The following is a 71,139-nucleotide window of genomic DNA, read 5'->3' on the forward strand; positions in this document are numbered from 1 at the left end:
TTCTAATTTCATTCTTGTACATGTAGCTGTCCAGTTTTCCCAGCACCACTTATTGAAGAGGCTGTCTTTTCTCCATTGTATGTTCTTGCCTCCTTTGTCCTTAGAAAACTAAAAATAGAACTACCATATGACAAGCAATCCCACTACTGAGAATATACCCTGAGAAAACCATAATTCAAAAAGAGACATGTACCACATGTTCATTGCAGCACTATTTACAATAGCCAGGACATGGAACCAACTTAAATGTCCATCGACAGATAAATGGATAAAGAAGATGTGGCACATATATACAGTGGAATATTACTCAGCCATAAAAAGAAACGAAATTGAGTTATTTGTAGTGAGGTGGATGGACTAGAGTCTGTCATACAGAGTGAAGTAAGTCAGAAAGAGAAAAACAAATACCGTATGCTAACGCATATATATGGAATCTAAAAAACAAAATGGTACTGATGAACCTAGTTGCAGGGCAGGAATAAAGAGGTAGACATAGAGAATGGACTTGAGGACATGGGGTGGGCGGGGGCAAAGCTGGAATGAAGTGAGGGTAGCATGGACATATATACACTACCGAATGTAAAATAGTTGGCTGGTGGGAAGCAGCAGCATTAGCACAGGGAGATCGGCTCCATGCTTTGTGATGACGTAGAGGGGTGGGATAGGGAGGATGGGAGGGAGGCTCAAGAGGGAGGGGATATGGGGACATTGTATATGCATATGGCTGATTTGCTTTGTTGTGCAACAGAAACTAACACAGTATTGTGAAGCAACTATACTCCCATAAAGATCTATTAAAACAAAAGTATGGGGCTTTTCCCTGGTGGCGCAGTGGTTGAGAGTCCACCTGCCGATGCAGGGGACACGGGTTCGTGCCCCAGTCCGGGAAGATCCCACATGCCGTGGAGCGGCTGGGCCCGTGAGCCATGGCTGCTGAGCCAGCGCGTCTGAAGCCTGTGCTCTGCAACGGGAGAGGCCACAACAGTGAGAGGCCCGCATACCAAAAAAAAAAAAAAAAAAAGTATGGCCTCATGTTTTCTGAAATCTTTCGTTTCTGCTCCCTTTCTCTTTTATCTGGACTGTTTCTTGTCTTTGCTTCTGTTAACCTGTTCTGCTCAATTTGGATCCTACTCCTAGAAATTTTTCTCAGTGCAGTGTTAGTTTCAAGAGTTTCTGTGGCCCAGACTGCTCCAGCACCAATAAACCTTGTTACTTGGGAGTGCTCTTGCCCATGGCGTGAGGCTTTGGTCCTTGGAATCCTTCCCAGTTTAGACCACTGTTCACAGTGCACCACTGTGGGGGTTCCCCTATTCTTGGGGCCATCAGACAAGCCCAGTTGCCTTCCTTTTGCTTCTCTGTGCACAAATGCTGAAACCATGTGGGTCTCATAGCTGTTCAGTTTGCCTCCATCTGACCAACAAAAGGTGTGGGGGGAAGCACTCTCATTTTTGGTGTTTATTGGGTTTTCTGTTTTGCTATGGTAGTCGCTCTATCTGCCTTTTCTTTTTCTTTAAAGAGTGAAGACCTGTCAAAGATTAGTGTATTAATGTATTGATGAGTAAGCCAACAGAATGGTAAAGCTGGTCAAAGAGCTATAGGAAACACTGAAGTATTCTAATAACTGAAATAAGGAATGGTGGAGTACAGTTGCTAAATTTGATACAAAATAGATTAATAGCCTCATCTACATGTCTGCCTACCAAATATATTTACATTGCTATCAGTCCCTACAGAGTTAACATCTACCCTTACAGAGTTGTAACAAAAAAACCTTAATAGCAAATAGTGAATCAAGCAAAAGGTACACAGCCCTAGAAAATGAGATAATCTAATGAAAAAGCATTCGGGCATCCTTTTTGTCTGGTTTCAAGTTTTGGTATTTTCTGCCTCATTCTTTCCTTAATTTTATTGCCTTTCTAATTCTGATTTATGTCCCTTCATAGCTAATTTTGGAATATTATAGTTTTTGTGAGTATGTTTTTCTACCATGCCTTTATTTTTATTTTTTGGCTGCGTTGTGTCTTCGTTGCTGTGCGTGGGCTTTCTCTAGTTGCAGTGAGCAGGGGCCACTCCTCGTTGCAACACATAGGCTTCTCACTGCGGTGGCTTCTCTTGTTGCGGAGCACAGGCTCTAGGCGTGCAGGCTTCAGTAGTTGTGGCACACAGGCTTCAGTAGTTGTGGCACGCGGGCTTCAGTAGTTGTGGCTCACGGGCTCTAGAGCACAGACTCAGTAGTTGTGGCGCACTGGCTTAGTTGCTCCGCAGCATGTGGGATCTTCCTGGCCCAGGGCTCGAACCTGTGTCCCCTGCATTGGTAGGTGGATTCTTAACCACTGCGCCACCAGGGAAGCCCCAATGCCTTTATTTTTTGTAGGGATGTTTTTTCCCCTATATCTTTTTTTAATATAAAAACTTCGTATTGGATTTGATTATGATTCTTTTTCTTGGTCATTGTTACGTGAAAATAGTTTTAGAAAGAAGGAATGAGTCAGCAGAGCTTCATGACTCTAAAAATTCCTCTTCTGTTAGGACTCTGTGCTTTCACTGCCAAGGGCCCAGTTTCAATCCCTGGTCGGGGAACTGAGATCCCACGAGCTGCACTGTGTGGCTAAAAAAAAGAAAGAAATGATAAATATATAGATATACTTTCTGAGTTCTCCAGGACCGTTTTTCTCCTCAACTTTTATCTGAACTTTTTCTTTCCTGTATCTGTCAGCTCTACTCTACTGTGTTTGTATTTGAAATCTTCCCAGAACTTGCTCCATGTGTAGGGCTTTGTCCTTTGAATGAGCTTTGAAAGTCCATTACGCTCAGGTGTTCCAGTCACAAACTCCTTACTGTCACCCTTGAGTATATAAAACTCTTTCCAGTTGCAGTTGCTATTCTCAGAATGGCTTGCCTCACTCTGCAGTGAGGAGCTGTTAATAGTTTTGGGGATTCTTCTCTACTCAGATCTGGCAGATGTTTTGTTATTCTTCTCTGCTTTCTCATCCGATACCGTATAGGTCTTAGAGTTGTTGTTAGTTTATCCATGTTAACGTGTATTTTTGGATTCATGGAGATGTGTATCTTGTTAAAGAGTGCTGTGCATATTGACTTTGGGTTTTGGTTTTGCTGTACTTGCTCTACATGTCCTTATGGAAGGATTTGGAAAAATTGTAAAACTGTACCACTGCCACCACCTTATTCCCAGAATTCTGCCTCATGTTATTTTGTTCCCAGTGTGGTGAAAGGCAAATTCAGCATTCTTCTAAACCTAATGTAATTTTAGCAGATTTTATTGACATTGAATTTACTGGAATTATTTGAATTACTATAATTTTTAGGGTAGATATTATATTATGAACTAATACTCACCAACTAGGCAAATGGGCTTTCTCTAGTTGCGGTGAGCAGGGGCTACTCTTCGTTGCAGTACGCAGGCTTCTTATTGCAGTGTCTTCTCTTGTTGCGGAGCACAGGCTTTAGGCAAGTGGGCTTCAGTAGTTGCAGCATGCAGGCTCAGTAGTTGTGGCTCACAGGCTCTAGAGTGCAGGCTCAGTAGTTGTGGTGCAAGGGCTTAGTTGCTCCACGGCCTGTGGGATCTTCCCAGACCAGGGCTCGAACCCGTGTCCCCTGCATTGGCAGGCGGATTCTTAACCACTGCACCTCCAGGGAAGCCCTCTTTTTTTTTTTTTTTTAAATTCCACAAACATTCATGGAGCACCCACAATGTTCCAAGCACCATACTGGACCTTAGAGATAAGATTATATACAAACAAGAAACAAGAACCTCTGACAAAATCATGCCTGCATAGATTACAATAGACTGTGCAGAAGTACCAGTTGGTATTAGAAGGAGGAATGAGAGTAATAGAAGATATTTTGGAGGTCTTGGTTTGGAGTTGGGTTGTTATGAAAGCAAATGTGAACTTAGGAAGACCAACCCAGATAGAGAAGGGGCATCTACAAATACCAGGAATTAAAATCAGTTATATTAATATAATGATGAACAAATGATTTGGAAAGAGTCAAAGAAATATAGGAGAACGAAGAAATGAAGTACAGAAGGTTAATTGGCCACTTAGTTGAAGGCTATAAATGATAGGCTGAAGAATTTATTGATCTCACATGAAAATCAACAGAAACAACATTCTGGATTCTTGAAATGATTTTCTGAAGTATAGTCTTTCCATCTGTATAGAAAGTATGGGTTAGTAATGGTCTGGTATAGGTTAGTAATGGTCTGGTATAGTCTAGAGGCCTTGAATTGGGGTAATGGCTGTGGAAATGAAAACAGCATTCCTAAGGTTCCATCTTTATCAATCTTTTCTTCTTAGTTTCCTTCTCGGAGAACTCATTCAGTCAGTAGATGCTGCTGTCTAAAACTGATGACTCCTAGTCTGAATCCTTAAGCCAGATCACAGTCCTAATGTTCAGAACTTTTTATCCAATTGCTTCTAGGGGTTTGTAACTGGCCTCCCTGCCTATAGCCTCTTTATGGTGCCATATTGATCTTTCTCCACAACTTGGTCTTTTTAGTACCTTGCTTGAGTTCTTTCAGAAGCTGTTTATTGCTTTAAAGATAAAAATCAAATCTTTCACTTAACATATAAACCCCTTTATGATGAGTTTCCCTACTCCATCGCTCCAGAATTTTTCGTATCATACTTCCTATTCCCTTTTCTTTGCACATCCTCATTCCCTTTCTTTACCTGGCTTATGCCTCTTTATCCGCTATTCAGGCATTATCTCCAGGAGCCCTTCCCAGAGTCTTACCTCTCTTTGTGTATTTCATGCCCCCACCCGCCTAGGGTGGCTACTTCTCCTATATGCCCCTTGGTAGGGAGAATTGAATGGGGAAGGAGCAAGTTAGGATTCCATGAGGAGGAAAGAAGTTAGCAATGAAGTTCACAGTAGCATTAAGCTGTATATATACCTTGAAAATAATGACGGGCCAAAACAGAGGTGCTCGACCCTGCCGGCAGGTCAGAGTCACCTGGGAGCTTTTAGGGGAAGAAATGTGCTGCTGGGCCTTATCCCAGACTATGTGAAAGTGGGGTGATGGTGTAAGGAATGAGGGTGGATGACATTGGGACCTAGGAACATCTGGGGAGGAGGGAATTTGTTTGGTTTTTTTGTTTGTTTGTTTTTAAGATGTCCAGGTGATTCTTGCTTATAGCCAGGGTTGAAAACTACTGAGTTAGAGTATGGCATTCTTAAACTTATCCTTCCCCCAAAAATAGATACTGTGTCGACTCCCCAACCCGTTTTTTGCGTGGGCTTTCATCTAAGTACGATAGTTAGTATGTAATAAGCTAAATGTAATCAGTTCGTATGATCATTTAATGCCTGTTGCTGAAAATCATTCACTTTATTTACCTCTATATTTCATAGCCATCTGTTTGATGAATGAACAGATAAGTAATATTGGTCAAATAAATGAAATAAGACCTTGGATTTGGGTAAGGATGTAACATGAGCATTGTGTTATGTATTTTGACTTAGGATATCTTATATGAAGAATTTAGTATTAATTGAATTATCATGTGATGCATCATTGGCTATGAAGCTGTGATTGCTTATCAAATTTGTCTCTAAGTAAAATTTCAGCACCATCTTTTATCAGGTTGTCTTACTACTGTGGTATGTATAAGTTTATTCATTTAAAAAAAAACACATTCCAAAGGTGTTTCTCAGCTCTGTTTCCTAGCAGCCATAACCTTGCCTTTTTCTTCTGATAGGAAGAGACAAAAGTGACTGTTTACTTTGTTAATGTGAAATAATACTGGGATGAGTAATACTGAGTCATTTTTATGACTGAAGTTCTTTAACTCTGATAGTCAGTGATCAAAAAACAAACCAAAACACTTCAGAAGAAATCTTTTAAAATATATGAACAGTTCGTTCTTTTTCTCAACGTTCAGGTTTGGGGATCTCATTTTCTTAAAAGTTAAATAGCCTACTGAAGTGTTATATTTTGAGTATTGCTGTACTGTGCAATTTTAGATTAAGCCTAATACTAAATTATGTATTTTATTCTTTAATAACTATGACAGGTAATTGGTTATTTTCCTGGGGCACAGATTTGAAAAGTTTGAAGCTAGCTGACACACAAAAGCTGGTGACTTAACTTATGAATAAGGCTACCTTACCACCCTTCACTTTGCATTTTGATATAACTTGTTGAACAAGGCTACCTTACCGCCCTTCACTTTGCATTTTGATATAACTTGTGATCTCTACTGGTTGCCCTGTAAAATAATAAAACATTGTTTCTCTGTGACAAAAGTCCAGAAAATAAAGCCAACTGCTGGTACAGGTGATAAAAGTTAAGAGAAACCAAAGGTATATCAAACTGGTTCCTCTTAACTTAAAATATAAAAATTAAATATAAAACAATTATTCCTGATAATGCTCTAAAAAGCCATTAATCCAGAGCTATTTATCCTTAAACTTAATCATTCCTAGATAGCTATGAATCATTCCTAGACTGCTATGTGCATCTAAATACTTTTGTGTGCTTTTTAATTGTAAAAGTAACACACAAATGCATTGTCCTTGTACAAAAGTAAAACAACTTTTTCAAGTCCCCTCTTATCACCTCCATCCTCTGAGGCAACCAGTTATTATTTTATGTGTTCCAGGTCCTTTTCTGTTTATTTACCTACTTTCACACAGGGTATATAATGGTGACATATATATGATTATCCTGTACTTATGCTATAGCTTGCTTTTGCTATTTATATCTTATCACTACATATAGGGCTACCTCGTGCTTTTTTTTTTAAATAGTATTCCATATTATTAAAGTACCATAGTCTACTTAACCAGTCCTTTAAGTATGGCCCTTTAGTATATTTTTCTTTTCTTTCCACATTAAAAATAATGCTTAATGTACCTCTTGCTTGTGCACAAAGGAGGGACCATGCTTATGTCTCTAATACAGTTACCCAGAAGTGGAATTGCTGGGTTGCAAATTTCAGTTTTGATAATACTGTTCATTTGCCTTCCAGAAAAATTTGATAGATTTTCACTTCTCCATCAGTCTATGATAATAAACATATCCCTATATTCTTGTTAGCCCTGGATTTTATTAATATGTAAAACCTTTTTCCAATTGTTGTGATAGACAACCAGACAGAAAATTAATAAGGAAATAGAGAACTTGAACACTACCATAAACCAATTGGACCTAACAGACAAATACAGAACATCTTACCACAAAACAGCGGAATATATATTTTTCTCAGGTGCACATAGAGCATTCTCCAGGATAGACTATATTTTAGGCCACAAAACAAGTCTTAATAAATTTGAAAAGATAGAAATTATACAAAGTACTATTCCAATCACAGTGGAATGAAACTAGAAATCAGTAACAGAAGGAAAACTGGAAAAATCACAAGTAAGTAAAAATTAAACAACATACTAGTAAACAGCTGATGGGTCAGAGATGAAATCACAGGGGAAATTAGAAAAGACCTTGAGACAAATGAAAATGAAAGCAAAATATACCAAAACTAATGGGATGTAGCAAAAGCAGTGCTAAGAGAGAAATATATAGCTCTGAATGCTCACATTAAAAAGAAAGAAAAAAAAAAAAAGAAAGAGGGGCTTCTCTGGTGGCGCAGTGGTTGGGAGCCCACCTGCCAATGCAGGGGACACGGGTTCGTGCCCCGGTCCGGGAAGATCCCACATGGCGCGGAGCGGCTGGGCCCGTGAGCCATGGCCACTGAGCCTGCGCGTCTGGAGCCTGTGCTTCGCAACGGGAGAGGCCACAACAGTGAGAGGCCCGTGTATCGCAAAAAAAAAAAAAAGAAAGAAAGAAAGATCTCAAATCAACAACCTAACTTCACACTTTAAGGAACCAGAAAAAGACAAACAAGCTAGACTCAAAGCTAGCAGAATGAAGGAAATAATAAAGATTAGAGTAGACTTAAATAAAATAGGGAATAGAACAGTCAAGAGAGAAATTGAGAAAAATCGATGAAACTAAAATGTGTTTCTTTGAAAAGATCAGAATTGACAAACCTTTAGGTAAAATGACTAAGGAAAAAAAAGACAAGACTCAAATTACTAAACTCTAGAAATGAAAGTGGAGATATTACTACCAATTTACAGGATTACAAGAGTACTATGAACAATTGTACACTAATAGAATGGATAACCTAGATGAAGTGGACAAATTTCTAGAAACACACAACCTACCAACCCACCTAATCTAAAGATTAATATTTAATTCAGCATTGTGAAATTTTCTTGTTTTTTAGTTTATTTTCATCCTTTTATTCTCTGGTCTCTGCTTCTAAAACTCCTATTCAGAAGATTTTGGAATATCTGGAACATCTGGAATTACTTTATATGTTTATTACTTTCTTTTATTCTTCCATTTTTCTTTTTTTTTTTAATTCTTCCATCTCTTAGTCTTGTGTGCTATTTTCTGGGAGAATTCCTTAATGTGCTAATTTCTCATTAGTGCCTATTCTGCTATTTAGCCTAACTACTGACATTTTTATTTTGACAATTTCTTTTTAATTTCCACAATCTGTAGTTCTTTGTTTTGTTTTCTCATAATAGTCTTTTTTTTATTAATATATTTTCTCTGTTAGGTTTCTGGGGATATTAATTATATTTCTTTTAACATCTCCTATTTGCTCTACTAACTAATATAAAATAAGCCATAAATCAAATGAAATTATGCTACGGCCAGTGAAGCTTGTTTAGAAGTTATGAACTCTAACTTTTGGACTTAACAGTTGTGTGTTACTAGTTGTTTGACTGTATAACTTATATAGCCATTCTAAGCCTCTGTTATCTGTACTTAAAGATAAAATTTTAATCTCAAACTTCATTCGTAGCTCTTCTCCACTCCCCAGCATATTCGGTCTTCACTCATTCATTCACTCACTCATTTCTATCAATATATTTTGGAGCTCCTACTATGTGCCAGACACAGAGAGCAAAACAGTCTTTGCCCTCATGAAGCTTACATCCTATTGGGGGCATAGATTATAGCTGTCTGCGACTCTAGAAATTTGTGGGGGAGACATGTATTCTAGTCTTTGAATACCTCTCTTCACCTCCTTAAGACCCAGTCTCCTCCAGGATGTTAGGCAGGGAGAAAGGACTGGAAATAAGATAGTCACCTTACTGGATGAGATTACAATCCTTTTCATTGTTGGCTGTAACTTCTGTTCTAAATTTCCCTCTATGGGATCAATGAGAATGAGTGATGGCTAATGAGGAATCCATTCTGTGAAACTCCCCTAGGTATTGGTAGTCTCTTGCAAGATTTAGCCACATCTTTTTGATGACCTTAGCAAGCATCATACCAACAGCCCTTCCAGTGCATGCTACCATCCCAGGGTAGGGTCTGCCTACCCTGATGCAACCATGCCAGTAAGACCATCTCCCCAGTCTCTTCTCTGTTCCTCATACTGGTAGAACCGGAAGCTCATGTGGAGTCAGTGCCATATTGGCCCTCTCTGCTATTGAGAGTCCCTAAAGGATGGAGGGCTTGAGGAGAAGAGAGAATAATCTCTTTCCATGAAAAGTGCAGGGCCCCAAAGACCAACAGCTTTATTTCTCAGGCCTTTTCTTATTTTGCTGGGATAGTCCCAGGGAGAGACCTGCGGATATGCACGAGATAAATCATCCTGTTTAACTAATGCCTCCAGAATACTAGCACCTCTGTACTCTTGATAAGCATTAACATGAGACAGGGATTCTCCCACTTTGTGCACACTCCGAAGGTCCATCTGCATGCCTCTTCTCCAAAATATTTTGTCTCAATCTTTCTGATTTTGCTCCTTCCAAGTCGCTGACCAATCAGCCAGACCATTCACCACTTCTCAGGGGCCTGTATGGATCAGTACTTCATGCCCTTTCTCCCTCTGTATAAAGTGAACAGCCACATGTGCTGCCTACAGCTCTACCCACTGGGTAGAGCTTTACCATCCCTAAATGGGTCCGTAATCATGCTCAAAACAACAGATGAAGCTTATCCACCCGTGAACTAGGGCCAAGTTTTTCTCCTATGTTAGTTGATTATTGAGAACCCCACCCCACCCCCACCAACAGATGAGGAGTTGAAGGGGAAATTTCAGTGTAATGTACCGGGTAACATGGCAATCTGTTCAGTAATTTACTTATGCCCTTTGGACTGGCTCAGGCCTGATTCCAAATGACCATTTCCATGGTACCTGGCCAATCCTGTGACTCAGTTGGTATACTTGGCCTTGTTCATTTGGGGCGGCTCTAATTGCATTAGTCACATGATGTAACGTGGGCAGGTCCTCAGTCTTTACTATGGCTGCTAGCACACCAGGAGCTGCTGTTCAAACAGCAAGTGGTTTCCTGCCATGGAAAGCATACCTAGCTTCAGAACCCTAGGAATCTGCATTGAATTTCTCTTCCTGGCCTTGCCAAAGACGTCACACAGCATCTTTGTCTACCATAGACATCTCAAGCTTGATCAGATACACTGGCTCACATGGCCTGCAGGGCACCTGACACCCAGCCTGGACCTGCTACAGTGGCCTCTCTTGCTCTGGATCCTACTCAAAACTGTGAGCGTTTCAGATTACCTCATTAATGGGTCAGAGCAGAATTTCCAAGTGCAGTATCTGCTCTCTTCAACCTAGTGCCATGCCTCTTTCTTAGTGCTGGGATGCAAGGTGCAACAATTTGACCTTTACCCCGGAGGGGAGATCCCAGAAAGCCTCAGGCCATTGGACCTATTAAAATTTTTCTAATATGGCAGCCCTTGAATTTTCTTGGCATGCATTTGACTTCCTAGACTGTCCAGAATACTTGTCATTTCCCATTCACCACATCCTGTTAGTATGGTGTCATCAGTATTCTAGACTAACATGATGCTCTATGGGATGTCAAGGTCCTTGTGGACTCTGTGACAGAGAACAAAAATGTTAACAGCCTCAGGACATGAAATGTAGAGTGCTGTCTTTACCACGTAAAAGATAACTACGTTTGCTCCTTACTAATGGTTATTGAAAAGAACACACAGGCTAGATTAATAGCTGTATACCAAATACTAGAGATGTGTTGATCTGTCCCAGTAAAGGTTCTACATCTTGCACAACAGTTGAGATTAAAGCTCCCACTTAAGTTTTCAGTGGTCCACTGTTAGCCATCACAGGCCATCTCGCTGCAGGAGGCACACAGATCAACTGAATGGAGATACAGTAGAGACTACCACTCCTACCTGCTGTAATTCTGATGGCCATCTCTGCATTTTCTCTCGGTGTGCAATATTGCTTCGGTTTATTACCTTGGCCCAGGTGTAGGGGGTGAAATTTCAGGGGCTCCCACTTGGCCTTTCCCTCTGTAATGACTCTGAGAACTTGAAGGTTACCACCTACTTTTTCAGGCTTTTAAAGCAATTAACAAAAGCCAGCCAACTCTGCAATCCTTACAATTACTATTGCCCCCATGTTGTTCATTTGTCACCACTGCTATACATATGTCATTGCTTCACTGTTCCATCTGTACCCAATTCATATCTTGGTCCTTATCACCATTTTATCAATGAGTGACCAGTTCCAGAATCCCATCTGGTGTGTCTAATCTCTAGGGCCAGTCTCAGTGTCAGTGTCTTAGCCGGTGTTCCCTCCAGAAATCAGAGCCTGAGACGCGAGATAATTGACAGGTAGTCTCTTTTCAGGTGTGGTGCCAGGGAACAAGGGGGCAGCTCATGCACGCATCTAATTATGGGACCTTCTAAAGAGCCATGTAAAATACACCACACAGTTGTCTTCTCAAGGGGCTGAAGAGGGGCTTTTATCCACTAGCTCCTGTGCTCCATTAGTCAATGGCTGTCCCATGGGGTGTTAATCCCTCACACTTCCAGGCTACACGTGTAAATGCCACACTCGGCATCCGAGAAGCCAAGGGTGGAAAGCAAGAGGGGCGCAGCTGAGGCCAGGACCTGTTGGAGGCGGGGCTGGTTGCTGCAGCAACAACTGGAGTAAGACATGAGCTGAGAAAACAGGAGGCCGGTGCGAGACAGTGTTGTTGGTCGTCAGGTTTTGACCTTAGCTGAGTTTCAGGGGAAAAAGGCAGAAAATCCCACTCAACATTTTGTTACATAAGTATAAGCGATCTTTACATGATACTGGAAGATCCCTGTGTACTTGAAATAAAAAGTCACCACTAACAGCACCAATACCCAGTTTTATTTGCTGCTTGTATTATCATTGCAAAAAGAACCATGGTTTTGATAACACCAAGCTTCTTAGTCTTTCTAATAGTATTAACTGATCTGAGTTGATCTTTTCCCAAAGTAAATTCTTAGTAAAGCTTGGACATACTGAAATTTTAATCCAAATGACTTTTAAGAACTCAAATCCACGTACAACTTCATTACTAACTTCTTTCATACTCATCTCATCCAAATGTAACTGCCTGTTTTAGTGTTGTTTTTAAACTTATTACTAGATATTTTAGAACTCTGATTCCTCAGAAGTTCCATCTTGTTAATATTTCAATCAGTGTTTCCTTTTTTAGTAAGATTTGAAATTCTGTTTTTAACTAACCTATTTTTAGTGAGATACATAGTAGTTATTTGTAATCTTGAACTCTAGAGTTTTAAAATGGAACATCGTTTTTTTATATTTAGAAAAAGTCCTTAAAATATTTCTTGTGAACTGTGGAATCTTTTTATACACTTGTACAATTTTAAAATATATGTTTAATTTATCAGTATAAAACATGAGAGCTACACAGGGCTAAAGATAAAAATTTTACTATCAATATAAGCCCTTACAAACATAAAGTGGAAAAAAGTAGGTTGGCAATTGCATTTCACAATATCCCTTGTAGAGGGCAGCAGAGAGCTTAGATTTTTGTTTTTTCTTTACCCATAATAAGGCTTTCCTAGCCTAAGTTCCAATTGCTTGTTATTGTTCCAGACAAAAGTAAATAAAAACAAATATCTGTACCAAAAAAAGTAATGATTATTCTTCAGCTTTAATTTATTTCTAAATTCCAGAATTCTAATTTCACATTAAAAGGAGAAAAACGGTAAGTAGGGTAATAGTCCTTTTTCTGTAGAGAAGGGAAACATCTTTCTCTTTACCTTATTCAAATTTTAGGAAAGGAAGCATTGAAGGCTCCATACAAACAGAAGAACAGAGGCTATAACTAAACCTGGTTTTTGGAAAACAGTAATTTTATCAAAAACTTGATTTCTTAAACAAAGCTGCATTATTATTTTTAGATAACACAGTTATGTTTTTAAGTTTATAAACTCTAGATTTTCTACACAAAGAAAAGACACTCACCCAATCTGTGTTTCAATTGTAGAAAGTCATATAAATAATTGCTATTAATAACATGATCAGTAAAGTAAACCATTGATTGAAATAGGATCTCTTCTAAAACTTAAGCAGCTGGAACTATTTTGTTACTATCTTTTTATTTACCTGCCTATAATACAAGTAATCTCTCTACTGTGGTTTTATGCTTTCCTTCTCTATAAAATGTTGGCAGTTATTTAGCAAAACTAGCCTGGGACTAGGAGATTGGGTTTTAAACCCAGCTCCGCTCCTAACTCGTAGAATGACAACTAGCAGTGCCTGAGCGCTGAGCTGTACAGACCGGTGCTGAAGGTGGTACATGGATTGTCTCACGGGGAAGAGACGTTGCAGCCACAGTTGAGCAGACCAGATTCAAACCTGTCCAGCCACTGATGACCCATGCAACTTGGGACAAGTTTCTTAAACTTTCTGAGTTTCCTCCATCTGTAAAATGAAGGTAATAATACATACTTCATAAAGTTGGTTGAATAAGATAATATGCATAAAGCTCCTGGCACAGAGTAAGGACTCACATTTCCTTTTTCTTCTTCCTCACTATCCAGTTTCCTCCTAAGAAAACTGAGGAGGATGAATTAATGATCACAAAGGACCTTTTCAGCCCTTGTATTTTATAGAGCATTGTTAGAGTCAAGATTCTCTCAGGCTCATGGCTCAGAGTGCTAACTGAACATTCCTTGTCCATTGTTGCTTTTATAGATGCTGTCTACAGTTGTCTGAATTATATTTAGACCACAAACCTGAACATCCAAAATGAAACTAAGATTTTAGGTTTGGTGAGCTGGGATTTTTCTACTGGGACTATTCACTATTAGACCCTACTTGGTTTTTGCAGGCTATTTCTGCATTTAAGACTTCTACCTTTACCCTTCGGATCCTTACTGAAGGAGAGAAATGAGAGATATCCTTTCCCCTCGTTACCTTGGTCTTACCTCTATCAGAACTAAATAGAAAAACATAGTTTGGAGAAAGACATCAGGTAAGAGACCATGAGAATGCCCTAGCAACTTCTTTCCTCACTCCCACTCTGCATAAGTCCTTTATTCCCTTATGAAACTAGCCATAAAGTATTGGCCTTACTTGCAACCATCTCTTAACTGATGAAACTAACTGAACCAGACTACTGGGTTCTTATTAACTCTGAGGGCTTAAGCAGATCAGCGTTCTTACCTGTAAAATTACGGAACTGGATTCCATGATCTCTAAGGTGCTTCCACTTTAATGCTGTGGAACTACCTACCACAAACAGCCTCTCAAGGCCAACTGCATCACGCATGTTGCCCAGGTGTGACCTGGTAATAAAGAATAGTTGACGAAATATAACCAATCACCATTACTTTTTTCAAAAGTCTAAAAGCAGAAAGACAAATTAAGAACATCATCCCAAATGCAAAACACATTGGTGTTTATGTAAGGGCAGCATTCTTTCTTCCTGCAAGAAGTAACACTGTCCTGCGAACCTTAGTAAATTGTTTTTTATAGATTATTTGTCATTATAGTCTATGTCCACTATTACTCTGCTCTATTCACTCTTCAAACCTTTGTGGTTTCTCTTTTGTCTTTATTCTGCTGAACTAGCACACTTGAGGTCTTCATTAAACTTGTAATCACTAAATCCATGAATCTTTTCTTACCCATCTTAATCTTTTTGTCGTAACTAACACCTTTTCTTCCCTTGGCATCTCTCCAAAGTTAGATCCTTGGGCCTCTTTTCTTTTTGTCCAGATTTTCTCCCCCAGGCATCTCATTCACTTCAGAGCTTCAACTCTGATCCCTGTGTCTCCGACTCCCCAGTCTAAATCCACCCTCTGACCTCTTCAAGTCCTTGTCCAACATTTCCAGGTTCTAGCTCAATAGTTTTATTTGCATGTTTTTCCACCACCCAAGACTCAGTATATCTAAAATGAAACCCAGAATTTTCTTTCAAAGCTTATTCCTCTGTATTTCTTTATTTGCATTAACAGTTACCCTTCCTAACTTTACAGTTGTTGGCATCTTTGACTTCTTGCATATATCCTTTTCCTTTCCCACTGGTCCTACCTTAGGCAAAGTTCTTGATCCCTGACTGTGATTTTTGCATTATGGTTCCAGCCATCTTTCAAGCCATCTTAAACACCACCTTACAACATACCTCTCATTATCTCTCTCACGTGCTCAGTAAAGCCCTCTGCTCGTCTGTCTTTACCCACAGCCTGAGACGTCAGGCTGTGAGTTTGCTTTTCATGCTCCTTTGGGAAAGCCTTGCACTTTTCCCTTGCTCAGACCTTTGAAAAAAATAACATGACCTTCAAGGTACTGAAACAACATGTTACAGCCTCTTCCCTAGTGTCTTTGCCACCCTCATCTCATCTGCCAGAATTGGTTTCTTCTCCTGAACTCCTTGCTAGCTGTACAGCTTATTTTGGACTTGTCAAAAGCTGTCTTGCATTACTTATCTCTTCGTGTGGCCTAGCTTTACACAATGGTCTGTTAGCGCTTTAGGAGCGTATATGAAACCTATTTTTTTCTATCACCCATAGCATCTAGAATAGTGCCTTTTACATAGATTTCTCAGATTTCTCTGACCCTAATAAATCCTAATAGAAATGTTTTTGCAAATTATCAGCATCATATCATTCATAGTAGCATATGGTTAAGAGGAAATCCTACTTTTCGAAATAGAATACAGTACTTACTGTTAAAGAAGAAACTCTGCTTTGTTGCAGGCCTACCAAACCAACAGAAGTAGGGTTGCTTCATAGATGCAAGGCTTTGGACTAGAAATTGCACTTACGTAATATAAAAGCAAGGCTCCTGGATAATTAGGCTTTTCTTTAGTATATACATTTTTTAACTCTGAATTACAATTTTCTTAAAGTTTTCAAGTTGTCCGTTCTAAATTATTTTCTAGGAAATAGGTTTTTATAGAAAAAGTATCCCTGTGTGCAGCTAAGTACTAAGAAAGGTAACCTAGATACGCAATTCATTTGTCTTTGGGAATGCTTTTTAAATCAGGAAAAGCCTTACAGTAACCCAGTTTCCTTTTCCCCTCTGGTCTCACTATAGAAATTCCAAACCTCTTGATAAAGGGCTTTCTCTGGCAGAGAAAGCGGAGAGGCCTAGGTGTGCCCCGCTGTCAGTTAAGGGCTGTCACGTGTCCCTCGGGTGCCCGCCCACTAGACCCGGCCCAGCCGGCCCCGCCCACAGAGCCTGGAGTGCTGCTGGCGTCTCGAGCGCCCGCAGAAGCCGCTACGCCGGAGACGCTGGGTGATGGCTGCGCGGGGCAGCTGAGCGCCCAGCCGAGCTGAGCCGAGCCGGGCCGAGCCGGGAACTTCCCTGCAGGCTGCCGACTCCGGGAGGACTTGGGCTGGGGGCGTGAGGGTACTCGGAAAGCATGGTGGCGCACGATGAGGTCGGAGGTCTCCTACCTATTAAAAGGACTATACGAGTCCTCGATGTGAACAACCAGTCCTTCAGAGAGCAGGAGGTGAGACTTGAAAAGCCAAAGGAAGGTTTCTAACTCCACGGAACTTGAACGATGTTTAACAGTTTATTAACAGTATATTGTTAAACTTAACTTTTGATCTCACTGAGTATTAAAATGTATGACTTTGATTTACATGCAGGTTTGAAATGTGTTTAGGAACTATTTATGCATAGTGTAGCTTGAGTGTACACAAACTTTTATACAAAAGAAAAACATTTTAAATGTATATGCTGTTCAGTTTGGTTAAATTGGTCACATTTCTGATGCTTAATACAGTTTTCTGTTTGGTTGGGGTTTTTTGGTTTTGGGGGGGTTTTGACCTGCATTTATTTATATTACCTAGTAAGTCTTAAGAACTGCTTTGTGGAGTAGGAAAATAAGAATCCCTTCCTTGCAAGTTAGTGCTAGTGAACAAAATGCCATCTGACCTAGTGTTCATTTTTCTTTCCACGTCTAATAAGTTCATTGTGTGTGACTTTTGTTCTTAAGAAAGCAAAATGTGTTAAAATATTTAAGCCAACAAACCGTTATTTAGGTGCTTCTGCCCTCCTTGCTTTAATTACGTAAGTCGTACTTTTTTAAAGTCTTTATGAACATTTATCAAAATAAGTGATTTTTATGCCATTTTATTTAATTTTGATAGTTGCCTTAATTGTGGGCATTCTATTTATATAGCACACCACAATATATATACACTCCATGGTTATACTATATTATTATATTTCTTATCTTCATTGGGGTGATGGTTTTGTGGCTGTATACATATATCAAAATTATCTAATTATACATTTTAAATATGTGCAATGTGTTGTATATCTCAGTATAGCTGTGTATCATACATACGCACACCTTTTGGTAGTTAGAATAGCTGCCGTCTTTCAAAGGTATGCTTTTATTTGGTGTGATTTGGCTTTGTTTTTCTATTTGTTTGGTTTTGGCTTTTGTTTATATGTTTCTGTTTTCTCAAAAGTGGTCATCAGTGTAAATACTAAAACTGAACTAGTCTTTTGAACTAGTCTTTTTGTTTGGTATCAGACACCGGCCATGTTCTGGCATACCTTTATTCCAAAGATTAAAAACACCAGGAATGTTGTCAGGTTTTTAGCAACACAGCCTTAAATAAATAACTAAATTTGACTATTTCTATTACTAAGAGGAAAGGGAAGACATCCTGTGAGATAACTCATCTTTATCTTTTTATAAATAACTTTTTCTTTTCATTCTTCTTAAAGTTCTTGCCAGGTAGAGGAGAAAATTATTTATCTAGTAACCCAAATGAGTAAACCCAGACACATGTTTTTTTGTATGTCGATTTGGTTGACTCTAGAAGAGACCCTCCTGGAATATATTCTCTTATGTGACATCATTAGGAGAAAAAAAACATTTTACAAAAAAACCGGGTTCACAACAGAATTTTTCCATGTTGTTGCTTTTATGTGCAAGGTACATTCCAGTAAAAGATTTGAAATTGATGTTAACAATTTTCTGTTTATAGATATCCAGAAAATATTTTAAGGCATAAAATCTGACTACAACTGGATTAGTAAAATAAATAGATTGATTAAAAACTCGTCTCAAGTCAGATTCCCTATAACAACGCATGTGATTGCCTGGCTAAACTAGATAGTGTGGTTAAAATGTAACCTAAGTAAACAACATAAATGAATATTACAGTTTGTAAAGTGAACTCTAGCCCTGGTGAAAGGTTGCCTACAGTAGAAAAAGTTCCTTGAGTATGTACAACTTGTTGGTGTTCTTTATCTATTCCCGTAAATTTTCAGATTGTCTTTTGAGGAGGGTGTGTAGTTTCAGTATCTGTACTCGTTCTTTAAGCTTCTTGTATTTACCATAATGCTGTTAACAATGCTCCAAAACAAAAATAAACAACCACGGCAGCAACCACGGCAGCATTATGAAAGCCTTATTCTGGGTGATGGTAAGATAGGTAGAGTCCTACTCCTCTCTTCCTTCTTTACCTCCAAACCCTGTACCTGCATTATGTCTGCAAAGGGGCAGAGGTGGGCAGAATCCCAGCTCTCAAAACACCAAACCAAAATAAAGTGGCTCGTCTAGACCTCTAAAGAAAAACTGCTTTTGGTTGTAGCTCACATGAACCAAATTCTAATCAATAAAGAGACAATTTTTTGTCCCTACCCTATAGGTGACCTGTGAATGCGTAGTTCATAACACTTTTCCACAAAAGTTGTCTGTATGATTTTTTTCAAATAATGTATTTATCCTGAAATTCGTGAGCCATATTCAGTATTATGCCTTTACATTTCAGTCACACTTTTTGAGTTATTTTATTCATTAAAATTCTTCATACTTTTGAAGTAAATATATATGCTAAAAGTTTGTGTTGTGTCTGCCAAACATTCATCACATATGAACTTTTAGTAAGGCAGGAAAGTTACTTTTGGATCTTAAAAGCCTGTGTGAAAAGTACAAGGTGTCCTCCCACCCCACCCCCTCCCCCATGTACTTCCTGATTCAGCACTACTTTGGTACAGAGAGATTTAAGAGTATCATGCTGTACTCACTGAGCTAGCCAGGCGCTCTTACCAGACGTTTTAGATTAGATACAGCCCTGAGACTAACATCTCTTTGTGAAGAAGTGAGATTATAGGTGGGTTTCTAAAGGACTGTGGAACATATTTAATAACAAAATACTGCTTATTAGCATTATATCCTGACACACTAAAGAGACAAAATCCACATTTCAGAGTTTTAGTTTCAGAAAGGTGCTTTAGATATGTTTACACTTAATTATCTAAATCTAAATTCTGTAGTTTTTATTTTAAATATCACAGTTTTAAATTACCAGGAAATTAATAGTTGTACTGATCCAAAGATAAGAATTTTTTGATTTTATGTATTAAATTAGATATCAAAAATTCTTTTCCTTCCAGCTAAACAAACGTTTCCTTTCAAATTCACTGGGAAGAGCACCTTTCCAAACACTTTTAAATTGAAATTAAATATTTTATGATTTACTAGGAAGTCAAATGGGTTATGATCTAAACAAGGAAGAGGAATTAACCTCTTTCCAAACTATGGAACAGAACTTTCTGACAACTGCTTTGTTTCTAGTTGGCGTTGGCATATCTTACTTTGTGAGGTAATTATATCCCCATTCAAACAGAAGCGTCTTTGTCCTGTCTTTACTCAAGAGAAAGGAATGCCTTCTGCCGCCTTCTGCCCATGCATGTGTCGCTTCAGTCTCGCACAGATGGGTCTGGTAAAGGCATCCACACATGGCCTTGGCCACACAGTGTCATTTTACTACGTATCCTGGAGCCTTCTTTTTCGGTTCATTTAACATTGGCACATTAGTGGCTTTATAGTCATAGTTTTACTTTGGAGTTAATTATTTTGGCGGGGGAGGGTTGGTCTACAGCACCACCTCTTAAGGACTCAGGGGCCTGAACTCTGTTGGTTGTCCACAAAGTCTTCTTACCTTAGTGGGTCACATTCCCTCCTCATATGTGTATATACCTTTAGGAGCTTTAATAAGTCTAACTGCTTCTTTGAATATTCAAATCATTTAAGTTTCTTTCCAGAGGATTTTAACCCTTTCTGCCACTTTACTTTTAAATTATTCTTAGGGAATTATTTTTACTCACTTTCCTCATCTCTTTTTTATGACCAATCAATTCTTTGATTGGTCATATCAAATAATTCTTAGGAAAAAAATTTTTTTATCTGTCATTTTTAAGTGGTAATTTTTATATAATTTTTTATCGTATATCCTTCTGAAGTCTCATTAAAATTATTTTGTCAAGTATGCCACAATTGTCAAAGGCACCAAATATAAACAAATAATTATGCTCCATAGACATCATAAAGGATAGGCCTGTTCTGTGATCTGGCCTTCTTTATCTCAGTAGCTGTGTGAGTCACCTAATGGTATGCCTCCATTTTCGTAGCAGTAAAATTAGAGTAATAAAAAAATTTGTAAAATTTTGAGGTCTTTGAATGATAAATGATGTTTGCTATACTATTATTATTTTAAAAACAATACATGTAAAATAATATGTCCTCTGAATTTGTATATATTTTTCCTTGAAGTTAATTAAATGTATGAAAGAGGATCTAATTATTTATAAATACCAACATTTACATAGTAAGTGGAAATATTCCTAAGAAAGAATGTTAGTAATGGGTAAAACTTAGTATGCTCCAAGAACTGTTCTGAGCCCTTTAAACATACCTTAATCTTCATGACACCTTTATAAGAGAAGTTCTAATATTAACCCCATTTTACAGATGAGAAAACTGGGACCGAGGATGTTTCCTATCAAGTGTCCAAACCAGGATTTGGGCCCAGTCAGTCTGATTCCAGAGGCGGAGTGTCCTCTTAACCACTGTCCTAACTGCGCTAGAATACCTCCACAACAGGGACCTACCTCACTGCCTTTAGAGGTGACCCATTCCAATGTCAGATGTGTTCATTTAAAAGCTATTCTCTAACTGAAGTATTCAGGAGTAAAATGATAGAATGTCTGGCATTTGCTTTAAAATATTTCAGTAGAGGCAGAGATGAAACAAATTGTTATACTAAAAACCGCTGAAGCTGAGTGATTAAGTACATGAGGTCCATTATGCTATTCTCCCCTTTTGTGTATGTTTGAAATTTTTCTAAATAAGGAGGTGTTTTTTAAAAGTTACTCTCTATATTAAGCTAAAAGCTTCTAAAGGTTTTTAGAATCTAATTGTTTGTTTTAATTTTGGGTTTTTTTCTGTTTAATGATAGTATGTTATGTTCTCAGAGTGATGTTCAGATATTTGACTGGCCTTTCTTATACCATTTATTATTTAATAAATTACTGTTATTCTTTAGTGTTCTTTGTATTTCAACAATGAAAAACAACATTCATTTTCAGAGTTCCATGTTTCTGCATTTTATACTGTACAAATATCTGGTTTTTGAGAGGGCTTAACTTTGTCCAAACTTGTTTGAAATCATTACACCTAAACACACATTTAGTATAACTTGTTTTTGTTTTCACAGGAGCCAAGCAATAAAAGAGTTCGGCCTCTAGCTCGCGTCACATCCTTGGCAAATTTAATTTCTCCTGTAAGAAATGGAGCCGTCAGACGATTTGGTCAAACCATACAGGTAGGGACAAGTAATGTAGTGAGGGGACTTTTTATAGAAGCCTAAAATTTGCATTTTCTTTGAGTCATACAAACAGGTTTTTACTATTATACTTAAACATAACTTTCCTTTTTTGGAATGTGCTGGTAAGGCATATTGTTGCCAGAACAATATTTATATAACCTCATTATATTAGTTTGTATCTTATATCAAAGCAAGATCTTTGATAGTTTTTATTCCCAGAGAGAATTTTGACTGATAAATATTTAGAATACTGCTAGATAGAAGCTTGGATAAATGATTGTTTTATGCATAGAGAAATTCTCAGAACCTTGCTTTTAATTTGTCTTTCTATTTTTTTTTAAGAAAAAAAGTAATAATTCCTGTATCCTCTAAACCTTCTTCTCGTTCACCTCTTTCTTTTCTTTTCAGTCATTTACCCTTCGTGGTGACAACAGATCCCCCGCTTCTGCCCAGAAGTTATCCAGCAGATCTACAGTCCCGGCGCCCGCCAAAAGGAGAAGCAGTGCCCTGTGGTCGGAGATGTTAGACGTCAACATGAAGCAGTCTTTAACCTCCAGAGAGATCAAACGTCAGGAGGTGTGCCATGCTTAGTAGCAAGACCATGTGTACTGGCTTAAACTAAAAAAAAATAGACCCTGATTCTGTTTTTTTCTTTTTTTTTTTTTTTTTTTTTGCGGTACGCGGGCCTCTCACTGTGTGGCTGCTCCCATTGCGGAGCACAGGCTTAGCGGCCATGGCTCACGGGCCCAGCCGCTCTGCGGCATGTGGGATCCTCCCGGACCAGGGCACGAACCCGTGTCCCCTGCATCGGCAGGCGGACTCTCAACCACTGCGCCACCAGGGAAGCCCCGACCCTGATTCTTAAACATATGTTTTGCCAGAAGAATAGCAAACTAATGCCTATGGCAAGATAAACTTGCATTTTTGTACTTGAATGCCATTCATAACACATGCTGAGCAGCACCTGAGATGGGGGATGGTCATCCAGTTTAACAACTCGGATGGGGTAGAATTATGAAACCTATGGCATCCGCTAATTTGAGATTCCATTCTGAATTAGTTTTCAGACGGAATCACTTTAAAAAGCGCTGTTCAAAACGTCAGTTAAATGGTGAATACCAGTTGTATATAATTTTTGTTTCTCAAAGGGAGGAGTGATCTATGATGTTTGCTGGATTTTTTTTTAGGCAATATATGAAATGTCCCGAGGTGAACAGGATTTAATTGAGGATCTCAAGCTTGCAAGAAAGGTCAGTAAATAACTTTCTATCATGTGCCATAGTTTTTAAAAATTACATTTCACAAATTCTAAAGGATGATTTTCTTACCTTTAGAAGTTGAAAAGTAGAGAATATCTACTGGTGAATACTTCTTTTAGATGAGGTTTATTAGATGCATCTCTTCAAATATGAATATCAGTAAGTCTATTTTGGGCTTAACATATACTTTAATTTCTTTTATGTATAAAATAGAATCCACACTAGTTTTACATAGTTCGTCATGCTTGCATTCAAGTACAGATCTCTCATCATGTTTTATTTGCTTGATCTCTTTGTGTGACACATTTCTCCCCTCTGACAGGCCTACCATGACCCCATGTTAAAGTTGTCTATTATGTCAGAAGAGGAACTCACACAGATATTTGGTGATTTGGACGCTTATATACCCCTGCATGAAGGTAAGATATGCTACCTAATTTTCATAGGATTCTGAACAGCAGTAACAAGTAATTTTAAATCTAAACTTGTAACTTAGTGCTGAATATTTTTTAAATTTTTATTGAAGTATAGTTAATTTAAATATTATATTAGTTTCAGGTGTACAGCATAGTGATTAAGATTTTTTATAGATTATACTCCATTTAAAGTTACTATAAAATATTGACTATATACCCTGTGCTGTACAATATATCCTTGTAGCTTATTTATATTATACACAGTAGTTTGTACCTCTTAATCCCCTGCCCCTATCTTGCTCCTCCCTGAATTATTTTTTAAATAAACCTATTGGCATTTCTGCTTCTTTACACTTCAGATTTGTTGGCAAGAATAGGAGAAGCAACCAAGCCTGGTGGAACAGTAGAGCAGATTGGTCACATTCTTGTGAACTGGGTATGTAGCAAGTTGTTGCCTTCAGATAGGTTTATACAGATGTGCCAGACTTGTCATTTATGATCAATATCACATTGATTTGATCCAGTTACTGGATTCTAAAATCAGATAAATAAGGCGTTAAAACTGAACAAATTTACATAGCTGTAGAAGTTATAGTCTCTGTTTAAAAAATATTTCATGAATGATGCAGTTTCATTTGTTTTAAGAATATGTTCCTCCTTAGACAGAATTCCCACATTATATACCATCAGTTATCTGTTTTATTCTCTCAGTTAACATTTGAGTGCCTGCCAGATGCCAGCCACTGTTCTAGGAGGGGTGACTAGAGATTCAGTGATAAAAGATGGTCTCTGCATTTATAGTCAAGTGAGAGAACAGGCAGTAAATAACCAGTCTCAAGGCTGTTGAAGAATGTGAGAGAGGAGGGCTCAGGTGTCCTGGGAATACAGGAGACCAGCATGTAACTGAGGCTGGGGAAGTAGGAGGCATGAGTCTTTGTTTGGATTTAGCCATATTAGGGAAATTGAAAAAGGGCATTCTCAGATTGGCCCGAAATACTATCCAACCCCCATTATCACCTGCAGGAGAATTTTCACAGCTTGTTAAAACTTTAAAGAATAGCTATAAGTATTCTATGGTAAATTATGTTGGTTTTTCAAATGTTAAACTGATTCTGAACTACTGTGATAAACCTCAAAGGATCATATAATAAGCTTTTGATTAAAAAAAAGAATAGCTATAGGTTTTCTGTTTTGTGTCCACAGTCTTACTAATGGACTAAATTGTAACAGGAACTCATTATACTTTGTTTTCTCTTATTACTCTTCAGTTGCCAGGCTTGAATGCCTACAAAGGCTACTGCAGTAACCAGCTGGCAGCCAAAGCTCTTCTTGATCAAAAGAAACAGGATCCAAGAGTCCAAGACTTCCTCCAGCGATGTCTTGAGTCTCCCTTCAGTCGAAAACTAGATCTTTGGAGCTTCCTAGATATTCCTCGAAGCCGCCTCGTTAAATACCCTTTACTGTTGAAAGAAATTCTTAGACACACTCCAAAAGATCACTCTGATGTTCAGCTTCTGGAGGAAGCTGTAAGTAGTCCAATAAGTGATTCTTACGTTTTTCAAGTTTACATATTAGCTTGCCTGAGAAAGATATACAATGATACTCTCACACTGTCTGCATGTTGAATTAGCACAGTGAAGTTTTCTGTAGTCGTTTTAAGTTCTCGTATGTTACTGCACTGTGCACTAATAAAGAGATGTGTAATACATAACACATTTTATATTTATATTTTAGTTAGAAGACCGGATTCTAATCTGATCTCTTCCATCAGCTAGCTGTGTGACTTTGGGCAAATCACCCATTTGGCTGAGGCTGTAAAATGAAGGGACGGCTGAATTACCCGATTTCTAGAGTCCCTTCAAGCTTTAACATTTTATCATTTTAATGTGACATTTTAGTCCTGTAGGGAAACAGGATAAACTAATATGCTGAAAATGCTACATTGATTTTTTTTTATTGTTTTTAGATATTGATAATACAAGGAGTTCTCTCTGATATCAACTTGAAGAAAGGTGAATCAGAATGCCAGTATTATATTGACAAGCTGGAGTATCTGGATGAAAAGCAGAAGGACCCTAGAATTGAAGCTAGCAAAGTATTGCTTTGCCATGGGGAACTGAAAAATAAAAATGGACATGTAAGTGCATTTGGACACTAACATATGAAATGAGCAGTTACTGCCCTTTTCTCACTGTTTAATTTTTTTCCACATTGATTATGAAGCAGGTTTATAAAATAAACTCATCACATACTGAAAGAAGGTAACTGGATTTTATGTTACCAGCTTTGGTAAAGCAAACATTTGGTTTCTGTCATTACCGAATAAGTTAAATGTCTTGGTGGAGAATCAGTAATCATTTATTTTTTAGTTTTGAAGCATAAATCAACTTGTTTGGCTAGGGGTTCCTTTCTAAATAAATTATTAGTTTTATGATGTTCAATAAAAAAGCATATCCTTCAAAAAAATTTTTTGCAGAGTTTATAGTAATAGAAGTAGTTTTTAGCACTACTAAACAAATTTTTGTAGCAGATTGAATGAGAGCAAACTTATTTTTTAAATCTTAATTACAAAGGTACCTGCTAGAACTAAGTATAAGCATGGGATGGTATTTTTATTTCATTACGTGCTTTTCAGAAGCCCAATTTGTAAGTTGAGGTTCTTTTTTGGAAAAGAGTTAATCTTTCATCTCTGATTTCTATCATGAGGCCTCATTGTTCTATAAAAGCTTAAATTTATGTGGGACAAAACAGAACAATTAACATTTTTACCAGCTTACATTTTTAAATTCTCACCCTGTTAGAAGACTGTGGTGTATAGTCCTGGTGTTTCCAGTCACGTTACCACCGACAGTCAGGTCTTTGTGGTGCATAGCGTTTGCTCAGCTGCTGCTGAATCTAATGTTACACACGGATAAAAAAGTTGCATATAGTCTGTGATGACAAAAGCTCTCCGAGGAGAACATGCATAACTTTAAAATCACCGTCGTTATGAAGTCATTTGTAAGGGGGATCTTAGTAAATCAATTTGATGAAATTAGTAAGACAAATCAAGTTGTTTTTACAATGGATTTCAGTCAACTTAAAGTCACAAAGTTCCATATTTAGGAAGCATTTTTTTTTCTCATTTCTCCAGAAACTCTACATTTTCCTGTTTCAAGACATCTTGGTTTTGACTCGGCCTGTTACACGAAACGAGCGTCACTCCTACCAGGTTTACCGGCAGCCAATCCCAATCCAGGAGCTGGTCTTGGAAGACCTGCAGGATGGAGATGTGAGGATGGGAGGGTCCTTTCGAGGGGCTTTCAGCAATTCAGATAAAGGTAAAAATACACGCTTTAAAATAGTTTCAATAATCATAAACTCAGTTTTAATCTATAAGAATTCTGTCCCCACACAAAAAACTAACAATGAAATGGGTTCCATCATCCTATACCTATTACACTCCTTGAGTTGGCAGGTGCTGTGCTGCTCTGACACCAGCACATGTACCTAATAAGTAACATCTAGGCACTATGTAATGTATCTGCCTAACATGTGCATGCTGTATAAATACCAGCACCCATATTCACTTTATCTAGAATAAACTTTTTAAGTCTGATTTCCATTTTTTAATTTTCTTTTTCTAGCTAAAAATATCTTTCGAGTTCGCTTCCAAGACCCCTCTCCAGGCCAGTCCCACACTCTACAAGCCAATGATGTGTTCCACAAGCAGCAGTGGTTCAATTGTATCCGAGCTGCCATGGCCCCTTCCCGACAGGCCACCAGCCCCTCCGAGCTGCAGGGCTTGCCGGAGCCCCACGAGGAGTACGGAGAGAACTGCCCCCCTGCCAGCAATGCCAGGGCCCAGAGACGGGCGTCCACGGCATCCAGCGTGACTCAGGTGGAAGTTGATGGAGACGCTTCCGAAAGTGGCACCCCGGTGCACACAGCAGACAATGCTAAGGGCACAAAAGCGCCCCGAGCCCAGGCTGGCCTCCGAAAAGCCAGGGACAAAGCCCAGGTCGGTGGCAAGCGGAAAGAGACACTGGTGTAAAGGAAGCTCTGTGGTAACCGGGGGAGAGACTTTATTTATAACTGTGTACAGTTGTTCTTTCTTGTAATGTGAGTATGGGAGCGTTGCAGGGTTACTTAATACCAGTCTTCACATTTTCTGTGTTTTTGGTTGGGTTTTGGTGGTGGTTTTTTATTTTTTAATTTTTTTTAATGGCAGCTAAAGATATATATGCAGATTACTGTTAAACTGCAGTGTTTTTTTTTTTTTCCTCAGATCATCTAGAACATGTAAGTCTGGTATTTTTAATCAAATGAAATACTTATGAAATGGGTTTTCTCTTCATTCTGCATTCATCGTGACTTTTTTTTTTCTTTTTCTTTTTTGCGTTATGCGGGCCTCTCACTGTTGTGGCCTCTCCCGTTGTGAAGCACAGGCTCCGGACGCACAGGCTCAGCGGCCATGGCTCACGGGCCCAGCCGCTTCGTGGCATGTGGGATCTTCCCGGACCAGGGCACAAACCCGTGTCCCCTGCATCGGCAGGCAGACTCTCAACCACTGCGCCACCAGGGAAGCCCCATCACTTTTTAATACCAATTGTGATGTTTATAATATTGGCCAAAGCTTAAAATTTTGCAAATACAAGGATTTTACCAGTGTTTATTTGATAAACTTTGCATGCAGAATTTGAAATTTTAACATCGGCATCTAAGATCTACTTGGAATATATGTTTGCAATATTTCAGAATTTATGTTGAAACATATAAGTTCCTTGGAAAAACAAAACTTAATAGGTTTTCCATTTTACCAACTGGAATGCTTTTTATTAGTTTGTTTTTCACTGCACATTCCTCATTTTTCATTGATTTAACCTGCCAATTATTTAATTTTTTCATTGTAAAGTAGTTTTTAGTATTTGCTTTTATTTTTTTACTTTGATGCCTTTTCAAATTGGCATGTCTTTAAAGTGTTTTTCTTCCTTGATTAAAAATGTGTGTGTGTGTGTGTGTGTGTGTGTGTGTGTGTATTTTTTTAAATCATATTAACTTTACCAAGTGAAATCAAGCCATACTGTTTTTGAGCCAGTTAAGAAAATTGCAATTTTTAAAGTGTAGTATTTCAGGGTTAGAACATACATGAAATGACTCAGTATATTCCGGACTACTGAAAGAAAACCACCTTAAGGATTTCATGGAAAGTTAATATTGTCTGAAAAGCAAGAGGGAAGGAAGTTGGCTGGTAATAAGTATTAAAAAAAAAAAAAAAGAGGGAAAAAGAGTGTAGTTTTGTCTTAAAGTAAAAAATGTCTGGTTGTGTCAGACATTTATGAAAGATAGTAAAAGCTAAACTTGAGAGTGTGTAGTAAGTTGTAGAAGGCTTGAGGGAAGTGAACTGTATTTGCCTTGGTTTACAATACGTGCAAATAATGGGTTTGAAAAGAAAATGTGTTGAAAATTTGACCATATGAGATCAGTTTTGGCAGATGTATTCATAAGAGACTGGTGAATCTTTTACTATGAAATGTTTCTGTTCAAATGAGATCGTAGTCTTTAAGGCGGGGGTGCTAAAAGCCCTATGTCATGGCAGATTTGTAATGGTTATCAGCTCAAGTAAATGTTGACTATTATGTGAACTATATTTGGCCAGTGGAAATGAAAATTGAAAAAGACTGTAAATAGTTACATCCAAATGATTTCTCTGTATAAATGAATTATACAATTAAAAAAAGAAAGTCACACACATAATCACCCTTAAAGGTTTCTTGGCTGGTGGATGTTTGGGGGACGTTTGCCAGAATGCGTTGGTATAGCAAAGGGGGTGATGGCAAGCCTCACAAAGTTCTTTAAAAAGTCATAAATACTTACACCTTTGAAATTCATTGAAAAGTAAGAGAAAAAGATTCAATTGTCAAGTTTTTTGAATCTTATTAAACCATTTAGAACACATTATAATCAGAAATAGCAGTTGAATTGAAGACAGCTGAACATCTGGCCACTTTCTGGATACAATAGTAAAGCTATTAGCAAAGCATCCTCATTAATTTGATTAATTTCAGATTTTAACTTAGGTATCTCAGGTTTCTAACTCTGGAAATTCAAAGTCAGTAGTGTAGATTATATCAGTGGTTGTGATCTGAAAAATCAGCAGATTTCTAATCATTTGTAGAGATGTTATAAGATACAGTCTCTTCCAGAATTACCTTGATCAGCCTCAGTTGTAGAAACAATAGTAGTTCTAATATTGTTAATGAAATGATGTTTTACTGAAAACTCTAGCTTCCTTGGGTTCACTCAAGGGAAAAAATAAGACCCAGAAACTGAATAATTGTGTAGAATGGACACTCTTCATAAATTGCGTCTATATTTGAGAACATCTGACGATTTAGCCTAGTAGTTCTCAAGCCTGTTTGGGCATCAGAGTCACGAGGGGTACTTTGAAAAAAATAAAGGTAACTGGGCCGCACCCCCTAGCTCCCCTCCCCCAATTCCTACCCCTGTTTCACTGAGTCAGTATCTGGGGGGTGGGAGTAGAGGGCTGATAATTTATATTTGTAAACACTCCCCCCTAGTGATTCTGATACAGTGCATTCCTTGGGTCAGCACTTAGTAATCACTGATCTAGCCAGTAGCCATTATGTAAATGCTATATAGTAAGTACTGACATATATCTATTAGCTTCTCAGTTTACCTTTAAACTCTTCAGAGTCTGAGTTGAGGTAAGTACAGTTTTTCTTTTAACTTCTTTCCATGAGCATGTTTGTATATTTTGAGCAAAGGGTAGTCTCTCTGAACTGAGGGCTCAACCTAGGATGTGTGCACACAGGTGGGAGGGGAAGCTCGGGTATCTGGATTAACTGTCAGCCAGTGGGACACCAGTGTCACTAAATCACCCTTGAATCTATTAAGACTGGCATTTTCTCAGCTGATCCGGGAGGCGACTCGCCACTCTTGTGCTGGCTTAGCTCTACTTTATGTTTAGTGCTTGAGTAAACATGCAGACCCAGCACAGTACTTGGTTTTCTACAGTATATGTATGGCTAATGCTAATGTTACTGAATTCATTTTACAGCCATCTGCCAATGCCTGGCTAAGGCTCCCATCTGTCAGTCTTGATGACTGAGATACAGACCAAAGGGGGCATCTCTCCAGTTCTCTTCCTTATTAGAACTCCTGCCTGTCCCTAAAGGGGAAACTGGTGGGTAGTATTGTCTGTTAGGGTTAGAAGTCCTGGGATTCAAAGTAGGTGATACCTCAACCTGCAAACTTGGGCTTTTCTTAATCAGCATTAGCGAACACCCTTGAAAGAATCGCATTCCTTTGTCCATTGAAGCTAATACCCATGAGAGGAATATCCTAGCAAAGTAAATCTCCCTCAGTCCTAGAGTCTAGAACTTCCTAGATCAGAGGAGTTTGGGGTTTTGCTTGCATATTTGAGCAACTCCAGAACCAACTGCAAGTCTGAGGAACTTACCAGAGATGGTGGTTTCCTCAGGTCTGGTGGTACATAATCTTATTTAGCATGCACGCTTTGAGACAATGGGAGCATCCACTAGGGTAACAAATAAATGTTTAAATCCATAGCTTCAAAATGAGTCTGTAAGAAAAAGCACAACCTTTTAAATCGCCTTTGGAGTATCTCATGAAACCAACTTACTCCTTTGAGAACTGATTTTAAAAAAATCAAGCATTTATTCTGCCTTTTCCTCTACAAACTGTATCTCAGGGTAACTGAACAGCTGAGGAAGGGAAGATTTTCTTTATAGCAGTAGCCCAGCTAATCAATGAAGAAGGCATGATAGAATATCACCATTTTGTAAGCCCTGGTGGATTGATGGATCTAGATTTCAGCCATTAATAAAGACCACCAGCCACGGCGTACCTCCTGACAGTGGTGCCCCCCACCACCTAAGCAGTCTTCCCAAGAAAATCAGCCTGAGTTGCATCTGCAGGAAATTAAGACAAATGACAGTTTCTTCAACAAAATAAAATTGAAAGAGAAAGATGGAGGTATCTATGACTTAAGAGACATGTCAAACCATTGCAATGTATGGACTTACTTGGATCCTAAATCAAATTGTTTTTAAATAAGACAATCTGAAATATCCAGGATAGACTGGATATTTAAAGTCCCCTAGATATGGGGTTTTTTTAATATATAAATTTATTTATATTTGGCTGTGTTGGGTCTTCACTGCTGCACACAGGCTTTCTCTAGTTGCGGCGAGCGGGGGCTTCTCTTATCGCAGAGCACAGGCTCTAGGCGCGTGGGCTCAGTAGTTGTGGCTCGTGGGCTCTAGAGCGCAGGCTCGGTAGTTGTGGCACACAGGCTTAGTTGCTCTGCGGCATGTGGGATCTTCTGGACCAGGGCTCAAACCCGTGTCTCCTGCATGGGCAGGAGGATTCTTAGCCACTGTGCCAATAAAATTGTATGAGGTCTGAGATTTCCTTCAAAATTACAGGGCAGGAGCATGGTTAGGGATAAAAATGAAACCAGATTGGCCAGCAGTTCAGGATTGCTTAAACAGGATGAGAGATCATGAGAATTCATTATATTCTTTGCATATCTTTTTGAAGATAAGTGACATTTTTCACTAAAAAAGCAGAAGTTAAAAAAGAAAAAGAACTTAATGAAATTCCAGGATCCTAATGTTTCCAACTTCTCAGTCTCTTAACCCACTCTGAACCCCCAGTCTTCACTTTTCAAAATAAAGGCAGAATGTTTATCAAATATAGATGATTTGCTCTCTACCCTCTCACAGATACACAAACCTTTTGCCTAAATTCAACATTTGTGTCCTCTGTTACAACTTGGCGACAGGATCAGACTAATCTGGATTCTGGTTTAATCCACACAGCCTTTTCCTCCCTCTACTTTCCTTTCCCTGCATGTCTCCCTCTACCATCATCTGCTTCCTTCACCTGCCCGCTTTCCCAGGCACACGAACGTGTTTTCCACCCTGAGCTGAGGCAGTGAGAAAGATGTTCCCAGGTCCCCAGTGAAGTGACTCCATGCGGCCTGACCCTGAGAATTTCCAGCAAGGGCCAGTTGGTTAACTACATCTCTGCCCCTTAAGAGAGGAGACAGCATTACAATCTCTGGTAATGTTTGTGCTGCTGAGTAGCCCAGAAAGTGAGACAAACTCAGCTACCTTCGAAGAATTCAGCTGACCTTCCACGGAATTCAGATTCCTCTGTAGCTGCTGCTGGGGGCAGGGCTGGGGGTCTTGTTTCCCTCACTCTCTGGGCAGGGCCAGGAGAGACAAATCAATAAAGTCAGGCCTGGAACCTCACACAGAGTTTAGTCTGATCCCCTCTTCACCGGCTGAGGCATCTGAGATCTGGAAACATCACATGACTCGCCCAGGATAAGCCGGCGGGTGTGTAGCAGAGCTGAGGTTAAAGTCCTGTGCCGGCCTGTGTGTGTCCCCTGAAGATGCCGCCTCTGCTGCCAGCCCACGGAGGTTCAGAGGACCCGCCTTGGAGGACTCCCGCAGACCTTGGAAACGAGTGTGTTATGAGTAGTGACCACAGCAGAGGTTCGTGTCTGGTTCCAATAGGCAGCAGGTACAACCCCGGTCAGTTCACCTCTTCACACAGCTCTGCAGAAACTGGTTTCATTCTGTTCCCAGGAGCTGACACTGTTCTCAAATCGGAAACCAGAAACCAGAGCTCTCTCCAGCCTTGATGTCTTATACTTCTCAGACTGAGTGCCATCTTCTTTGTTATGCAGGTGCAGGCTCAGAGTCAAAGCATCTCCCGGGGCCTCATAGCTGGCAGGTGACAAAGATGGAGCTGGAAACTGGGCTCGGACTGCTGGTGCTGTTTACTCCACTCACTGTGTTCACAACTTGCCGTCCCAGGAGGTCTGGGGGTGGGGGGATGTTAAAGCTGGGGTGCAGGGAAGGGGTGGCAGAGGGTGGCCTGTCGGTGTCCCCCCACCCAGGTGGCCACAGGTGCTCTTTCAGTTTGAAAGGGAAGAGGGTGGTGCAGGGCTGGCAGAAGTGTTGGGAGTGAAGGGGAAGAAAAGACGTGACCCCGTTTCCCTGGTTTAGAAAATGGGGGGTGGGTTGACCTGGGCTCCACGGCCCTGGCCTCTAAGCTCTCTGCTTGTGCCGAGGCCTCAAGGCCTGTTGGTCCCAGCCTTCCAACCAGGGTGCTGCCCCCGCTAAACTAGGAAGCAGAGGTTTAACTGGACATTCTGTCTCCCTTTCTTTCCCCTCAAACACCGGCTTCTCTGTGCGTTTAGAGACCCGCACCCTCAGGTTTGACCAGCGCCTGGTGTCATCCGCTGTGTTACCCACAACCTATGTGATCAGGTGGCTCCCTCGTCCCTCTGAATACAGGCCCAACTTGCTGCCTGGTGCCCACCCAGCCTGCCTTCCCCCCAGCCTGCTCCCTCCAGGACACAAGCTGCTCCCGGTAGAGGGTGTCTCCAGCGCTTCCCCAACCCCACTCTGCCAAATCCCAAACACGGGCCCTGAGAGTCTTCGTTCTTGCTGTGCTCCCAGCACTCTGCAAAATCAGCCCCACGCCCCCGGCAGACCAGCGGGCACAGCTCGAGGACCATATGCGTCCGTCCCCATGGCTCCCACTGTCTGGGGTCCCCTCCTGCCAGGCCTCGTCCGCCCTTCACGCTGGCCCTGAGCACCTGGAGCTCGCACTGCGGCCCATGTGGCCCCGAGCAGCATGTGCCTTACCCCTCAGCTTCCTCTAAGAAGAGCCAACTTAAACCCACCATCCCTCCCGTCCCCAGTAGGCCTCGCCCTCTGGGTTAATTCTCCAGATTCGGTCCCTGGGAACGGGCACCACCTTCCTTCCTGAAGGCCCTCGTCCTCCAGCTGCCGTGCCAGCACATTCCCCTAGTCCTCCCTCCCTCACATCTTCTCTCCTCTGGGCCCTTCTCTTCCAGACCTGAAATGGCAGAGAGCCACAGGGCTCGGTCCCCAGACCTCTTCTTCTATGCTCCTGGGAAACCTGATCCATTCCCATGACTGTACTGTCACCAGTGCCTGACAATTCCCAAAGGACACCTCCAGCCCTCACCCCTCCCGTGAGCTCCAGCCTCGCCACCTGGCATGGCAGCCTCTCCCATGTGCCCACTTGGAAATCTAAGATCTCACATTTGACATGACCCAAGAGGACCACTGCTTGTCCACCCCTAATCCTCTCCCCCGCCACCCTGAACCTTCCCCCATCTCAGTAGATGACACCACCGTCCATCCACCCTTGATTCCTCTAATTCACTCACATGCCATGACCACTCACTCTCTGAGCCGCGTCACCTTGACTTCACATCACATTCAGAATCCCACCCAGGGTGAGCTGCAGTAAACTCTGGTCCCTACATTCCACTCCTCACCACTCTCAATCCACCCTCCATACAGCAACCAGAATGATCTTTCTAAAGAATTAGATCATGATAAGTTATCAAATCTCTTGGTTTTGTGTACTCCACTTCATGAAAACAACAAGGCCATCATCCTAAACACTAAGTCTTTAAGGGAAACCTTTAAAACGCACCTTCAAAACATCTTAGCAACTTGCTAGAATGGTACCTGAAGAAAGGAAAATTGGAGATGGGCTGAACTGTAAATTTCCTACATAAGGCTCTCTTCTAAGTCTTATAATAAATGTAAAGGTGATGTTTCTACCCTAGATAACAATAATAGTCTTCCTTAAGTAGGTCAGTGATAGTCTGTGCCAGCTGTATATCCTAGTCCTTACATTTGCTCTCCAGTTCGTTCCTGGTCTTCCTCTGGGTGGTTTTTATTTGTAAGGCACAAACATCCTCTTTTTTTTAGCTCCTTGCTCTTGTTCTCACATTTAGTTTCAAGTGGCGTAGTCCTTATTTCAATCCAGAAGATTTAACTATTTCCTCTGAGAATTGATATTTGCTCTTCAAAATATATATATATATTTTATATATATATATATATATCTCAAAGCAAAATGTTAGAGCTCTAAAAATAATTTTTTCTGTTGTTAAAAATCATACAGTTTCAGACTTCCCTGGTGGTGCAGTGGTTAAGAATCCGCCTGCCAGTGCAGGGGACACGGGTTCGAGCCCTGGTCCGGGAAGATCCCACATGCCATGGAGCAACTAAGCCCGTGCGCCACAACTACTGACCCTGCACTCTGGAGCCCATGAGCCACAACTACTGAAGCCCATGCGCCTAGAGCCCATGCTCTGCAACAAAAGAAGCCACCGCAATGAGAAGCCCGCACACTGCAACGAAGAGCCCCCGCTCGCCGCAACTAGAGAGAGCCCGAGCGCAGCAGCGCAGCCCAAACTAAAATAAATAAAATCATACATTTTCATCATGGAAAATTTCGATAACTCAGGAAAGTATAAAAAAGAAATTGCCTCTAGAGAATGAGAATACCCTCATCTCAGACCCCACAGGCTCCACAGACTGGAAGAAAGTATTTGTAAAAGACACATCTGATAAAGGACTATTACCCAAAAATATACCGAAAAAAACAAACAAAAAGCCTCTTAAAAAGAACCTCTTAAAACTCAGCAATAAGAAAATGGGCAAACCAGTTTAAAAAGACTTGAGTAGACAGCTCACCAAAGAACATACACGGGTGGCAAACATATGAAAAGATACTCAACATCATAATGGCCCAGATTCAAAACACTGACAACACCAAATGCTGACGAGGCTGTGGAGCAACAGGAACCCTTCATTCATTGCTGGCAGGAAGGCAAAATTGTGCAGCCACTTTGAAAGACAGTTTTGGCAGTCTAACCAAACTACAAAACCTACCACGTGATCTAGCAATCATGCTTTTAGGCATTCACCCAAAGAAGTTGAAAACTTACGTCTACACAAAAACTTGCACATGGATGCTTTTACAGCATCTTTATTCATGATTGCCAAAACTTGGAAACAACCAAGATGTGCTGCAGTAGATGAATGGATAAATAAACTACAGTGCATCCAGACAGTGGAATATTATTCAACACTAAAAATAAATGAGCTGTCAAGCCATGAAAAAGACAGGGAGGAAACTTAAAGGCTACATGCTGTATGATTCCAACTATACTGATGTTACGGGAAAGGCAAAACTATGCAAACAGTAAAAAGATCATTGATTTTGAGGGGTTAGTGGAGAGGGAGGGATAAATAGGTGAGGCACAGAGGGTTTTTAGGGCAGTGAAACTACCCTGAATGCTACTGTAATGATGGATACACGTCATTATACATTTGTCCAAACCCACAGAATATACAACACAAGAGTGAACCCTAATGTCAACAGTAGACTCTGGGTGAGGATGACGTGTCCATGCAGGTTCATCAGTTATAACAAATGTGCCGTCTGATGGGGATGGTGATGGTGGGGGAGGCCGCGGGTATGAGGGCCGAGGGATGCAAGAACTCTACACTTTCCACCTCATTTGGCCGTGAACCTGAAGATGCTCTAAGAAAATTAAGTTTTTTTTTTTTTAAGAGAAAGAAAAAAATTACCCAGTCCCAATGTGCCACTAGGAGCACACATCCTTCAAAGACTGTCTACAGAGATCAAAACTGGGGTGACAGAGCACACGTTCTACACACATTGCCGGCGAGCACCTAGCACAGTGATTCAGGCCCGTCTGCCTGAACGACCGGGCCAGGAGCCCTCGCTCTCAGCCCACGGCTGCTCGGGGACATTGTGCACCCAGAGGCCAGGTCTCAGGCTCTAATCGCAGGCCCCGCCCACCCAGGGCAGGCGCACCTCCAGCTCCTGAAGGGTCAGGATCTAAGGCAGGCATGTGCCCGGGGTGCCCGCAGTCTGGGTGAGAGGGGCTCCGAACTGCCGTTTGTCCACCCCTGTTGAGTCTGGGCTGGAGCTGCCTCTGTCCCAGCTGAGCAGGGGTGGACCAGCCCCAAGCAGAGGCCCTTGCCTCTTCTGTGTCTCTGCCTGGAGTCCGAGTGGGGCCTCTCCTCTGTGCCCCGTGGGCAGAGGCCCAGGGCTGCCAATCGCCCCCTCCCCGGCAGCGAAGGAGCAGGCTGCAGCCCTCTGGTTGAAGTAATTCTCTCCCCTCCAGCGGCTCGGGCTATAGCTGCCCGTTGAACGTGACTTGAGAGGCTGACACCAGGCCCCCGCTCCGCTCCTAGAAACTGCCCCAGGACTGGAAAAAGGCTGTTAGCTGACATTGCGCACCTTCGCCAACCGTCGAGCATCGAGTTCAAGCTGGTCGCCTTCTCCCTACCAGGCATCCCCACGGGCCCACCTGGATGTTCATCTCGGGCCATCTCCAGGTGTGATGCTCAGCGCTCAGCTCTTCACCCAATTGTCAGAGAAAACACGTGGAAGCTGTGATGACGGGGAAGAGAGGGAGGGGGAAGGGCAGGCAGTTCCCCGAGGTCGACGCTGCAGATACAGGCGAATGAGGTGTAGGGTGGAGCCCTCGCCCCCACTTTCTTCCTGCTCTTCTCCCGTTTCCAGGGCCTGTACTCAGTGCCCTCCAGGCAAGGGACGGGGGCGGGGGGCACCTTCGCACAGAGTCTCTGCCCCAAAGGAACATGTGGCCCAAGACAGCCAGCAGTGAAACCCACACGGGACCAACGTCACAAACCACAGGGATAGACAAATAGCCAGCAGGTGATGTTTCCGTAGCGTCAAAGGTACATGCTTCTTACAGGGCAGCAGAGGTAGCTGGAAACCCAGCACCGCCTTCACGCAGCCCGGGGACCGGCAGGCCTGAGTCAGGTGTGTTCCCTCAGACCTACGCGTGCCTGATCCCAGCGGGCAGCGCACTTGCCCAAAACAAAGGAAAATGACACACAGGCAAGTAAATACACACTCCCGCACCTCCCATCTGAGAGCAACTGGGCAGAGTCCCTGCAGCACAAAATGATGTTTGCCTGCACGGCAGGGGCGTGAATCTTTTCCACAAGAGGAAACTATTTCTGCAGTCATTCTCTGCTGCTCTAACTTACAGGCTAGGTCCTCTGGGGCTGGATCTCTGAGAACTTTGCAGTGAGTTTCTTTGTTGCAGTAACAAACAAGTGCAGCTGTTGGCATATGCCTGCTGAACAGCATGGGTCCAAGGGATGCGAAATAAGGTGCCGAAATCAGAGCAGTGAAAAGTGACACCCTAACCCGGCAATGCCGGCACCTTGAGCCTCCCTCCCCTGCAGCAGCCAGGCTGGCTCCCCAACCTGGGAAGCTGTTCCTCCCTCCCTCCCCCTCTCTCTCCTTCCCTCTGTCTAGTGACCTCCTACTCATCCTGAATCAGGCTTGTTTTGCCCCGTGTACAGCAACCCAAAATGCTGAGACGCCAAGGTTTGCAGCAAAGAGAGGGATTATTTGCAAGGCAGCCAGGCGAGGAGATAGGAAAACAAATCTCCAATCCGGCTCCCCGAAGGCAAGCGGCCAGGGCACTTAAGGGATGAGGACTAAAGAAGCAGGGTGATCTGAGGCATGGGGAGCGTGGGGAGAGCTGATTGGGAAAAGGTGTGGTGATGGTTGTTCTGCGCAGGCATAACTAAGCTACAGGCCTCTGCACGTTCAAAAGGTCACCCACCACGTGGACATGCACGCCTGCCCAGTTGAAGGGTCAGTGGTCCCACCCAGTCTTAACCAGCTCAGTTCGAACTGGACACAGCTGACTCTCGCTCAGCTGAACTAGACGCAGCTGACTCCAACTTTCTGGAAAAAACTGGAGCAAACATCTTATTGTTTAGGCTCCATGCGGCCTGGAAAACAAGCAAGTTTTTTGTAGCAACAATTAAAACAACCTTGATTAGTAAAGGCAGGTGCGATGGAGTTAGTTAATGATCACCCTCGGTTTTGATCCTTCAGACCCAGCTAGGCCTCCCCTGTTGCAGGCCTCTGACACCCCTGTAGACCCATCCCCCCGCTGCGTCCCCACCGCACCAGGGGTCTGTGGCTACCCCTGTGACATTTAACACTTTCCAGTGTGCGCATCACCTTCTCTACTCATCTGTAAGATTACTGGTCTTTGTGTCCTACCCACCAGTTCTCCTGACGTAGAGAAAGTGCTCGGACGTGTTTGCTAAATGAACCAGGAAGGCTAAATTATCTCAGCTCTGCCTCAGCAAGAGTCAGTGTTACAGGAAACGATCTGGTTGAAGACTTCCAGCCCCGCGAGGGCCCTGTGGCAGCCAGGCCTCCGATGAGCCCCCATCCTGGAATTCAGACCTTCTCCAGCCCCTTCCCGCAATGCATCTGGGCTGGTCTGCATGACCAACAGAATAAGATGGACATGACAGCATGTGACTTTGAAGCCACTTCCGCCTTACTCGGTCCTGGAGGAAGCCAGACACTATGCTGTGAGGACACTCACGCTGGCCTGTGGAGAGGCCCCCGGGCGGAGGAACTGACGCCTCGTGCCCACAGCCAACACCAGCTTGCCCACCGCGTGAGGGAGACACGGGGTGGGGGGCAGACCTCGCGCCCCAAGCCGAGCCTTTGGATGATGCAACCTCATCAAAGATGCTGGGCCAGAACCACTCTTTGATTTGCTCCTGGAGAAATTGTGAGATTGTGTGTGTTGATGAAGGTTTTGAAGCCGAGGGTGATGTCCAGTTAAGTCCATTGCACCTGTACCTGCCCTCACCTATGAAGCTCGCTTTCATTGCTGCCACGAAAGACTTGAACGTCCTCCACATGTCACGGAGCCCAAACAATAAGACGTTTGCCCTAGCTGTTTTCCAGGAGCTTGGAGTCAGCTGTCTAGTTCAAGCCCCAGCCACTTAAGGCTTCTTAGGACCACTGACCCTCCAACTGGGCATGCACAAGTATCTGCTTAGTGACCTTTTGTCATCAGGAGCCCAAAACGCCACCTTCAGAACTGCTAACTCCTCCGTCTTCTGAACAAGCTCCCGTGGAAAAGCCTTCAGCTTAACACCTGCTCAGAACAACAATGAAACTCACCTTTTTCTTATTTCCAATCACCTTTCCGCCACGCCCCACGCCTCAGACTACACTGCTTCCTTACCCCATAAATACCCCAGGCCCTCGCCTTCGGGGAGGCAGGTTTGCGGTTTGTTCTCTAGTCTCCTCGTCCGGCTGCCTCTGCTCTTTCTCGGCTGCAAACCTCAGTGCCTTGGTGTCTGGCTGCTACGCAAACTGAGCCAGGTTTAGTAACAGTTTTTACGGAATTTCTTATTGTAGTGATAGGTAAGTACAGACCCTGATAGGTGAGCTGGGTTGGAGCTGTCGTGGGGAGACCTGGGGAGAGCCCGGTCCGAGGGGGCTCATAGGCCCTGGGGTTTGGACCAAACCAGAGAACAAGTTAGTGCAAACCTCAGGAAGAGTAAACCAAGGCTCGTCTCCCGGGGCCCCAAACAGGGGAGTAGGTCATAAACATCAACCAGACGCAGCTGTGGTCTAAGGCCTGCTGCCCTCTGTCCCTGAATCCTGCATCCCACTGGACAAGGCAAACAAGCTGACCTTGAAAGCCCCGGTCTTACTCAATCTTTTGACTTTACAGCGGAGGACTGACTTGTCTGCTGGGTTGAGAGCTGCGCCCCGTTCCTCTGACTCCAGCCGAGCTGCTCCGGGCTGCACTGCCCCACGGACTGGCTTCAAGGCTGATCGCCTCCCTCACCCACGCATCACCTGCCCCCGCCTACTGGCCAGGACGGTAGTCACTCCCCCAACGGCCTGTCCTTCACGCTTCTGGTGGCTCTTGCACTAATTGCGGCGGTAACTCAACATCCAGCCTGGGTGGTGTCTGCAATCTCCCCCAGGTTCTACCTGGTGTTCCCCAGGGGACCCCTTAAATTCAGCTACACAGCTTCCCACCCACCCCCAGGCCCGGGCAGGACTCTCGCCACCCAGTCCCTGGAGACGTCCTTTCTTCAGTCTCCGGAGAGACCCTTTCCTCAGAAGTAGGGCTGTCTCCCAGCCTCTGCAGCCATGTCCCCAATGTGCTGGGAGGCCCAGCAGGAGAATGAGATGAAGAGGAGAGCCTGCAGGGCAGTCTCAGAAAGGCTCTCTTCTCTCTGCACCTCCTCACTACCCTTCCATCCAGACTTCTGTGTACACTAGAAGCTTCCAGCAGTGACTTGGCTAAGCCCCTGGCTTCAGAGTTTGGGCAGGTTTACCAGATGACCTGCCGACTGTCACCTATTCATTCGTATTGAGAATATTTCCTGGATACCTTCCGAACTCCCTCCTGGAGTTACTGAACTGGCCCTTCATTCTCCACCTCCCCTGGACCCGAAGAACAAGCCCTCTCTCTTCTCTCCTCACTTCAGACCAAACAGTGACCATCCCCCTCCCACCCCCTGCTTCTCCGCCTCCCTTTGGGTTGGATGGAAACCTACAGGTCACGACGCAGGAAGTGGTCCCTGGTGCTCTTCTTGATGAGCAAAAACAAGTTCTGAGACCTCGGGGAGTTTTTGCAAACCTTTGGAAATGAATCAGAAGTTTTGAAAGCTGAATCTTTAAAAAGGTCCCCCCGTGGCTGCAACCAGATTTTGGCCCCTGGCTTGAGTTCTGAGCTCCCTCTGGTCTTGAGAAAGGGTCAGGAAGTGCCTGTGCTGTGCCCCCTCCCCAGGGGGAGAGCCAAGGTAGGCAGGCTGGCTGCACCTGCAGGAGCTCGAGGCCCAGGGCTCCTCTGCCCCCACCTGCGCCTGCCCTGCCCCCGGCTCCCCCTGGAAGAGTCTATGTAGGTGAAGTTCTCTCCTGCATCCCTCACTGTCACTTATCCTCTGTCTTTCTCATTCCTCAAGGCACTCATCTTTCCCTCTTGGGACTCGCTCAAGCCCACCCCTTCCGTGGCCTCAGCCCATCCTCAGTATAATGGAAGGTTTGGAGCACATCCAGGCCCAGTCATTTAGAGCCACAGTCACAATTCTGCGTTTTTTAACCATTCTCTACGCGCTATTCTTTAATCGACACATTCTGCGTTTAGTAAGTGTATTTAAAGATGGTGATTATAAGTGGAAAACCAGCTTCCCTCGCTATAACCAGAAGGAAACAATAACAATCACCATCCTGAAAGCAACACGGTAAGTCCTGCCCGAGACACTCTTGCCTTGAAAGGGAGGTCACCTCTCTCCTTTGTTACCTTTGCCAGGTTAAGTCCTAAAATCATCTCAGGTACCATCAGGCCCCAAACTTTAGTCAACAACGGACTCCCTTTCAGATCTACCAGTTTAGGACTTCCCTGGTAGTCCCGTGGTTAAGACTCCACGCTTCCGCTGCAGGGGGCATGGGTTCGATCCCTGGTCGGGGAACTAAGATTCCACGTGCCATGCAGCATGGCCAAAAAATTAAAAGAAAAAAAGTCTACAAGTTACTTTTCTGTTTCTTTCTCCCCTCTCTTCCGCCCCCACCCCGTAATAATCATAACATACATGCAAACACAATCCTCTGGTCTAAAAGTGCGTATGCCAAAAAAGCGTTTTTGTTTTTGTTCTTTTTTTGCTAGCACCAACCATGGAGCAAGACACCAGCATTGTCTGGGGAGCGATAACAGGCTGTGTTTCCAATATCTCTGCCCACTGGCCCTGACAGATACCGTGGTGGTTCCTGCCAGGAAATCCCCTCTGCCTCATGGAAAACCCAGAGGAGGAAGTGCAGTCGCGAGGACTGTTCAGGCTCCACCTCAAGATGTTGGAGTGAAACCAGCCCATCTTCTCGGGTCCGGAAGCCCATGGGCTCTGCACACGCTTGCAGGGACCCGGGAGCCTGCGACAAGACACACACACCACCGAGGCCCCATGCGGTTGCCTCTGCACCGTGTTTTACCAGATCCGAGCTGGTTTGGAGTCCAACTACCACTTGATAAAACCCGCAGAGGAAGAGCTGTTGCTACCTCCATTTTGCAAACGAGCAAACCAGGGCCAAGAGCTCTGCCAGAGATCTAACAAGGTCAGCTTCGCTCCCGCACCCACAGTGGGCATGAGTAAGTCCTCACCAAATGTATTGCCCTTCCTTCCCGAACCCCGACGCCACTTGTGTGTTCTGAGCAGCTGTAGGGGGAGAGCCTGGGTTGGCCTCTGCCCTGGTGCCCCCAGCCCACCCCGCCATGCCCACAGACTTCCCTGGGCCTCCTCTCCTGGTGATGGGGCGCCCTGTCCTGCCTTCTCTCCCCTCAGGGACCATGACACCCGTCCTTGCCTGGGCCATAGCCCCAGGGAACAGCTGGGCCCCAGTTACAGGGTTACATCCTCACGTCAAAGACCACCCGCCACCCAACCCCTCTGCCCGGGGTTAACGGGGCTCGGCCTCGGGAGTTGGGGGGTGGGTGCCCCCCCCAGCCCTTCTCAAACCCCTGGCTCTCACTTCCAGGGCCTGGCGTGTGGCTGCCCCACAGCCTAGGAGGCCTCTGTCCCCCCGCCTGCTCTGGCCTCGCAGTGGAGGGTCTTCAAGAATCTCGCATTCGACGCCTCCCAACTTTTCTCCCACCCCGGACCCCTGCTATTCCCCAAACTGTGTTTTCACCCAACAAACCACAGTTGCTGCATCATTTGTTTTCCAGATGTGATCAAAGATGGGCGGAGCTGCTCAGACGTCCCTGAGCATCAGGAGAAACTCGCTGGCTCTGCTGGGCGATGCCCTGGAGAGCCAGGGAACTCCTTCCCCGACATGCATTTTGAGCAAGTGCTGGACACTTTTTACCCACTTATACTTGTCTCTTGTGGCTGCTGGAATGAGTGACCGCAAACCTGGTGGCTCTATCCTCACAGATCTGGAGGCCAGGTGTCTGTGGGCAGGCGGGGCTGGTTCCCAACGGGAGGCTCCGGGGAGAGTCTCCTCCTCGCCTCTTGGGGTGCTGGTGGCACCAGCATCCTCGGCACACCTGGCTTATAGCAGGAACCCTTCCATCCCTGGCCTTCCCCACTCTGTCCAGGGTCTGTTTCCCAGAGAAAACTTCACACATCTTAGAGTTCAACACATAAATTTGGGGGGGACACAAAATGCAGCCCGTAACACTCAGTATTTCCAATAAAACAAGGATCTTTAGACCCACCTTCTAAACAATTCCCAAACTACAGAACCGTTGAACTTCAGAAACGGGAGGAACATCAACGTCCATCCAGCCCAGGACCCGCGGGATGGGTGAGACTCCTCCACGGTCCTTCCCAAATGTCTCCCGAGCATCTTAGGGAACGCCTCTGTCCCCCGTCTTCCGAGGCAGCCCCAGACCCCTCGGGTGGCCCTGCGGTCCGGGAGCGTCATCCTGCTGAGCTGCCGTCGGGCTCCCCACCCCACCTCACCCCCTGCCCCCAGCACACTTGCCGGCCCTGGGGCCGCTTGGAGCAGGTCCGAACCCCTTTCCAGGGGCGGCTCTTCAGCTGTGCAGCAGCCACTGTTCGGGTCTTCCTGCTCTGGGCTGAACGCCCCCCCTGCAGTGTCTTCCTGGTCACCCTTCTCTGGGCAGGTTCCAGTCCATCTCTACCCTTCACCGAGAAGTGAGGCACCTGGAAATGAAAGCAATGGCCGTGTCTATGCTGTTCATCCATCCTATGAAATCAGCCCCGCCGCTGGGATAACAGCAATGCGCAGGACGCATGGAGTCCAGCGGTCCTGACACGCACGTTCTGGCGGGGCGGGGCGGGGGGAGGAATGGCGGATGCAGAGGAACAAGCAAGGGACAGAGCGGAGCCACGCTCCCTGGAGTGGAAGCACCACCGTCAATAGTGAGGCGGGCGCTCTGGGCTGAGATCCAATGACAAGGATAGCAGCTCAGGCAAAGTCCCTAAGGTAGCAGAGCCCCCCTCCTGCACACCTCCTTCCCAAAGACCCCACCAGCTCCTTTCTCTCTCCAGACCTTAGGTGCCTCTGAAGCAGGGGCAGCTCAGCCAGTGCAGGGCCACCCAAGGTCATCGCCCTGGGAATGGAGGCTCGTCCTTAAAGACAGAGATTCCAGAATTTCAGTGGCTTCGAGGAGAGAGGATTATGTAGCAGTTTAGGCAGCCCACACTTCTCTGGACAAGCACGGGGTCCGGGTGTTTGGTGCCCTCCCCAAAGGTATGAGGCTGCTTCTGACCAGGACGAACCACGAGCCCAAAGATGGGCACAGAGGGTGCTTAAAAGGCAGGCTCTGCAGCCCTGGCTCCAGTGAACCCCAAACTCTCCCTGGGCCTGAAATGCCCACTACCCACATGGTCTTAGAAGCCCTGGACACTGAGAGACCCGGCTGAAACGTCATGTCTAGCTGTCTCTGCCCCCGGCAGGGTGAGTCCCCACCCCAGGGGGTACCAGCTCTCCAGTGGGCACCCCCTCCCCAACAGCAATCATCTGTGCCCACGTTAGTCCCTGATACAGGGAGCTTTCAAAGTGGAGGCTTTCTTGCATCACCAGCGCCTAACACTGTGTCAGGAAATAATGGTGAAGGAAGAAGAGAGAAGGAGGGGAAGATGCAAGGACAAAGGAGTCCCTGAGCTCCAGCAGGAGCCCGGCTCTCGGGGTGAGTGTCGGCTCCTGTTTGCACACTCGGGCAGCTCCCATCTCCCCCTGAGCCTGCTGTGACCTTCCCCCCATCCTCACAGGCCCACGGGGAGGCGTGGGGCTCAAGGAAACACTGGGAGGAATGAATGAATGAGTGAGTGAATGTCACCGCCATCACCACCTCGCTGTCGTGACCACACGGGTCTGGATGCAGGAAAACTAGACTCCTTGAGAGCACTGGCATCCCCTCCCCGAGAACTGACTTCCTTCTGGGCCAAAGGTCAGAAAGGTGGGGGCTCCATGTTGGCTCTCAGGGGGGCAGAGCAGGTGGGGGGCCGTGGGTCACCCAGCAGAGCACTGTCTGTTCCCAAAGTGACTCAGACTGGACTTGGGTGACAGCAGCCTCGCAGTGTGGGCTGCAGAGGCTGTGCTCGCCACCCTGCTCCACCCCCCAGCACTGCGCCCCCTTCCCAGTGGGCCAGAGGAGGCTCAGGCCTGGGGCACTGGGCAGAACCATGGCTTCGGGGCAGGTAAGGGCTTTATACTCTTCTTGGCTTCTCAACCTTGGCCATACAAGCACCTGGGAGCATGAAGCAGGTGGCTTAGCCCGGGACCCCTGGACCAAGGAGAGGGTTATAACATCATGGAGGGGGAGGCCCACACGTGGCCTTTCTCAAAAGCTCTGCAGATGCTTTAGTTGGCAACCAGGAGTGAGAATCACAGCTTATAGCGAAGGCTCGGGCTGGAAGGGCAGAGGTGATGCAGGAAGCTCGTGCCAGTGCCCTAGAGCAGGGTCATCTGAGTGGGAAAGAGACCCAAGCGCCCGAGATAGCCAACAGCGGCAGGTGAGCAAGACGGCGCTTGCAGAGGCACTCGGGCCCTTTCCCAAGTTGTGGTAATAACGGAGCAGAGCACAGGAGGGGCAGGTGAGGTCACCTGTGCTGGGTAGTGCCGGGGGAGGGGCGAGGAGGGCCCTGGTTTCCCAGGAGTGGGCTGCTCCCTCTGGAGCGTGACCACCCAGCAGAGTCCTGGTGAAGGGGAGGGGTAGGGCAGCCATATTCATGACCCCCAAACTCAGAACCCGAACAGGTTGACAGAAAATGGGGCTGGATAATTTATCTAGATTGTTCCTGAGAATCTAGGGTATAGCCTGTATCTATTGAGAACATACTCTTAACAACTTCTTTTTTTGGGGGGAGTGGGGTACTGTGAAGAGAGAAGCATTGATCTGAAATCTTATCAACTGGTACAAGTGGCCTGACATCTAAATCGTTGTCTGTCCTACCAGTTACCTGCCCTGGAATCTATTTCCCTCCTATACCGAGAGGGAAAGAACTTTGTGATGGTTAACTTTAATGTGGCATCTTTGCTGGGCTAAATGGAGCTGGGGAAACAGTGTTAATGGGTGCGTGTGTGAGGGTGTGTCCAGCAGCCATGAGCATGTGACCGGGTTCAGCAGATTTCTCTCCCCATTGTGGGTAGGCATCACCCAATCCACTGAGGGTCCCAAACAGAACAAAAAGGGAGAGGAAGGGCAAGTTCACTCTCTGGTTTGAGCTGAGACATCCACCTTCTCCTGCCCTCGGACATGGGTCTGGTTTGAGCCTTCAGACTAAGATCAGGACTTACCCTGTCAGCTCCCGAGGCTCAGGCTTTGGTTTGGACTGAACTACGTCCCCAGGTCTCCTGGGTCTCCACCCACAGCAGGCAGGTCCTGGGGCTTCTCTGCCTCCTCCGTAATGCATGAGCTGATTCCTATAACAAATCTCCTCGTGTCTCTACAGACCCTACCGGTTCTGTGGCTCTGTTTCTCTGGAGAACCCGAATACAGAACAGCTGGGATGCTATGATCATATGCGGACTGTCTTCATGGTTCTTAGAAGCTGGGGCATAAGGTGCCCTCTCTCTCCAGTCACACATCTTCCCGTCGAGTGTGAAGTTGTAGAGATTCCTTTTCACCCCATCGGCAGCACGGGAGCCACCTCCTCCCTGCAGAGGTCATGCCTCGTGTGGGAGGGAGTCTGCCAAGTCTCCTGGCATCTAGTGCAGATGGTGGGAGGGTTTGTACTAAACCAACTGCAATCCAGAAATCCACACGCCCTGAGCTCAATGGGTTTACAATCTAGGGTAGATGTTGATGAGTTTTATTTTGTTATGTGGGGTCCTGAGGAAGGAGACTTGGCCTTGTTCACAAGGAATTACAATACGAGATGCACTTTGAGAGACTCATACTAAGAGGGAGATGTTTAGTCATTCACTCCAAGGGTATATGTTAAGGATCCACAACATGCTAGGTCCTGTTCGGGAGAGCTTCCTGGAGGAGGAGGCATTTGATATGGACCTTAGCAGGCCTGTCAGGAATTAGATATAAATTAAGATTTAAAAGATACAGGGACAATTCAGTGAAGAAAATGTATTATTTAGTATATGGAATTTGAAACATCTGTTTTGACCAGAGGTAGCATAATTCATTAAAATTAATGCCTGGAAGGATTTGGAGGAATTTTTGCTTTAGTTGAGATTAGTTTTGTTTTCACCAAAGTGGTTTCACCCCAACCAGTTCCCGTAAATGCATCAGTTCAGTTCTGCTTAGCCAAATGTCAGTTTTGTGTGTGATTCACATTCCAGGCACTCGGGGTGAGTGTCGGCTCCTGTTTGCAGGACAGCAGCGAACAGGTCAGCTCCGCTCTGCATCCACCCTGGCGATGAAATGCGACTGTTCATCTCTGTCAGGGTGTCGTTCGATGTTTAGGTGAACTGACAGCAACTCAAACAATTTCCAAGCCACAGTCAAACTAAAAACTGAAATATCAAACTAAACAAAACTTCAGAGAAATATTCAGCAATGGCTAAGAACATCTTATCCAATGTGAATCCCTGTAATCCTGTGAAGTGTCTTTAGAAATAATTTTCTGGGAAATTGGGAAATACCAGCAAGCGGACCATTTGCAGAACTAGTCTCAGCAAATGGATTTTCAGAGGTGGCTTTCGGAGCCCCCGGTTTCCTGATGTGACCTCGAGCCGCCTTGGCTCCTGGGAGGCTTCTAGCTCGCTCTCCTTATCCTCTCGGGGTCTAGATGGGGCAGGGAAGCTTCAGGACTAGGGGCTGGGTAACCTGGGCCACCCCCCCACCACCACCAAGGTCATCCAGGCCCCCTGGAGCCAACGTGAAGCTCTTTTTCTGTCCCCTGCAGTGTCCGGTGTAAAGAGAAAGTCACTAAAACACAGGCCGGCAGATTTAAGAGGATGGTGAAGCCCTGGTCCCCACCAGACCCCTCCCCAGGGCTCCTTCCTCCAAGGGTGGGCCCACCGGGACGCCCCCTGGAAAGCAGCTATGCAGGTGGAGCCCTGCGGTCCATCCAGGTCCTTCTCTCATCCGAGGCCTGAAGTAAGTCACTTCCTCTCCCAGACCCCCAGATTCCCGTTCTGTTCCCCAGGCAATAGATGAAGAGATATTTCTGCTGCTTTCTTCCTGCCTTGTGGCCCCATCGAACACTTTTCGGCAACAGCTCGGCAGGGATGAGCCTCAGGGGTCCCACCTCTCACCCCAGCCTGACCCCCACCTCCCTGGACTGCTGGTGGCTTTACCTCTCTCCTTCCCTCTGTAAGTTCTAACCGTCCATGAACTGCTTGCATTGTTCTCAGTAGAACGTATTTTACACACACGAGAATATGGAGAATAAAGTAACATCCCTGTATTAGCATCCTAGAACCAGGCAGCCTAGGAAGCAAAACCTGGAGGCATTGATCAAGAGCCTCCCGGATCCCTCCTCCTCCTCCAGAGGAAGCACCAGTCCTGAACTTGGAGTTTACTGAGTAGTGTTTTTAAGGAAAGAAAACCAGTTTTATACTCCACAGACTTGAGCCACTGTCCTCAGAGCTTTGGGCCTCACGGGACAGTAAGATGTCAAAATTAGTGCTGGGCACTTGTGGAATTCCCCACACTTCAGAGGAAGTACGTGAAAGAAAAAAAAACTCACAAAACTATCACTTACCATCATAGTCACTTCATGAAAGAAAGGACATTTAACACAAACTATAGAAAAGAGCATATTCTCAGAATTTAAGAAACTGAATACATTACGTTCATCAAAACGTCTTTATTTTTCTTGTTTCCACACAGAGCCTGCAACACTTCCTCCTGGACCGGCCTGGCATTTAGGAACCTCTCATTTAGAAACTAACTTCTATGACCTGCGTCCCTAAGAGGATGGGGACTTTCTTGAGGGGGGAACCACCCGGGGGAACCACCCCCATCCAGGATGGGTGCCTGCTGCTGCCACCGTCCCCTCCTCTGATTGTGCCCCACTTCTTGTCTCCCGTCTTATCTCCTCCAGATGCTCCAGCCCCTCCCCCGCCGGCACCCTCAGGGACAGGAGCCTCCTGCCTTTCTTCTGTGTCTCCCCACCCTCCAACCCAGGCCCGAGGAAAGGACTTCGGCCAGACCCTGAGTCAGGGCTAGGATGGACGGGGCAGCCCTCTGTGAGGTCACGGGAGGCTGAGTGACCCACTGAGAATGTCCCCAAATGGAACAACTTCATCGATACCATAGCTGCACCTGGGTAGCGTGATACCGCTCCCACTGCACTGGGACAGAGCTGTCACTCACCCGCCCACGTGCCGGAATGAGGGGGATGGTAAAGGGCCGGGCAGGTATTTTGCAATAACTCCTCAGGTAAGCGGGCTCTGCCTCTCCCCACCCTGCGCCGAGAACCTTTGCCTTGGCTCTGGCTAGGATGATTTTCGTTGCTGTTTTTTTTTGGTTTGTGTTTTGTTTTGTTTTGCTTTTTTCTTTTAGCCGTGCTGCACGGCTTGAAGGATCTTAGTTCCCCGACCAAGTATCAAACCCACACCCTGGGCAATGAAAGCGCAGAGTCCTAACCACTGGCCTGCAGGGAATTCCCCGGCTAAGAGAGTTTTTTAAAAACACAGCAACAGCACAGAAACCCAAGTTCAAATGGTACCTCAGCTTGACAAGGGGGGCGGTGCTGCAGGCAGACCCTCGTCTCCCATCTCCATGTTCTGGACTCCCCCCACTCCTCCATGGGCGCTCCCCAGCCTGGGAGCCACTTCAGAGCCCCCCACCACAGAAAGGCCCTGAGAGGCTGCAGCCAAGGGGTCTGGGGGGGCCCCTTCCTCCCTGAGCCGTGTCCTCCTCAGATCTGACTGGGAAAGGCCCCCCAAGTGCAGCCCCCTGCCCTTTACCCATCACAGCACCTCTCGTCCTTCCCGTTCCCACCTGTCCTGCCCTTCTTCAGGTGGGGCAGGGCCAGTCCTCCGGGGCCACCACCTTCACTGTAGAAGATCCCATGTCTCAAAGGCAGGACAAGCACAGGCGTGCGTGCACGCGCTCACATATGCACGCATGCACACACGCATCTTTTTCTTTCAGCTCGAGCCTGAAGAACAGTTGGCTACATGCAAAGGATGATAAACTTCGTTTGTGGTGCAGGTATGTCCCAGCCCTTGGTCCAGGCTCCGGCCTCAGGTCCTGACCAGAAGCTTAGGCAGACCCTCCATCCCCCTCCATCCCCCTCCATCCCCCTCCATCCCCCTCCATCCCCCTCCATCCCCCTCCCACCCCGTGGCACTCACCAGCCTCCTCGTCCACGGGCATTAGACGGGGGTCTACTGGCCGTGTCCCCCACTAGGGCCAAGTGAAAGAGGGAGAGGCTCAATAGAACCCTGTCGTCTGGGGCCTTTGGACACCCCCTATTCAAGCGCAGTGTCACCACCTCGAAGCTCGGATCCCTTTTATTCCGATCACCACGTCACTTTGGGGTCCTCACAACAGCCCTGTGAGGTAGGGAGCACCCTCATCGCACGAGCACACGAGGTCTCGCCAGACAGCAGACCCCGGGCCCAGGAGAGGCCAGGGGTCCCCACGGGGAGGCCCCTCCCACCCACCCACCCACCACCTAGACTGTCCATTGGCGTCCCCGGCTCAGAAGCCGGGCCGGACCCTGCAGCAGGCCCGGCGTCAGGCAGGAGGGGGCGGCGGTCGGGAGGCTTCACTTCAGCGTGAGGACGCGCACGAACTCCTCGTAGCTCACCTGCCCGTCCCGGTCCACGTCAGCTTCCCGGATCATGATGTCCAACTCCTCCTGGGACACATCCAGCTGGGCCATGGCCTGCTTGAGCTCATCCATGCTGATGTGGCCATCGCCATCCAGGTCGAAGGCGTGGAAGGCTGTCCTCAGGTCATCCGCTCTGGCCCGGGCCTGAACCCCCTTGGCTATCACTGCCAGGAACTCCTGGGAGCTGATGACACCATCCCCGTCCGCATCGTCCCTGGCGATGAACCCCTTCAGCGCGGCCTCCGACAGGTTCAGGCCCCGCTCCTGCATCACGGCGCCCAGCTCCTGGGTGCTGATGGCACTGTCTTTGTCCTTGTCGAATCTGTGGAAGGCCTCCATGAACTCGGCCGCCTGCTCTTTGGACAGCTGCTCAGCCATGTCTCTCGCACCTTCTACAGAGCTTGCTGCCAACCCGCCCAAGGGGCTCACGTCAGAGCTGGGACAAGCGGCGGGACCGAGGCTGTGTCGGCGTGAGGACAGAGCTCCAGCGGCAGCCTTGCCACAGGATGGGAACCCCTCCTTTGCTGAAAATCCGAGCAAAGGGAGCAAGAAGACTCCCTCCCCACCCCACGTCCTAGGGTGAAATCCTCCTCCCAGGGAGGGACAGCCGAGAAATGCAGGAACTGGAGCGGCCGGTCTGCCCAGGAGAGGTGGCAGGCACCCCGGGCCTCACCTACTCCCGATGGCCAACCACGGCACCCCAGAGGCTTTTGCCCATGTGACTCTCACAGGGACCCTGGCCAAGCTGGGGAGGGGGGCTCAAGAGGGCTTTCCCAATTTTAGAGACGGGTGGGAAGGGGAGAGGAGCCTCCCTCAGTGGACATGGCAGACACTGGAGGAGTGGAAGGGCTGTGTCCAGCGTTCCTGTGCTCTCTCGGGGCTGCTGGCCAGCTCTCATCCCATGGGGCGGGGCTGGTGGAGGGCAGATGGTGGTAGAATTGAGTGGGATTCTCCCAGAATGGCGCTGCGGGCGTCATCGCTCTCCAGCCCAGTGTGGCTGGCAGATCCTTAGGCGGGGATGCGGCTGCCTGCCTTTTTGCTTCGGGAAAGCGGGGAGCCAGTTGCACGCAGAGCCTGGTGCACAGGTGGTGCTGAGACTTGTTTATTAACTGAATGTTCAAAGTGTGATTTCAGAGCTGAGGAGAAGGCTTCCTGTCCCTGCAGAATACTCCTCCTTTAGCTCCCTAGTTTCTCTGATTCCGTTCTCTTAAGACCAGGGTTCTCTACAGAGACACCAGGAAGGAGGGGACCCTTCATTTACGATCTCAGAGGGGTCCTGCCTGGGAGCTGCGGGAAGACTGGAAAGCACTGGGCTGGAGTAGGCAGCCCCTGAAGATGCCAGGGGGTGGGAGGATGTAGAATCGGGTGGCTGAAGCTGTGAACTTGGCCTGGCTCGTGGGTTTACTAAGTCAGCCCCAAGCACAGAAACCCGTTTAGGAAACTCCCTGGACCCACGGTCTTACCTGTTTCATCTCTGCCCACTGCTCTGTGTAGCAGAGTTTAGATCAAGAGCTCGGGCCGTGGGGACCCTGCAGGAAGAGGGGCATCCCCTTCCTGGAGGATGTTGAGTCCCCTGCAGCTGTGACAGGATGGGTGACCCCCTCCAGGGCGGCTGGGTGAGCCCTTGGGGCGGAAGAGCCTCCACGTGCAGTAGCCGTGTGTCTGTGTGAGAGTGACGTGTGTGCATGAGTGTGTGTTGGTGGGAGGTGTGCAGGCCTCCAGAGCCAGCGTGAGGGCAGGTGGCTTCAGCTTCCCAGGGCCCTGACCCGGGAATACACGCCAGCGCGTCCACTGCTGTTTGGGTTTTGTGGGTGAAATACCGAGGAACCTGCAGGACAGGTCTTGGAGGCTCCTCTGCCTCCCCCGACTTGCAGGGACCTGCCCGTCCCTCCTCCTGTGCCAGTCTCCCCGGGGACGGCCCTGCCCTGCCCTTGCCCAGGGAGATTCACCCCGGGAAGCGAGAGAGGACACCGTGTGGGAGTCGCTGTCATCCCGGGAGGCTAACCCTGGCTCCGCGCCCTTCTTCAGGGGCAGTAGAGATGGCGGGTGATCGGGCTGCCCTCCCAGGAGCCCTGCTGGGCCCGCACCCTGAACACAGGGCTCCCACCGAGGCCACAGAGCAGGTGCTTGATCACTGCCTTTGGACCCAGGAAGCTGTGGGTACGGGGCTGGCTCCCCACAAGGCTGGGGCAGGTAACTTCGCCTCCCCTGTGGTAGATGTCGGGTCCTGTTTCCCACCAGCCATCTCATGGTTCCCAAACTCACCCACCCTTATTGTTATCCCGCGTCTGAGCACCACCGCCCTGGGTCCCTTGAGCATCTTGCTTCCAAAGCCTGTACATAAGCCACAGATACGTTTCCAGGTCTCTTCTTGGACAGATGTTTAATTATTAAAACCATCTACATATTTGCAATGATTATCCATCACTGCAATTTTCCCAACCGCCGTGGTTCACGATCTCACCAATCCAGACGCCCTTTACCTCTCACCCCTAACTCGAATCTCAGCCTTCTTTTTCCTCTGATGGGATTCACTCCTACACCCACCTCCTCTCGTAACTCTTTTAACTCTTTTACGTTCTAAGAAGTGGCCCTGAGGCTTTTTTGTCTTATCTACACAGCTGGTGTGTCTCCTTTCCATCCTCCCGTATCATAAGACCCTAGGAGCACTTTCTATGCCACCGTAGCTGTGGTCTCTCTGCCACAATCCTGTCCAGCCAACAAGTTTCCTAGAAACAGAATGTGTTTCTCATACTGCTTCTTTCTTTAGGGAAATTGCTCTTTCCTGCTCTGGAGCCTTGTATCAGCTTTAACTGGTCGACAGTGAGGAAAAGCTCTGTACACGATACAACACGGCCCCTGGTACTCTGCCACCCTCTGTGATGGGTTGATGAGGACCTTTTGCATCTGTGTTCAGTGATGTCAGTTGTCACCAGCTTTACCCTTTCCTTGGACATCCATCCCCGCCTGTCAACACCTCATTGCCTAACCTGGTAGAGCCACGCCTATGCCTCTGCCCCATTTATCTGGGGGAGAGGGTGACGTTCATATTCACACCTGAGCTCCTGTGTGCCAGGTGCCACGCAAAGGGCTCTAAAGGGTGATCTCACCTTGTCCTCACTGTTTATTCCTATGTTCCAGATGAAGCAACTGAGGCTCAGAGAAGTCACAAAACAGGTTCATGGAAGAGCCAGGAATTTGCATCTGGGTTTGCCTGACTGCAGAGCCCAACCCCTTCTGTCCCGCATCACGCATCACGGCACAGCTCAGCTTCTGATAACCGACCTTCACACGCCAGCCGCTGAGAACAGCCAGGCCCTGCCCCCGCAGCCCTTGGAGCCCTGGTGAGAGCTGGCAGCCAGGCTCGACCACTCCATCAACACCTGACTGCATGAACTGTGGCAAAGCACGGGCACAGCTCTGCTCAGGGACCTGGCTTTACTCTGGCAGAAGGGCGGGGGCTGTGGATTGATGGTAAGACCACAGACGAGCCTGAAGGAGATGTGTTTCAATCCCCGCTCTCTGCCTCTCACCAAGTACCTGGCTGGGCGGCACAGCCCAGATGATGCTGGTTACCTGATTCGAGTCAGTTTTACAGTTTAAATTAGCTAACTGGGTCGATGGATTTGGTACACAGGCGGTTCTCAGGACTCCTCTAGGAAGCCCTTGGAAACAATTTTACCGAGAACGCCCTCATTTTGCAATATCCTTTCAGCATCACCTGCCGCCGTCAGTATTCATTAAGTCTACCACTGTTCTCCTATCTTCCGGAACATTGTGTGACAAGCTGCCCTCTGATGCTAGCTTGACCTCCTCTCTATCTTGAGACCCTCGTCTCTGGCTCCGCAGATTCCTTTGAACTTGAGGTTTTTCCCCTAATTTTATTCCAATTTCTTCACCCGTGTTAGTAATGGCTGTGCTTGGTGAACAGGTGGAAACAATGCAGGTGTTTTGAAGATCTCTAGCCTTTAACTCTCCTTTCATAGCTTTCTTCACTTTTTAAAAGCATGCCTGACCACTTTCTGGCATCTTGAAAAGAGAGCGGAGCTTTTTCTCCTTCCTTGGTCCTCCGTTTTATTATAATTTTAACATCCTTCTGTTCTGTCCTGGCCGGAGTTCTCCTTGTCCTGCTCTCCACGCCCTCTCCCAGATCCTGGCTTGACTCGCCTGCTTGATTCCACAGCGCGCAGGATCAGAAAAGGCAGGTGTTTGCTGTTATGTGATTCTCTCTCTCTCTTTCTTGTTCGTAGAGCCTGTCATTTATACTGGCCCATTTCCCTTGGAGTATATTCCAAGCTGTTATCATTTACAGTGAAAAGTACTCTAAACCAGTTCTAAATATTGGGTTCACAGTTTTTTGTTTGTTTCCTCAAGCTACACCACTTTCCCCTGAGATGCATTTGCAATTCCTTCCTCCAAGTGGACTTTATTTGTATCTAGAAGCCACGGTTTTGGAATACCCTGTTTCATTTTTAGTAAGGTGTTGGGTGGATTAGGGCACAGCCTGGGGGGCCCTTTCTCTTACTGGCCACCATGAAGAGCTCCCCCCCAACCCAGAGCACCCTCCCCTTCCCCAGCACTTCACGTGTCATGCATCATCCATGTCATTTCTGGAATGAAAACAGTGCCCGCCCAGGGTCTTCTCTCCCGAGGCTTCCCTCCGAAAGGTTGCCTTGGCCTTCACGCCATCAGGTCTAGGGGTCAGGGGCTGCCCAGGCCTGGGGATGCTCTCCAGAGCTGACCACAGAGCAGCCAGCTTTCCCAGGTGCCAGGAGGCCTGTCTCTCCTGCATCCAGTTGGTTACAGAGACCGCACAAATGTTGGTTCTGCTAGCGCCCCACTAGCGAAAATAGCGATTCCAGCTTTTAGTCCCTTCTCTCCCAAGAACTCAGATCAGGCACGAAGCCTGTGGTCTGGGTGAGGAAATGGAGTATGGAGGGGGTATTGGAGGGTGGGGTGCCAGGTCCCCAGACAGACCCTGCACTGAGCTCACCCCTCTTGTCTCAGCGTCCCCAGGCGGGCACATGGAGGGCTTTCTGTTGGTGGCTCTCAGAGCCAGGACTGGACCTTGGTTCTCCCTGGGATGCTGGGACCACACAGTTGATGACACAGCGTCATAAGCCCTCTCGCCCCCTCCTCCCCATCACACAGGCCACGTGTGGCACCAAGCCTGCCCCCCCCCCCACCTTCACCCAATTCCGGTCGGTCACTCGTCCCGGGAGACCTGAGTTCTATCCCAGCACAGCCGTGTGACCTTAGTCAGAGCCTTTGTCATCCATTCAACAGATGTGCCGGAGCCAAGCTGGACCTCGAGAGCCTGCAGTGATCAGACACTCTCCCTTCCTCCAGGGAGACCGGGGCTGGAGAGAGATTCCCTCTGCAGCTGCAAATGCCCTCGGGTCCATTCCCCAAGGACAGCCGTCCTGGGCAGCACCAAGAGGACCTGCCTTGGAGCCAGGAGATCCTACTGCGAGGCCCATTTTTGTCCCTCACTAAGCAGTAGTACAGACCTGGGTAACTGCTCACACTTGATGGGTTACAGTGTCTGGAAAATGAGGGTGTTGCACTGGATGGTAGCTTTCAGAATGTCATTAGCAGTTGAGCCACGTTGCAAATGAAATCTTACTCGTATGACAGATAAGCGTTAATATTCATTGGGCTCTTACTGTTCCAGCTACCCTCCTGAACCTTCCATGCATTGACGCACAGTGCCCTGGGCCACGCTGAGCCCAGTTTACAGGTGAGAACCATGAACCAGAGAGCTGCAATTTGCCCAACACAGATGAAGCAGTTAAAAGCAGACTTTCCTGCTTGGCGGTGGGGAAAGGAAGGAAATCGAGTTGCTCCGCTTCACCTTCTCCTGCTTCCTTGGCGTCTCTGGAAGGACCTCTGCAGAGTCCAAGGGTCTCCGAGACCAAGTTCAAGTCCACTGGATGAAAGACCTCAAAGGGAGCTGGAACTGTGATTTTCCAAGCCACTTTGCTCCTTCTGATGGCTTGTCCAGGTGCCGAGCTCACGCCCCAAGCCTCCTGCTTCCTCCACACCTCACGGGCTCACCATTAGGTACACGCATTCACACATGAAGGCTTGAGCCTCGTGCATGTCCTCGCGCACGCGCGCGCACGCACACGCATCTTCCTGTATTAAACACAAAGGTTTTCATCACCACCGTAAACTTCAAAGGCTTGGAACTTGGAACCAACACCTTTCCAGCCTCTTAGTGCGTCCCAGACCCCTCGGGGGAGAGCAGCTTGTTCTCCTCAATGTAATTAGCACCACCGCCACCCAGCCCCCCACCCCCTCGCGATGGGGACTTAGAAGAACTGACGGGCCTCCTTAACCACTTACCAAGTGCGTCTTGATATCAAAAGATTTGTAGCACGGAGTTCTAGCGCCTCCGCAATATCAGTCCCTGTCATCGTTTCGGTTTGTCAATTTTTTTCAAAACATCAGATAGAAGTTTGAAAGGTGGGCGGGTCATACACGTGAGCCCTGGCCCCTCCAGCCTGCTCTCCTCTGGACTCTGCCCCAGGGCCAGCCCGGAACCCCTTCCCCTGCCCACGGACAGGGCAGGCAGTGAGTGACTGCAGGACGAGCTACTTGGGAAAGATTACTGAGCCCTCAGGAATCACAAAACATCGTCCTTTTCCCAGGAAAGCAGACTTTGACTTGTTCGGCTACTTTTATTGTGAGATTTAGCACCGACGTGCTTTGGTTTTTGGTGATGGTTTAATCCTGAATCAAAGTGGCTCTCAGCAGTTAAACACAGGCCACTTTATGTCCCTGTGTCGCCTTGGGCATGAAAGCGCGATGAGGCCCCCAGAGACTGAGGGTGCAGGTGGAAGGATTAAAGGCAGGTGGGGCCCCGGGGTGTACCCTGGAGGCTGACTTGAAGACCAGACGCCTGGAGAAAGCAGCAGGACCTGCCAGGAGGACCCACCAACCCAGGAAGACCCAGGAAACGCTCAGAACAATCCAGGCCTTTGGCTGCCTCCGCACTCGGTGGACCTCATTCCGCAGGTGAGGCCTCGAGTCATAAACGCAAACCACCCGACAGCGTATGATCCCTGAGTAGGAGGCACAAGGCAGTGCCTGTGTCCTGGAAGATGACGTACCTGGTTATTTGTCAGACTTCAGTTCAACGATGCACAGCTCCGATCCCAGCTCAGTGGTCTCCTCCCTGAACTGAAACTGCAGCCCAGCCCGGGACAGGCCTGGAGGAATCTTGATGATTCACACAAGACCAAGACTGAGCAAACGTCATTCTCAGAGCTGGCTCAGGCTCTGAGGCTGGAACGGCCTTCGGTGGGAGGTGAGAACGGGCCAGGACCCCTGGTTCCCACACAAGGAGCCCCCCCCATCCCCCCAGCTGAGAAGACCCTCTCCTGGCAACGAGTGTGACTAAGAAAGTATTGCTTTTCCCGTGGTCAGTGTAAGTCGGAAAGTAGAGCAAAGCGTCGCCATCCCCTCCCGGCCTTGAAAAGTAAGAAGCAGTAGAGGAGCTGGTCAAGAATATGTGCGCAGTACAGAGGCCACTGCTGTCCCCAGGTGAGCCTGAACTCCACTGTCGGTGTCTCATCACCACGTCCCCTGTTTGTCTTTGTCAGTCCTGTTGCTTCTTAGACTGTGAACTGCAAAGATCCCAGAACAGCAATGCAAGCTGCATGCCCCCCGCAAACCCAGGCGTGTCTCATCATTTCTGGGAGATTTAGGGATGGAAAGTCAGAGGTAGGAACTTTAACTGCTGAGACCAAACACCCCAAAGACAGCCTGAGACGAGGGATAGCCCTGCACTCACCCTGGGAAGAGTGGGTTGGAATCGGGGAGACCCCAAGGAGCTATTGGGAGTTTCCAGATTGTCCCTAAAGCCACAGGGGAGAAGGTGGAGGCCCTACCCCAGGTCCTTGGGCCACGCTCTGCTTCCCAGGACCCTCTCCCACCTCCGTCCTGAGCCCTTCCTCCGCCTGGTCCCTCTAGATTCACGCCAGTCGGACATTCGGCTTTGAGGGGAGAAGTCCGCTCTCCGCTGGATCTGCCAGGCCTCGTCACCCTGACTGTGCTCGGGCCTCTCTAAGGAGCCGGGCCAGCACCCCATAATAAAGAGCAAGTCGGACAAAAGTGCCAGGTAGCAGACGGCTTGCAGGGAGTTGGGAGGTAAGTCCATCCTCCTGAGGCCCAGACAGCACGACTGTGTGCATGGGGGCGGGGTGCACCTTTCTAGCATCACTGCAGGGCTGTGAAACTGGGGAGAAGCCACAGGTGGAGGTACAGAGGGTAAAGCATCAGCAGCTGCTCCCAGGGGTCAACACAGAGGCCACCCATCCCCACAGAGCCACTCGGCAAACCTGCGAACAGTAAGGGGAGATGACAGACCACACAGTGGATAAAGTGGGCACCTGGGCAAGAGCATCTGAGGCACCCCACGGGGTTTGAACCACAGGGAAGGGCTTGAAGAGCCCTTCAAGGGTCCAATCCTCCTGCAGGTGGAGGCAAGGCAGACCCTGCTGTACTCTGTTCATTCAGCAAATATCTCCTGGGCGCGGGGGCCATCCTACCGCAGAGGGCTTGGCAGGGGAAGAAATCAGAAGCAGCCTTGCCTCTTGTGAAAATTACATGGGAAGAAACAGAAAGGAAGCAGGTCCACAGGCAAGATCAATGTAGAAGTAAAAGTTATGAAGAAAATAAAGGAGAAGAATAAGACAGGAGGGGGATGAGGTGGAGGAGGGTGGTTAATTAGAAGTGGGCGGTTGGGGAAGGCTTGGCAATGAAGCGATATTTGACTTTTGACTAAAGTGACAAGAGAGCGGCCGCTTGAAGGTCGGGGACAGAGTGTCCAGGCAGATGGAGCAGCTCGTGCAAAGATACCAAGGTGGAAATCAGGATGGGAGCGTTCAAGGAGCAGAAAGTAGGCCAGTGTGCTTGGAGCAGAGTGTTGTGGTGATGTGGCCAAGAGGGCCACCGTAGGGAGTTTGGATTCTACTGAAACCCAAAGAAAGCCCATTATAGCGTTTCAGCGGAAAATGACATCACTGAAGAATACCACGAAAAGGGAGACCCATTACGAGGCTGGGGCCGTGGTCCTGCCTGGAGATGACGCAGCCTGGCGCAGAGGATGTGTCGAGGTAAAGCTGAAAGATGGGGTATGAGGTGTGAGAGAAAGGGAGGAATTAGATGTGGCTCTGGGTTTGGTTCTGAACAACCGGACGGGTTTTTTTTAAGAGATAGGGAGATTGAGGGGAAGCAGGTTCAGATGAGGACCAACGGCTCCACTGTGTCATGTTAACTTTGAGGGTCTTTCCAAACATCAAATGCAGGGGCTCAGTTGGCAGGTGGATCCCCAAGGAGCTGGCAGGAGGGCTCTGCACCAGCAGGTGTGTCCCAACATTTCCCGCAATGGAGGATACCTACTGCGCGTGAGTCCCCCGCCTCCCGAGTGGGTTTTCCAGGTGCCGAGTAAGAAGGTCTAAGACTGAGTTGAGGAGAACCGCGAAGAAAACAGCCACAGGCGGGGAGCTGTAGGAATTGGAAGGTCTAGGTCCTGAGTTTTCAGCCTGCTGGTCATCTGACCTTCATGCATTTGCTAGTTCTCACGTCCTTCATCTGTAACGTGGAGACACGAGACAATAGGAATGAAAGTGCCTGATACACGCTTGCTACAGAGTAACTGCCCAATGAACAGGCAGTTGACCCATAAATATTCCACTGGGAAGGTGTACTATGCTCTGAGTGTTTGTGCCCCCGCCAAATTCATATGTGGAAATCCTAACCCCCAGGTGATGGTATTAGTCGGCAGGGCTTTTGGGAGGTGATGAGTTCCTTCTCCATCAATGGGATTAGTGACCTTAAAGCGCGTCCAGAGAGAGCCCAGGTCCTTTCCATCCAGTGATGGAGGACACAAGAAGTCTGCAACCTGGAAGAGGGCCCTCCCCCCGCCAGGCCTCCCCGGGCCTCAGACTTCCTGACTCCAGGACTGTGAGCAATAAGTTTCTGCTGTTACCAAGCCCCCCAGGGGGTGGCATGTTGTTATAGCAACATGATAACACTAAGACAAGGTGTTTGCATTTTGCTGGGGGGAAAGGAAGTAGATAAGTAAATGTTAGGGCTGGTGAGTGGCTGTATGGAAATGGGGGGGTGGGAGAAAAAGAGGGAGAGAGAGAAGGAGAGAGAGAGGCCCGTGGCCACACCCATTCTAGGAGGGCACAGGAATGGAGCTGGTTGAAAAGACTAAGCATCCCAATCTATATCTTTCTCTATAGCGCCCAGCAGGAGAGACACAAATTCTGTTTAACAGAAGCTATAGTAGCACCATTTCAGGGGGGAAGCAACGCCTTGGGTCATCTGCTCTTCTAAGGAAGTAGCTGCAGCAGGCCCTCCCCTGTTGTGGGTCTGTTGAGGTCCTTATTAACACTATACTCTGTAAGGCCAACCCCGCTGTTCCCACCAGGATCCCAGCATCCTCGGTGCCTCTCACCTCCAGCCCAGGCAATTCTACACCGGGTTCACTCCTGATTCTCAACTCTACCACTCTGGTCCTCCAAGTGTGTTCCATGGATCCATTTGAGGGGAGGGTGTCCCCAATACCCTTTCAGGAAGCCTGGGTGGTCACAACTATTCTCGTAATACCAGACACAGTTTGCCACTTCCACCGTGTCAGCTTTTTGCACTGAGCTCAGAGCACTGGTGGGTGAAATCACCAGCCCCTTAGCAAGAATCAAGGCTCCTGTACCAGCAGTCATTATAGCCTTCACCACCACATGGTCTCAAGTTTTTAAAAAGCCAGCTTCATTTAAGAACGTTCTTGCAGAAGTAGTAAAATTATTATTTCAACCCTTGCATGCACATCCTTAATACTCTGCTGCGTAGTCTAGTATGATTTGTTGTAAGAAAAGCACTTGTGTGCATACGTAAGTCACAAGGTAAGCTTTTTTCATGGAACACCAGTTTTTGGGAAAAAACAGCGGATAGACAAACTGTGGTTACTCAGACTTGGTATTTGGCATTTTCTCAAAAAGCGATGAAGTGAGCCTAGCACTTCAAGGAAAATCACTGACAGTATTTGTTGCAATAATAAAATTTCAGCATCCAAATGAAAATTAGAACTTTCTAGATTTTGTATTTGCCACTGTGAGCTTGAGACTTCCCAATACTTAAAGACTTTTCTAATGGGATCGGTGGTAATATTAATGAATGTGATTTTTTAAAATTATACATGCAATGATTCAACATGCAGAAGATCTGCAGAACTCAGGATTTTCCAAATGACCAATGCATAGCATCACAGAATCATGCATGAATAAAAGATCCATTCAAAGCACAGGAGTGAGCAATGGATTTTAATGGAACAGGATGAAAAGTTCGTTGGCATGGTTTCAGAGTTCACACTACAACCAACCTTTAAGAAGCTACCGCCTGTCAAATTTTGATATGGTACCAAAGAAGAATAACCACAGTTACCTGAAAGGGTCATTAAATGCTCTCTCCTTTGCCAGCTGTGCATAGCTGTGTGAAGCTGGATTATCATGCACTTCACATCAAAGCATCTTCCCACAGATCAAGTGCAGAAGCAGACATGCTTTCATAAATCCAGGCATTAAAGAGATTTGCAAAATTATGTTTTTAGGTACCACTCTTATTTTTTATACAGTATAATTAATTTTTTTATAAAACTACGTTATTTGTGTTGACATGTAATGGGTTTTATTATTTGTTTTTTAAAAGTTATAAATACATAAAAATATATTTAAATATTTTAAAATTTTATTAGTTTTAATTTCAAACCCAGTAAATATTGACATTTTAAAAAGCTCTTTAGAGTCCCCAGTAATTTTGAAATGTTTAAATGGGTCCTAAGACCACAAGTATATGCTGGAGGGAAAGGAATCAGTGCACTGAGAGGCCGCAGGGGGAGAATACAGAAGCCTAGCAAATTAAAAACATTCCCTCTGTCATAGTTTCCTAACCAGCGAGTTGCAACAATTTAGTTGTCACAGCCCTGTGCCTTGTGAGTCATGAGCAGCTCTGTTTAAAACCCTTACTGAGCTCCCTTTCAACGTGTCTTTTTGAAGAACACAGGCCATGACCCAGAAACCTGCAGATACCTGTTGTCCACTTACCCTTCGTAGGTGAGGCAGGATGCAGTCCATCAGCGGGACAGTGTCAGGCACAAGTTTCATTGTGATGCTGGCCCTCGGTTCCCCAGGGCGCTGTCAGCTACACGCCGTTGTCCAGTGGTTCTCCTGCTCCTGCCCTTGCAGCATTTCATGAATACGTCCCCCCAGCATATGAATTTGAGGGGAGACACGTTCGGACTAAAGCATTCAGTTTCTCATTTCTTTCTTTCACAGATCATCATCTAAACCCAACCCAAACTCAAACTACAGACCTTGGGTTTGTATCATCACCAAACCCAAGGTCATCCAGATTTTCCCCTACGTTATCTTTTAGGAGTTTTCTAGTTTTGTGTTTACATTTAGGTCTATGGTCCATTTAGTTACTTGTGATGGGTATAAGGTCTGTGCCCAGATTCTTTTTTTTTTTTTTTTTTTGCAGGTGGACGTCCAGTTGTTCCAGCACCATTTGTTGAAGAGACCGTCTTTGCTCCATTGTCGAAGCTCAGGTGACTCTCTTGATAGGGGTCCCTCTCTAGGTTCCCTATTCTGTTACACTGATCTACTTGTCTGCTCTCCAGCCAGCACCACACTGCCTGGATCGCTGCAGCTCGACAGTAAGTTTCGAAGTCGGGCAGCATCCGGCCTCGTTCCTCTCCTTCCGTCCTTCGCTGGCTCCTCTGGGTCTCACCACTTTGGATCTGCATGGATTCCCACAGGCAAAGCCACCTCTTCTCACTCCGTGGCTGGTCCTTCCCCGGGCTTCCTGGGAGTCGAGCTCCAAGCGTGTGTGCCTGGTGGGCATCTCACTTCACCTTCTCGAGAACCTCCTCTTAAAAACACCCCTTTCTTCAGCTCTGTCCATTCCCATTCCCGAAACCAGAAGCTCAGACTTTCAGACATGACCTTGCTAAAATGTGCAGGGGTTCCCATGCATTGGAGGATAAACGTGAATTCCTCTCGCCTCTGACATCTCGCTTGTCTTCCTTTCTTCATCTCCTGCTTTCTCCCCTTCCCCCTGGGCTGCAGCTGCACCAGCCTCTTTTCTGTCCCTTGGCCACACCGAGCCTCTCCCACCTTTGGACCTGGAACCTGTTCGCCTCCGCCTGGAAGGCCCCTTCTCCCCCTCAGGTCACCCTTGTGTGCCACCTCTGCAGAGAAGACTTCCGCAACCATCGCTGCAGAAGTAACCTCCCCACCTGCTCTCCATCACCACCCTTTATTTCCTTGATAGCATTTATTGAAAGTATCTCATTATCTTGCTTGTTTCTGTTAGTTTCCTCGCTAACTAGCTGTGTTGTGGTTGGAATACATATGAGCCTCTGGAGGATCTGGGGACAGCCTGCTTCTATCTAAAGAAAAAATATTTTTCTTTTCTCCTCCTCTGAAAACCCTCTTGGGAACCCTAAGGTTTTCAGACTTCGGAAACCAAAGAAAAGGAAAGGGAGTTCTTTTCAGGCAAAGACAACGTCTGTTCTTCCTCCTGCCAAAACCCTCAGCTGCAGGCAGGAAAGCTCAGAGCCAGTGGTTTTACTGAGTGGAGAGTGTGAAGACTGGAGGGGGGGCGGGGGGATTCCGGTAGGCAAACCCAGAACTCATCTCTCTAGAGGCTGTCTACCAGCCTCTCTGGAGGTGTCCCCACTGGTCCCGGGGGCTCTGGGCGGTGGGGAGGAGAGCCCAGCCTTTCCCAGAGCTGCTGGCGTCAGTGCAACTAGCCGGCCAGCCCACTGCCTGGGCCTGGACTCCTGTTCCAACAGGACCTGGACTTCAGGCAACCGCAGGGCGGGGCACGTGCACGGTGAGGGGCATCCCAGCTCCTTCTTCAGCGCCAGCAAGTCAAGCCGGGGCCAGAACACCAGCCGCCGGCCCCGCACCCGGCCACCTCCCGGCGCCCGGCCACGTCTGTGTGCAGGACCTCCTCCCTGCAACGGTCAGGGCCGAGCAGCTGAGAGGAGCAGGTGGCCGAGTTCAAGGAGGCCCTCTCCCCGTTCGATGAGGACGGAGACGGCGCCATCAGCACGCGGGAGCTGGGCACCGTCCTGCGGTCGCCGGGCCAGAAACCCACTGAGGCCGAGCTCCGGGACCTGGTGGGCGAGCTGGACCGCGACGGCAGCAGCACCGTGGGCTTCCCCGAGCTCCTGGGCCTAATGGCCCGTAAGGTGAAGGGCAGGGACGCCAACACCAGATCCGGGAGGCCTTCTGCATCTTCGACAAGGACGGCAAGGGCCTGATGGGCACGGCCGAGCTGCGGCACGTGATGACCCGGCTGGGCGAGAAGCCGAGAGACCAGGAAGTGGACGAGATGATCCGGGCGGCGGACGTGGACGGGGACGAGCTGGTGCGCTACGAGGTGTTCGTACGCTTGCTGGTTTCCAAGGGCGGCCACAGACCCACCTCCACCCCCACCCCCATCCCCACCCAGGGTGTCCGGGCTCCGCACGTGGCGCCGGAGGACCTGCCTCCGTTCCCCTGGCCCCTCCGGGCACTGCTCCTCTGCTGGTTGACCTGATCCACCTGTCTGTCCCCCTTTCCTCTCCTCTCCTCGTTCCTGCCTACCTCCGCACCTTCTCCTTGCAGGATGACACAGGCAGCTCTCAAGCCCAGCAAACCCCAAATGTTCCATCCCTCGGGAGCAGAAGCTCAGGGACGTCCCTGTGCACCGACCAGGGCAGGAGGATGGTCACAGCCTCACTGGCCGCTCAAGCCCCAGGGAGGGCGCGGTGTGCCCTCCGGGAGCCCTCCACGTGGGATCCCTAAAGCGCACCCGGTACCTCCGTCCGCTGTGGACCAGGGCCCTGGGGCGAGGGGCACTCTTGGAGGCTGACAACCAGGGTCTGGCCTCCTGAGAAACACCACCTCCTTTCCCCGCCCCCGACTCCCCTGCGCTCTCTTGTTCCCTTCTGTCTCTGTGCCAATCCGCGGTGAGGTGATTCGTCTCTTAAAGCTGGGAGTCAGTTGTAACACGTTTGTATTCACCTTCTTGGAGGGAAATTTGAAAGGGAGAAAGAGGCCACAGGGGAATAAAGAAAACGTCTGTTTTTCTCTGGTTCCAGTGGAAATGATCCTTGTTAAGTTCAGGGTTTGAAAGAGGCAGGAATCTCTCTTTTTGTGCTTTTTGGAAGTGCGGTGAAATCTTGTATTGATGGGCGTAGCGAACAGAGAGGAGTCTAGGCAAGGTAAATCTTGAATATTTATTTCAAATCAAATGGAGAAGTTGGCAGCAAAGGGTGGTTAAAAATCCATGTAGAGCTTCTAAGATCTGAGTCGATTATGGTGGGGAAGGAACAGTGGTCTGTGTTCATGGATTTCTTACATTCATGATCGAGTTGTTGGGAAGTGCGGTTTGAAGAAAGTCAGGGCTGGAGAGGGCCCGTGTGGTGCAAAAGCAAGAGACAGTGCTTCCCGCGTTAAACCCTGGCTCCCGGAGGTGGCATCAGATAACCCCAAGGCCGAAGGGGCTTGTCAGAGATTATTTCAGTGTTTTCGTGGGGTGGACACTACACCTGGGGTCATCAGAGAGGGCTACCAGCCCTGGGACAGTCACAGAGCAGCTGGCCCATCTTGACAAGTCCTCTTTCCTGACACCCTCCCCACCATGCACGTTTCCTCATATGTAAAGGGAAGAGCGTGGGCTCTGGGGCCGGACAGACTGGGAATGTAGTTATTGCTGCCCTGCCGACTGGGCCCAAATCACTCGTCCTCCCCGTGGTGACAGCTGACACTCTGGCGGCCCTTCCTGGGCGCCGGGCCCTGCTGTGAGCACGCTGCCTGTGCAGTGACTCACTACCACCCTACAGGGGGCCACCCTTTGCAGCTTCCCTGTCTACAGATGAGGAAGCCGAGACACCGAGAGCTTAAGAAAGCAGCCTGTCCCACAGCTGGTAAGGGGCAGAGCTGGAGTTGGATGCAGGTCTGTGCCCCTGATCTCACTCAAAGCCTCCCTAGAGCTCCATGGCCTCCACCGTGACCTGATGATGAGAATCGCGCCTCCTCCAGCACTTGTGAGGATCAGAAATCATCTTAACGTGCCTGGTATGCAGTAGGTGCTTAATAAATAACAGCTACCATTGCTATCATCCTTCCAGCACCAACACTCTGTATTTCCACCCGTCGGAACAGTCCAAGGGAAAAGCCGGGGTCTGGTTTGGGAACTGGCCCTGGCAGGGCAGCTGCAGAGCCCCCTTCGTGCAGGAAAAGAAACCAGTGCTCTGACCGCGGGGCCTTGCAGGCTCGGCCTCTTTGGGCTCATCCTTCCAGAGCCTCAACAGTCGGGGGTGGCTGAACTCCTGCAGGTGCAGGCTTGGGAGCAAGCCCATAAGAGTGGACGGAACGTCTAGGTGCCATGGACGTGGCTGCCCCGGTGCCATGAGCGGAGAGCCAAGCCCGTTGTCACCTCAGAGGCTCAGATGTGCATCATGGTCCCATCTGCCAAAAGAAGCACTGACGTCATCCCCAGGGACCTTGTGTCTTTCATGGAACGTGTGCTCAGTGCTGCGGGAGGGAAAGAAGCAGAGGTAAGGAAGGGGAGGTTCCAGGTCTCCCTGCACAGTGTCCACGGGTCTACAGTTGCCAGTGTGGGCCTGGCTGGGGAGCTGGCATTCAATCCCCTCTGTCCTGGTGGGTGCCCTGAAGTATGGGGACCTGTGTGCCTGCCAGCACTTAAGCTGGAAGGGGTGAGGTGTCTTTCTGCATCTCTGTCCAGCCTCCTGGCATCACACCGGAACCACCCTGCCTGCATTTAACCGGCTTTAGAACCTGTCCTGAGAACCCCTGGGGCCAGGGCAGGAACACAGCTGGTGTTGGAAAGACCTCCTGTCCCTCCCGTGGGTGTGCCGGTGACACCCAGAAACCAGGCTGCGGGTGAGGGGTCTGAACAGACTGGAACCAAGATAACAGTTTCTCCCCCGTCCCCAGAGACAGCAGAGCCCCTCAGACCACCACCTGCTGTTTCCAGTTTCCAGCTTGGCTCTCGTGACCCGGAGCACTGGGGGGAGTGCATCCCATGGGGGACCGGCACACACAGGTTAGTGATACACGGGCCTCCCTTCTGCGTGCAGATGGGAATCAGGCATCAAGGCTGAGGGGACCACAGAGCTGAATGTGCCCCCCTGGGTTTTACTTTCCTGACACAATTTTTTTTAATGTTTTCTGTTGTCCTTTCTCATTCAAGCAAGGCCATCAGCCAGCTCTGCCACGTGGCTGGACGCTCTCCCAAACTGCTAGGTTAGGGACAGGGATGCCAGCCAAGGGGCACACAGAGGGTGGCGCTCTCTGAATCTGGGGGTCCCCTGCCTTGGTCGGTGTGTCCAAACTGCAGTGGGTGCAAGTCCTTCACGGTTGCTGACAGCCAGGCGAACCCTTCACAGTGCCCACCTCCATGGCGGGCACCGGCCACTCCCACTCCGGGTGTCCCGTCGTCACACCTGGGCCTCGGCCAGGGACTCGGGCTCCTGGGCCACACCCGCGTCTGTCTTCAGCCTCCTCTCCACCCCGCCCCCGCCACCCCCCCCACTCCATCTTCTTTTCCTTCTCCCTCCCCACAGTGCCAGGACTTGTGCTGTCCCCAGACACCTAGATAGACGTTTTGTTGGTAAAGTGCAGTCACCGCAATTGCCAGGTGTAGGTCCTTGGCCTTGTTGAGTAGGACGGGGCAGGGGGGAGGGAGGAGGTTGGGAGTGGGGCCCTGAGGACCTGAGCGAGGAGTCCAGGCCTGCAGAGCAGCCCGCGTTTCCGGAACGGACTTGGAGCAGCCCCTCCATGCTCAAGTTCCCTTTTCCTTTCAGTCCACGAATAACTGGACTTAACCTCCCTTCATCCCCCAAAAAGGTGCTTTCTGACTGCAGCTCAGAACATTCCATCCATCCTTGGGGAAGGAATTTATAAATATTACCTCGGCTTCCATGTGCTTTCGGCAGTCCTGTCATAAATCAGTGCAGGGCTCCTGGACCTCCCAGGCTATATAAAGCCACTCTTCTGCCTCCTGTTTCCAATTTTAAATCAAACACAGCTCAGCCCCGCAGGCTCCTGCGGATTCCAGGGGCCGCTCAAAGTCTCCCCAAACCAGCCTGCTAAAAATGACTCTGTTGTTCCCCTGGAGAAATTTAAAATTAAAACTCACGTGTGGGGTGGAGACTGCCCATGATGAATATGAACGAGGAATACAAGATGTGTTTCTCCACCAAAAAACAAAGCAAAAAAAAACCTGTCTCTGAAAAAGGTCTGGGCCCAACTCACCTGCCAACCTCCCCAATATCCTGCCTTTTGGGTGGTTGTTTCTATAGCAGCCGTGTTCTCAGGTGCCTGGACACCCCGTCCCCCCACCCAGAGGGGAAGCAACCGGTTAAAGGCCTCCCCTAGCCCTCTGATCAGGTGCCAGGGGCTGGGGGGCTGGGGCACCTTCCACCAAGCGTGGGGAACGGAAACATCTTGGGGCTAGTCCTGGGAGACGCGCTTGAATTGACCTAGAAAGGATGGCGGGTTTCCATGCCCGGGGAGACAGTACCTGTGGAGACAGTCAGTGAAGGAATCTCACACTGTCCCCTAAGCACCTCCTCCACTCTTCCCACCTTTCTAATGGCCTCAGAATCTCCAGGGAGGGGAAGGAGCCAGGCCCTTGGTACAGAAGGAGGGGTGGCATCTGGAGTCTAGCGTCAGGTGGGCCCAGGATGTCCTGGCTGGTCACCTGGTGCTGCCCTGCAGACCTGGGATAGCTGAGCATTGGTGGAGGGACCCCACCCTCCCCCACCCTCCCCCACCCGCCGCGGGGAAATGGACCTCGTGCAACACTGCCAGCCCATGGGTAAAGCTCATCTCCCTGGACACCGAGCTGGCCCATCTCTCATCCGTCACGTGCCCTGCAGGCTGGTTTGGAGGGCTCCCAGGATAGATGTTCAGGTCTCACTGAAGGCAGGCTTCCATGCCGAGACCAGACGGTGTGAACTGCTCACCAGGCATTGCATTTTCAGCTCCTTAAATCCTCAAAACAAGCAAGTGTGGCAGCTGCTTTAATGAGCCCATTTTAGA

The 71,139-nt window shown here is 47.1% G+C and overlaps 3 protein-coding genes across 3 annotated transcripts; 2 read left to right on the forward strand and 1 right to left on the reverse strand.

The window, feature by feature from the left end:
- Positions 1-16,559: 16,559 nt before the first annotated feature.
- On the forward strand, positions 16,560-29,315 carry NET1 (neuroepithelial cell transforming 1). Its single transcript, XM_082855339.1, has 10 exons — positions 16,560-16,782; positions 21,794-21,901; positions 22,313-22,480; positions 23,092-23,154; positions 23,486-23,582; positions 23,939-24,015; positions 24,848-25,105; positions 25,546-25,716; positions 26,713-26,899; positions 27,206-29,315. The coding sequence occupies exons 1-10, from the start codon at positions 16,690-16,692 to the stop codon at positions 27,610-27,612; spliced, it is 1,629 nt and encodes a 542-aa protein (XP_082711465.1). The 5' UTR covers positions 16,560-16,689; the 3' UTR covers positions 27,613-29,315.
- A 22,628-nt stretch (positions 29,316-51,943) lies between these two features.
- Positions 51,944-52,387, reverse strand: CALML5 (calmodulin like 5; the record flags this gene model as incomplete). Its single annotated transcript, XM_082857713.1, has 1 exon — positions 51,944-52,387. The coding sequence occupies one exon, from the start codon at positions 52,385-52,387 to the stop codon at positions 51,944-51,946; it is 444 nt and encodes a 147-aa protein (XP_082713839.1).
- Positions 52,388-66,065: 13,678 nt separating this feature from the next.
- Positions 66,066-66,625, forward strand: LOC309969175 (neo-calmodulin-like; the record flags this gene model as incomplete). The annotated part of the gene is given in 2 exon segments (XM_082850817.1): positions 66,066-66,288; positions 66,291-66,625. Coding segments are annotated over 2 exon segments (558 nt in total), but the record flags the coding sequence as incomplete, so codon positions are not given.
- Positions 66,626-71,139: the final 4,514 nt, after the last annotated feature.

The sequence above is a fragment of the Leucopleurus acutus genome (assembly GCF_964270905.1).
Source record: "Leucopleurus acutus genome assembly, chromosome: 1".
NCBI lineage: Eukaryota > Metazoa > Chordata > Mammalia > Artiodactyla > Delphinidae > Leucopleurus > Leucopleurus acutus.

What these genes read in the sequence shown, in the direction of transcription:
- NET1 (XM_082855339.1), top strand. Translation starts at nt 16,690, where the DNA reads ATGGTGGCGCACGATGAGGTCGGAGGTCTCCTACCTATTAAAAGGACT. An exon ending in AGTCCTTCAGAGAGCAGGAG is followed by an intron (nt 16,783 to 21,793) that starts GTGAGACTTGAA and finishes TTGTTTTCACAG; the next exon opens with GAGCCAAGCAATAAAAGAGT. An exon ending in ATCTCAAGCTTGCAAGAAAG is followed by an intron (nt 23,155 to 23,485) that starts GTCAGTAAATAA and finishes CCCCTCTGACAG; the next exon opens with GCCTACCATGACCCCATGTT.